Genomic DNA, 72,089 nt, shown 5'->3' on the forward strand with positions numbered 1-72,089 from the left:
CTTCAGCTGATACTAGTACTAACGAAGGCAAAAAGACCGACATACGTGAAATTTGTATCCCTTACTTCAGTTGACCTATACAGCTCAACTGAAGAACAGGATACTGTACAGGATGCCAATGTTATGTAAGTTGGTTTTTTCATCTTCGCTAGCAGTAGTATCCTATTCTTCCATTGACCTCTATAGTATGGGATACAAATTTTATGTGTGTTGGTCTTTTCGAATAGCGACATATATAACATTTGTATCCTGTACCTCAGTTGACCTATATAGGTCAACTAAAGAACTGAGGCAAAGGCTGCCAATGTTACATATCACCTGTACTGAAGTACAGGATACAAATTTTTCATATGTCGGTCTTTTTGCCATTGATAGTACTAGTATCAACTGAAAAATATCTTAGTAATACTAGTACTAGCAAAGGTGAAAAAAAGCAACAAGTGTAAAATTTGAATACCACACTACAATTAAGATAAATAAATCCACACCTAGAAACAAAAGCATTTATTTCAATTTACAATAACGACACCTCACTACAGAAGACCACCAATTTATTACCTACGACTCAAAAATAAAGATGTTAATATTCATGAGTAAACTATGATGTCATTGGTCAAAGCCGACAGTTTCTATCCCATTCTTCAGTTGACCCAACACCTGTCTTGTGTATCTTAGTTTTGCACATGTACAACAACTGCTTTTGGGGCTGTGACGGCTGGGGCTAGTGGATATGTAGCGTACACAGTGTGTTAAAGTGGTTAGCAACCCAGAGAGAATTTACTGTACTGGCACACTCTGAAAATCTGGGCCCAAGATGTGTGTTGTATGATCAGTCTCTTTTTAGGTCTGTTTCTGGTTTTAAACGCATGCTTGTCCTGTATGACGAGAGTGGTAAAATTCATTCTGACTCACTGCTTTTCAACTGTCTGAGGTGGTGTTCTATCCTATGTAACATCTTTCCAGTTCAGAAACCAAATGAAACCATATTTGCTTCACAATGACACTGACTCCTTGTCAATAGGAGAATTCCTGAATCTGTAGGACTATAGTTTAGTTATTGAGAGAAGGAAAGGGGACACACACACACACACACACACACACACACACACACACACACACACACACACACAGAGCAGGGAGAGGGAGAGACAGGGGTGGGGTGGGGGGCTGCTTGTGCATTTTTCCACTAACAAATGTTACAAGGTTTCTTATGCAAATTAGTAGTTTTGTTTATGATACTTTAATTTCTAAAATTTGAAATGAAATTCACATTCCCATATGTAAATATACTGTTCACATTTGTGTACTTTTCTAAATATTTTTACCTAGTTACAGAAAACAAGACCTTAATGTAAACACCACTGGTGGACTCCACAAAGTGTGAGAGCCCTGGAATTCCCCATCCAAAACTCTAAAAACTGGTGTATGTACTGAACATAAAAAACATTGGAATGAATTAAATGCACAAACCACACCACTTCAATACGCTGGAGGAAATCAATAATGACTCAACAGAGCACCACACAAAATGTCTTCTGCAGTTTTAGGAAAGAATGACACACTCCAAGTGCCTCTACCATCCAGATGTAACACTTGACACCAACCCAAAGGATAGCTGCGTCATCCTGGAGCATTACTATGAGAAGTTTCACAACTGTGAATGTCATGCAGAACAACTGCAATTCAACACTTCCATCCCTAGCCAGGAATCATATAGCTTGATCCACGAAGAAATACACATTAAAAAGAAAATCCCTTGGAAAATGGTACAACTGACCTGATGCTGAAGATTGCAGGCAAACTTTTAATTCACTAACTACAAACCGTCATTGTTAATGCGTGGCACAGAAGTTATAGCTGCAGATTGGAAAACAGCTGTGAATTACCCACCAGACAAAAAGGTCACAATGCTGACCCAAACAATTATCAAAATATTTCTTTTCTGTCATCCACAAAGAATTCTCACTTCCCCTCCTTAGGACTTGATTTGTCCACACCTTCGAGTTTAATCTACTATGTTAATATCTAGTACTAAAAACTATAGTTGTAATCAATCCAGAGATTGGTTTGAAGACAATGTTTTACTATGCATGGTCACTGCAGAGGTGATATGCTGCTGTCTTCCTGTCACCTTTGAACTCACTGATCCAGACAGTTATAGGGGGACCTACAGTTTAATGAGGACTCCAAACTACAGTGCACTTCAGCATTTTTCACAACAAACATTGCCAAACGTGAAAGAAGTGATAAGTGACAGATAATCCCCAGAGTAACTAGAGATCAGACCTGAGGGTTTTGGATCAATAGTCTGGTATGAGATAATAAAAAAAGGTAGAAGAAATTACCTGAAATAAATATAGGAACACAAAGTAAACAAATTAACATTACATTCTTTGTCTTTACTGATGACATAGCAAAAATTTCCTAGACTCCACTGAACCAAGACACATCCTATAGAAGCCTCATGAGATCATTATCAAAAGTGGCCTACAGACCTGTTACACAGTACATGAACTCAAAGCTGGAGTCACTTATGATGAGTAGTGGCATCATAATATAGACGAAACGCTTGAACTATTTAGGTAAAATTATTGGGAACATGGGAAACATCGAAGTTATCAATAAGAAACACACAAGAAGAACTGTGTAATGCCTACACAATCACCTGGAATATACACAAAAGGCAAACATTCACCACTGTCAGTTGGACATTCTCCTGGAAGTACTACGCAGGTGAAACATCATTAACTTTAAAAGCAAATGCCATCAAGAAAATGGAACAATAGATACTGAGGAAAATCTTTGGAGCCAGTGTCCATGACAGTATATTGACACTTTAAGGCTCAGAAGAATTTTATTTTCTTACTGGATTATTTTGTTTAATTGCATAGGACATGTCTTCAATCTTTAAGAACATACAGCAAAAACAGAAGACTTAAGATTCACCATCATAAAAGGAACTCGATAAACCAAGGTACAATGGCTAGCCGACACTCAACATGATGTTATGGAAGGTGCTGTAGATCAATTGGTAACAACACTAAAAAAATACAGACATGAAATCAACACTCTTATGTTCAAGTACAAATAATTGAAAGAAAGGAGCCAAACTTTAGAATGATTTATGCATATTTCATTTGAGAACACAAAGTAATTAGACTGAAGAGCCTAAGAAACTGGTACACCTGCCAAATATTGTGTAGGACCCCCGTGAGCACGCAGAAGTGCCGCAACACAATGTGGCATAGACTTTGACTACTGTCTGAAGTAGTGCTGGAGGGAACTAACACCATGAATCCTGCAGGGCTGTCCATAAATCCGTAAGAGTACAAGGGAGTTGAGATCTCTTCTGAACAGCATGCTGCAAGGCATCCCAGTTATGCTCAGTAATGTTGATGTCTGGGGAGTTTGGTGGCCAGAAGTGTTTAAACTCAGGAAAGTGTTCCTGGAGCCACTTGGTTGTGATTATGGATGTGTGGGATGTTGCATTGTCCTGCTGGAATTGCCCAAGTCCTTTGGAATGCACAATGGACATGAATGGATGCAAGTGATCAGACAAGATGCTTACATATGTCTCACTGTCAAGAGTCATATCTAGATGTATCATGGATCCCGTATCACTCCAACTGCACAAGCCCCACACCATTCCAGGGCCTCCACCTGCTTGAACAATCCACTGCTGACATGCAGGGTCCATGGATTCATGTGGTTGTTTCCATACCCGTACACATCCATCCACTCGATAAAATTTGAAACGAGACTCGTCCAACCAGGCAACATGTTTCCAGTCATCAACAGTTCAATGTTGGTGTTGATGGGCCCAGGCGAGGTGCAAAGCTTTGTGTTGTGCAGTCATCAAGGGTACACGAATGGGCCTTCGGCTCTGAAAGCCCATATCAATGATGTTTCATTGAATGGTTTGCACACCGACACTTGCTGATGGCCCAGCATTGAAATCTGTAGCAATTTGCGGGGTTGCACTTCTGTCACATTGAATGATTCTCTTCAGATGTTGTTGGTCCCATTCTTGCAGGATCTTTTTCCTGTCACAGTGATGTTAGAGATTTGATGTTTTACCGGATTCCTGATACTCACAGTACACTCGTGAAATGGTCGTACGGGAAATTCCCCACTTCATCGTTACCTTGGAGATCCTGCGTCCCATTGCTCATGTGCTGACTATAACAACATGTTCAAAGTCATTTAAATCTTGGTCATCTTTCATTGTAGCAGCAGTAACCGATCCAACAACTGTGTCAGACACTTGTTGTCTTATATAGGCATTGTCAACCGCAGTGCCGTATTCTGCCTGTTTACATATCTCTGTAGTTGAATATGCATGCCGATAACAGTTTCTTTGGCCCTTCAATGTATGTGAAACCCAGTGAAAGGATGAATTAGTTTTGCGAACATAACAGGAAAGTTAAAAGCTAATTAATAGTTCACACATTCTTTTAATGGTCAAACACACAAAAGTGGGTGGTGTAATAAAGATATCTGTATCTAATACTACAACACACAATATTAAGTGAAGTATTTTCACAACTGTCACTGTTTATGGTGTCATCAATACAGCCATACTTAATAGTCTAAACTGACCAATGGCAATTTTAGCAAGGATTAAAATTCTTTAATTATTTGATTAACGAAATTCTGCAAGGAAAAGTTGCCATGTTGCATTAGAATATATAAAAAAGTTTATTTTTCAACAATTGTCACTGACATTGACTTCATATTTACAAAGATTTACACACATTTCTGATACACAATGGAATGAAAACATTTTATATCAGAAAACATTATAATTATTTGTGGAGCTACTGTTTTGGCTTGGCCCAATGTATTCAGATGTAGAAATCCACAAATAGTGTTTCTTTGTAAGCATAAAGGTGTTTTTCCAAGCCAACTGAGCTCAGCTTTGTCATGGAAAGGCTAAATACACAAATTTATCATTAATGTTCAAACTCTAAGAACAAAACTACTGCAAACTAAAATGCACAAAAATATAAAAGCTATATTTCCAGATTAATAAGCAGACAATGTTTGGAGTCAAAGTCAGTCTGATCACAGGTGCTTAGTGTCATTATTCAGAATCACAGAAACCAACACGGCTTACAAAAATTAATACTATTTTATTACAGCCTTAATTTGCATAAACTGTCACAAGCCTCATGGATATTTATTTGGTGATACATTAGCACACTATATTCACACCACCTTACAAGTAATGCACCTTTGGATTTACATAGCTTATTAACAAGAACAGTTTCATTCTTTAACAGATTATTTACAGATTACTACTGTGAGCGATTTAGCCATATTAATGTTTTCAAAACAATGTATGCGAGTCCACAAGCCAAAATAATTTTTTCACGCTGCTGCCTTTTAATATTATCCAACTCTATGGCCATGACACGACGATTTAATTTAGCCATTTGTCGTCTTAAGTGGGTGATTTCTTCATTGTAAGAAAGACCTTCTGCTGGTCCTATTGGTGGTGTGGCCTCCCTGGAAATTATTTTATTTGTGCATATTTTTCAGTATTTGTATTTAAATACAAACTTTAATGCAGTAGGATACTTTTTATCTCCAACAAATTATCAGTTAACAATCAAAATATTTTGGAATAAATAACTTTTAAGTCATTAAAATAATTTAAACTAGGCTATGTCATCCACTTACTAACAAAATGCTACCTGTATTCATTACAACTGTGAATTCTGCATATTGGATTACAAATTTGTCAGTAGTAAGATTCACTCCTTTGGTAACTACATTACCCAGATTAGTTTTTATTTATCTGCCTAGAAGGTGATTACATGCAGAGTATAATTTCAAACTAGAAAGAAAACTGGCAGTGGCTTTTTTGAAAAAAAAGCGTACTAGGATAACCTTCCTCTGAACCGTATTTAAAAGGTTTGTGCATGTGATATCACGTCTACTCACTTTACCAGTCTGATGAAATAAAGAAAAAATATGAAATGGTTTAAGCATTTTACTCATCTGACTATGAAGCAAGTCATTTTTCCTTATTGTGTAACACAAGCCAAAATTCATAATTAAATACTACTTCTCAAGAATGAATTTTCACTCTGCAGCAGAGTGTATGCTGAACTGAAATATCGTGGCATGTTAAAACTGTGTGCCAGACCAGGACTCTGTCTAGGACCTTTGCCTTTCACAAGCAGGTATTGTACTGACTGAACTATCCAAACACGACTCACGAATTGTGTTCACGGCTTTGCTTCTGCCAGTAACTCTTCTTCTACATTCTAAATTTCACAGTTCTCTTACATATCTTGCAGGACTATCATTCCTGAAAGCAGAAAAAAAATGCAAAGAAATGCCTTTTCCACCATCAGCAAGACAGGCAGGAGAACTTCTGTGAAAACTGGAAGGCAGGAGAAAAGGTACAGGCAGAAATAATACTGCGGGGGCAAGTCACAAGTTGCGACTGGATAGCTCAGTCGATAGAATACCTGCCTACTAGAGCCAATGGTATCAGGTCTACGTCTTGCATGGAACACAGTTTTAATGTGTCACGTAGTTTCAAATTCTACTTTACAGAATATTATTATCACTAGAGTCCCACAGCTTTCATTTTATTCACTGTCTCAAGATTTAACGTATGCCTGGTATTAAGTAACTAAAGGTCTCTCAGGAACCACTAAATTTTAAGTTTAATGATAAACAAAAGTGTTCTAGTACAGTAATGAAAAAGTGATATGTAGCAATAATTCTTACATCTTCTATGTCACGTTCCACATGCCGTACAGCACCTACAATTTTGTGCCTTCAGAAAATTATGATAATTCCTGCTGCATCCAACATTACAACTCGAATTCCATTAATATTATATGGTAGTTTTGTAAGTGATATGCTGGGATGTTAATAAGGCTCATGTTCACATCCAAAACTGTCTGCGACTAGTAGCTTAAACAGAATAACTGTTCAACATAGTAATGGTTGAGCACAATTCCTTTCCTTGGAATTCTCCAAACTGGCTTGCAACACTGGATTCAGTAGTTGTTAGTCAACAGAGCTTACCATGTCATTCTTAAAAAGGGAGCAATCATCAGATGTAAATTTAACTTGAGGTATATCACATGGAGTGTTATACATTACAGTTCACAATATACATAAATAAGCTGGTGGATAACTTTGGAAGCTCCACAACACTCTTTGCACATGATGATGATGTGAATGGGCGGGGTGAGGGGGTGAAGGAGGGGGGGGGGGGGGCGGGAAGGGAAGGCAGATGCCAGTCTAACAGTCACTGGAAAAATCTGGTGGAAATTTAATCCACCCACTAAGGAAGTAGGTTACAAGACCTAAATATGTTGTCTTGCTCAGCAATTTGGATAGCAATTAATAGCAAGATTAATAGATGATCTAGGAAATCCGAAAGAAAAGCGGTGCATTTCATTTCATTATAGGTATATTTAGAAAGCATAAGATCAATTAATATTCATCGCAAATTGGTCCAGGGTGGGCTATAATGTTGTGTAATGTGTGTCAAGCCCTACTCTTGGGTAGCACATTGGCTATTACATTGTGGTCATGAGTGAAGGCACGACTATTCACTTGGAACCAGCATCTCAACTTTTCATTGCTTGATGTCCGCCCATGGTAGCTGAGTGGTCAGCGCGACAGAATGTCATACCTAACGGCCTGTGTTCAATTCCTGGCTGGGTCGGAGATTTTCTTCGCTCAGGGACTGGGTGTTGTGTTGTCCTTATCATCATCAATTCATTCTCATCGACACGAAAGTCACTGAAGTGGCGTCAAGTCAAAGACTTGCACCAGGCGAACGGTCTACCTGATGAGTGGCCCTAGCCACACGGCATTTCCATTGGTTGATCATAGCATGGTCTTATATGGTAGCAGCTGCCGATTGCTCAAAAGCTAAGAAACAGAAACTCCACTGCAGCCAACATTGATTTCAGTGACGTCCACCACTGTGAGCAATCATCAGTGCAAGGTTGTGTGTTGTTATAGATAGTATTTTGAGCAGAAGTGTGTTCACCCCACAGATTGGTTATTATGCAACATCATTATTGATTCAGTAACATTTAAATGTGATCTCTGTCATATTTAATGAGTTTTAAGCTCATGACTTACATAGCAGTCAATCCTAAGGAATACTGCATAATATTTCATGACTGTATTTTGAACAGTGTTGTGGTAAAGATTTCAAAGCTGAATAAATTAATGACACTCCTTAAAAAGAATTTACATGTTCTTTACTGGAAAGCAGATTTGCATTTTTCCCAGGACTGTTTCACTGCCAAATCATAAACAGTACCTCAACCATGCCTGATCTTCAGCAAGAGGGACAGCAACTTCGGGAGACACAAGGTGAGCAAATAGCATCCTGTAATGTAGGTGTGACGTACACATCCAACATGGACTGTTTGGCTGTTGCCCTGGTTACACTGTCACAGCCTTTAGGGTAGAGGTGTTATAAATACCATGGTGATGTTCAACCACTATAGTGGTACATGGTGCAAGTGAAATCCTCACAGGTCCTGCAAAATCAATTTGTCAGCAATACGGCAGTTCATCTGTGTAATACTGTAGACTGTCAAGGTGCCTGAATCTGGTGAGGCAGATGACTAACCTCCATCTGGTATTACTGACCACCCCTGTAAGTTTACCCTAGAAACCTTATAGGCTTAAAAGACAGACAACAAAATGGTGATAAAAACACACAGAAATGGTTGTGTCAACTACAAGCATCAGCTATGCTAGAAGGAAAAAATATATCAACTGTGTAAAACGACTTACTGTCAGGACATGAAGGTGTTATCTGCATCCATTTGATCAAACAAGCCCTAAGTTAAAAGGTGATCCTCCTGGCGAGAGGATCCTTGTCACAAATTTTAACTTATATGCACAGATTTTTCTTAACCCTTAAGTAGTTGCATAGGGTCTATGAGCACACAATACTCTATCATACCATGTGATAATTATTTAACATTTTATGCCATTTTAAAATGATGATGATGATGATGATTTCAGTGATATTTTGATCATCTTTTATTTTCATGTAGTTTTAGTAACCTTTTAAGATAGAGATATGATACTTTACATTACCTGGAATAAAATGTTCATTCTTTGTCATCTTTATATGGTATGGTTATCACTTTAGTATGCTTTTTACATCCATGTTTGGAACAGATTGCAGACACTGTGGAATGCTTACTTTCATTTGCACTTGGGCACTAGTGACACCTCCTCTTGTTAGGTAGTGGCAGCTGGTCTTCTTGTTCACATCTTTGTGTGCTGGTACCAATTCCTCTCTGCTAGGTAAAGCTTCATTTTTTGTCATAGAATCTGATGTTTATACAAACTGTTCATCGTTTGGACAATATAGTCCACTAATAACTCCTCAGGCACATTCTTCAGAAATTCACTTCTTGTAACTTTATTACCAGGGCTCAATATGTACAGGATGTGTGAATTCTGAGCTGGTATGTTTACCAAATACAAAAACACTACTAATAGCCATCTTTTTCTTGTTCTTCCACCACTGTAATTACAACATAACTGATGACAAATGCCTACTCCACCTTTCGTATAATTATAAAACATTATAACTTCCAGTTTTTTTCTAAAGGCCTCTATCTTAATTGATTTTTCCATCATAATGGATCACAGAGAGGAGTACAACAGATAGCAATATGGTTGGAACATATGACACCATTGCTACATTATTTTGTAAAACTGCACAGGTGTGAAGCTACAGTTCTTTGTTTATTGGGCAAAAATTGTAGGGAAAGACCTGGTTTGTTCTCTCATAATACTCCTATTAATGTCAACCTTTTTTTCAATAGAATTCTTGCAAGTGGCAGGCTAGTGTACCAGTTGCCAGTAGTTATATTTCTGCCAGTACCTTCTTAAGGAATAATAAAACTTTGAACTATTTTTGAAGAATTGTTTGGTTTGTTGAAAGTACCATCTGGCTTTGTGCCTACATATATTTCAAAGGCCATTATGACAAAATACTCTCGAGTCCACTAATGTAAAAAAGCTTTAGGCCGCATTTCTTTGGCTCTTCTGGCAGATTTTGTCAGAAGGAATATCGTCCATGAAATGGAATTAGTTGCCTGTCGATCGTCACGAATTCTCCAGGAGTGTGTAACTCCAAATATTTACCTTCCAATGGTGCGGTAAGTTCACGCACAGCAGCTAACCTGTCTAGTCTCTTTCCTCTCATCTCTAATTCTTTTGCCATCTAAGAAAATGCAGCAAAGTACAAACAGGAATCTTCTATATGGCATAGTAACTGTCCACCCGTATCCCACATGTATTTCAAATGGAGATGAGAAGCTGCATGTAGCAGGAGACCTAGAAAGACACTTATCTCCACACGGTGACTATCTTGTGTGTCACAAGATCCATCAAACTACCTACAAATGTTCATTATATACATGTTAGTGTTCATAATAATATCATCCATCAATTTATCATGAAATTAAAGAGAGATGATTTCTGCTGGAGTCTTCACCGCTGTAGCTAGCACTAAAGCAGCTGGCTTGGCTTTTGTGTCTTCCCCTGTGACTAACTGGTTTCATATGCCATTAAGTCTGCCCATCTTTATTCATACTGAAATAATTGCTAGCAATGATGTCACTTGAAGAGGCAACTACATCTGAATCTGTATCATGCCAATTTATTTCGATGATGTCCTTTCTATCTTCTGAACTACCATCAGATAGAGACTGTTAATCATCAGTTCATAACAGCTCTGACAATTTCCTCATCTATGAGAAACTTGGACATTTTCTGAAATGACGTGAGAAACAACATTGAAACTTCCATGTATTCAATGAACACTTCCTAAAACATGTAACTGACCTGAAAAGAAGTAACAAATTTACTTCTGAGTTGATGCACATCAAAGACTATGATAGTGATCATGCATAAGCGCTCATGTCTGGTCGCTTCTCTGAAATACTGAACAGCACAAGTGGTCGTGTTGGGTTACTTCACTGAACACTGGAGCGACACAGGTAGTCCAGTCGGGTCAAAACACGCACAAAAAAACAATGACAGTGGTAGTCAGCAGACCTCAAGACACAATCATATAACAATGGAATTTACGTGGGACTGGCTACCTCTGTTTCTCACCATGCCAAAGACTATGTACAGAAGAAAAGACTCTCAGGTCAAATTGACCTGACGCGAGCGCCTATGACTTTATGTGAGAGAAAAGCTAAGTGAATGATTCCTTAAAGAGTTCTACGGGACTTTTTCCAAAGATTTCAACATGCAGATGAATAAATAAAAAAAGGCTACCAGATTTCCTTCTAATATATTGTTAACCATTCCCAATTACAATTCTATCAACAAAAATGAGGAAGACATGGAGAGAGGTAGAGAGAACAACTGTGAGGTATCCTAAATGTATTTTGTTTTGCCTTCCTTCAGAAAGTAATTGTTTCAAAAAGTTTACACTCGGCAAAAAATTACTATTTTGTAAGTTTTTAAAAACTGAATGAATTTTTTTAAAAATCATATGGATATTTTTATCATTTTTACATGACGGATTGCAACTGAACACACTATCTTAGCAGATAATTGTAATGAGAACAATGAACAATATTTTGCACTATACAGCACAATGGAGTAATAGTAGTGGTAGTGGTTGTTGTTATGTTCATAAAGTAAACGTAACATTTGATTATTCACATATTTTTCTCCTTATTAACAAACTGATGTGCTGTATGGTACATGTGCTGCAACAATGTTCATGCACCTCTAACAATTATTCATAATTATCTAGGGTACAAAAAACTGCACTAGAGGTGGTTTGCTCCAATCGACTGTATAAATTAGCTACAGACCCTTAAAAGCTATGGCCAAGCATTTTCCTGGGAATTAATGTTAGCTATAAACCTACAACCATCTAAATGCACATTTTAATACCTAAGTTCACACTGAATCCCACAGCAGTGACATTTTCCATAGCATAAGATTATGTAATTATCGCAGTTTCAATGCTTCTGGTGGCACCCTCGTCTCAGACCTACTTACCCTAGGTTTACTGGTAATTTTTTACAGGTTGTAGATCTAACATAAATTAGTTTAGTGTATTAGTATTAAATCAATTATGCAGGTAGATCAGTAACAAAGGAACTGTAACTAATCAAAATTTTTGTTAAGTGTAAACAAAAGTACCTTGCAAACATTGGCCTTCACCAAAATTTATTCAAGACGGGGCAAAATTCTGAAACTATCTTTATTGTTTTAGGTGTCTCATGAGTTTGAACACGTCGTAATATTTATTTCTTGGGACACAACAGATACACAAAACCTTCATGTTTCTCAAAGGAATGACAGGCATCCACTCAATATTTTCTGAAGGTATATTACTTTGATATGTAAAGGGTAAGTGTTTCATCAGACATGCACAGTGCTTTTTGCTACTTATTATTGGCACCACCATTTTTAGTTAGTGATCCTAAATGATGCCTTTATATTATTAAAATGAAGTGTATTGAACCCTTATTGAACTGTTTGCTTTGTTTTAGGGTGCAAAAATAACTAGGGTCATAAGTGCCAGTGTCAAAACTGTGGAACATGAAGATGAAAAAGAAGTTAAAACCAGCTACACATTAAGCCAAATCAATGGAAGGAAAGATAGCTAAAAACAGGGTCTTGGAGAAAGGTCCATGCCACAGAGACAACGGAGGTCCTGAACTAAAGATTAAATCTCCTTCGCCATATTGATACAACATATGGAAAGTAAAATGGTCGACAGCCTGTGCTTCGTTGCTAAAACTTCTGATAATTCACAAAGCAAACATAAATGAGAATGTAAGTGGTTAAAAAAAGGGCATTCTGTCATGAAATGGCAAACTGTCAAAGGGTGAGGGCAATGAGCACAAAGTGGTGGGGGATCACCACTTAAATGGCCATGGGTAAAAAGGCTGTGCCCAATACACAACGTAGATAAAATGATTTCCTTGCAGCAACAGAGTTGAGAGGAGGTGGGGAGAGGTTTAAATCCCTGGAGTTTGTTTGCATGAAAGGAAGACCAGTGAGGATGCCAAAGTGACAACATCTACTGACAGATGGCAATACATGAGATCAGAGGGAATGTAAGAACTAGCAAGTCAAGGAACGAGGACTACAGCCTTCGCAGCAGTGTCAGCAGCCTCATTTCCCGTCAGACCGACGTGACCAGTGACCCATATAAATATGGCAGTAGCTCCATCAAGACTGAGCAAGTGAAAGCTTTCCTGGACCCGTTGCACTAAGAGATGGACGGTGTACAGCGTGCACAGGCTCTGCAGGACACAGAGTGTATGAACAGATGAAACAATTGAAAAGCCTGTGTCGCCGGATGTACTGTGTGGCCTGATACAGGGCGAAGAATTCCACTGTGAATACTGGGCAGTGTTCTGGAAGCAGATATCAAAAATCTGTCAGTACTAATAATGAAGGCACACTCAACACCAGTCAGTCCAAAGGTATTATCGCGAAGTTCCATGCAAAGCTCGAGAAACTTACGGTGACAGAGCGAGGTTGGAGTAGTGTCCTCAGGAAGCGAATGAATTCAAAGGTGAATATGGGCCGCTGCATGAAGCCAAGGTGGTGAAGGGTTTCACACCCATTCGGAAAATGGCAGGTAGCATGCAGTTAAGCTGCTGGAGCAATAGCCAAAAACATACTCCAGGAGGTAACAGAAGAGGCATGCACCCCATACTGGTGATCAAAGGAGTCATTGAAGAAGGAGGCACAGAATAGGTGGCCAGGCATTGTAGACAAACAGCATACATATCTGCTGAGGAGAGAAATCACGGCGGTACGACAGCAGTAGTTCGGCAGTGACTGCATACAGGCACTCAACCGGGCTAGTTTAACAGGAGCCAGTGACCAAATGGATGCCATGATGGTGGATTGTATTGAGAGAGGGTAAGATGGATGGACGTGAAGATGCATAAACAAAACACCCATAGTCCAGTTGCAAAGAGACAAGGGACTGTTACAAATGGAGAGGATGGTCCGATCCGCTCCCCAGAAAGTACCGCTGAGGTCACATAGGACATTGAGGGACTGCAAACAGCAGGTGGCCAGGTAAGACGTGGGAGGACCAAGAAGGTTTCCTATCAAGTATTAGCCTCAGGAATTTTGTAGATTCAATGATTGGAAGAACAACAGGCCCAAGATGTAAAGACAGTGGAAGAAACCAACTGCACCGTCAGAAATTCATACAAAGGATTTTGTCAGTGGAAAAGGGAAAGCCATTTTCGATGCTCCATGAGTAAAGACAATCGAAACAAGGCTGCTGATGTCGCTCAAGTAGACAGGTCTGTGGAGAACTGCAACACATGGCAAAATCTGTCAACAAAAAGGAGCCGGAGATAACTGATGGGAGACAGGCAATAATAGGGATAATGGCAATACCAAAGAGGACAATGCTCATGATGGAACCCTAAGGCACCCCGTTTTCCTGGATAAAGGTGTCCGACAACGCAGAAACCACATGCACCTTGAAAATTTGGTCTTTTAAAAATTTCTGAATGAAATGGGGCACACGGCCTCGAAAGCCCCACATGTAGAGAGTACAGATGATACCAGTCCTCCAGCAGGTGTCGCAGGCTTTCTCTAAATCTAAAAACATGGCCACAATCTGGCATTTCTGCAGAAAAACATTCACCACGTGGATTGACAAAGTGACAAGATGGCCAACTGCAGAAGGGCGCACTCAAAATCCACAATGTGCAGTGGTTAATAAAATGCGAGACTTGGGCCAACAAGACATGAATCATACTTTCCATCACCTTGCAAACATAGTTAGTGAGGGTAACGGGGTGGTAACGAGAAGAAAAGTGTTTGTCCTTACTGGGCTTAGGTATGGGTATGACAGTGGCTTCACACCAACATCTAGGAAATGTGCCCTCCGCCCAGATGCGATTGTACGTATGAAGGAGGAAGTGCTTGCTCACAAGAGAAGTTTCGCAAAATCTGAATGTGAACATCTTGTGACCCTGAGACGGAAGATTGGGATGAAGTGATAACATGAACAAGCTCCCTCATAGTGAAGGCAGCACTGTAGCACTCTCGACTCTGAGAAGAGAAGGGTATTGCTAGAGCCGCCTCCACTTGTTTCCGATGGAGGAAGGCAGGGTATGGTGGGTGGAGGTCCAAATCTCCATAAAATAGTGGTCCACGGAGTTGGAGATAGCAATAGGGTCCACTATCACATCATCTGCTAAGGTCAAGCCAGACATTGGGGACTGGATCTTTGCCCTAGAGAGTTGTCAGAAGTTGGCCCACACGATGGCAGAGTGAGTGGAACTGTTAAAAGAACTAGTAAATGAAATCCAGCTAGCTTTCTTGCTATTCCAAAGAATGCTACGACACTGTGTATGCAACTGTTTATAACAAATGCAGTTTGCCATCATAGCATGATCATTAAAAACATGGAAAGCATATGCCTGAGACAATCTCAAGAGGAGGTTGCACCGTCACCACTGCAATTGATGCAGTGGAGAAAATGGAGGTGGACAACCACCTTTGTGAGCATCCCTATCACAAGTTACACATTTGGCTGAGTGGGGATGTAACGAAGACACTGGTAGCAGGACATCAGGTATGGAATGTATGGTCAGACTGTGATCACTTGATAGCCTGCTTTGTTCTTTTATGTCAGCACCACTCTACCAAAATTGAGAAAAAGAGAGCGTGTGGACACTAAGGATGCATCTACCTTTTTCATCACCCGATGAACTGTAATGACGCCCCTATCAGGGAGGTACATTTGGATTTCTGCCTCGGTCAGACCTTCGAGCAGCCTAGTGCAAATAACACCACGGGAAGAACTCAGTGTTCGACGGTCCTTGACACCAACAGGATAGCTGAGGAGAAGCGAAGCTGCAAGCAGTTGCCGTGCTTGGGAATCAGAAGTAGTCTCCAAAAGCAAAGTGCCATTGTGTAAATGAGAGCAGGATTTCACAGGGCCAGCAATTGCATCAACACCTTTCTGAATAATAAACTGATTTCCTGTAGCAAAGGACTGACAGTCTCCAGTAAGTGAAACCACGAGGAACCTTGGTGCAGCAGGGAGGGTCTGTGAATCTTGAGCCTCATTCCGTTAGTAGACACTGACCATGGAGAAGAAGATTGGCTCACTGAGAGAAAATCCGCTATAATTGCCAGCATCTCCGATGGCACGCTCTGCTTCCAAAGGGGGTTCCTCCCTCAGAGCAGAGTGTACCCTCCTTAGGTGATTGTTCACATCTCAGATCACACCTCTCGAACACTTGACAGAGGGACAAATTGGCAATTTTGGAAGGTCGCAGCTCAGGCAATCACCCATCCCCTCTTGGCTTGCCCTGTACCAGGAGGTACATGTGAAACCTACCTGTCGATCCTGGACTGGCAATTATGCGTTACCCAGTCACCTGATATGAGACAGGCACATCTACATGGATAATCTGTAAATCACATTTAAGTGTCTGGCAGAGGGTTCATTGAACCACCTTCACAATTCTCTATTATTCCAATCTTGTATGACATGCGGAAAGAACAAACACCTATATATTTCCATACGAGCTCAGATTTCCCTTATTTTATCGTGGTGATCGTTTCTCCCTACGTAGGCCTGTGTCAACATTTGGAAGAGAAAGTTGGTGATTGGAATTTTGTGAGAAGATTCCGTCACAACGAAAAATGCCTTTCTTTTCATGATGTCCAGCCCAAATCCTGTATCATTTCTGTGACACTCTTTCCCATATTTCGCGATAATACAAAAGGTGCAGCCCTTCTTTGAACTTTTTCAATGTACTCCGTCAGTCCTATCTGGTAAGGATCCCACACCATGCAGCAGTATTCTAAGAGGACGGACAAGCATAGTGTAGGCAGTCTCCTTTGTTGATCTGTTACATTTTCTAAGTGTCTGCCAATGAAACGCAATCTTTAGTTAGCCTTCCCCACAACATTTTCTGTGTGTTCCTTCCAATTTAAGTTGTTCATAATTGTAATACCTGGCTATTTGGTTGAATTTACAGCTTTTAGATTAGACTGATTCATCGTGTAACTGAAGTTTAACAAATTCCTTTTAGCACAGATGGATTACCTCACACTTTTCGTTATTTAGGGTCAACTCCCAATTTTTGCACCATTCAGATATGTTTTCTAAATCGTTTTGCAATTTGTTTTGATTTTCTCGCTCTCTGGCTTAGCAGCTTATTTGTAGCCTTGCCCACTGGACTACTGAATTCGTAACTGTATGACTGCATGTTGCACTGTGTTGCACCCTGCAAGATCAAAGCTTTGTCAACTTCTACAGAGGATATCCTTCTGACTTTGAAATTTTACACTTTTTCACTGTTTTCTAATGCAGAATATGGTTAGAGTTTTTACAACATATATGAACAGATCGATAGTATAACATGGCCATGTTTTTCATGGTTTACTGTACTCCTCTGACACAAACTGAATGTAATCTCAGCAAACCACAAAGGGTTTTGTCTGTCCACAGATAAAGGTAAACTACCATTGTGATTAAGTTGTGCAGCAGGAGGAGTGGGTATCCTTGTGCCCTAGCAATTAGCATGAAATTCTGCATTGGGCATTGGATCCTGCTTAGTAAGCAAGTGAAAGAAAAAGATTTTGGGCTATTTCAACAATGTTCTGTAAAGTTTTCATCCTCCTTGACTGCAAGTCAGTGACAAGGAAATGCCATAATTTTCAGTGAACAGCATGCCAACTAAACACACTTATATTGTGTAGTGACTGCTAAATCCACACTATTTTTCTTGTGATTGGAAATGCTAAATATGCAGTTAGTAGAATCGCAGATAATTATTTCCAGAAATATATCAGAATACTGACATGAACTGGTGCCTGTGGTGATGGGCATACTCTTCATTTATGCAGGTAACACTGCAGTGACTGCATAGCTTGAGCATGGTAGAATCTATGAGAGAGTAACTTGGAGCTTAAAATGTTAATTACCTATGAATCTAACCCTGTACAGCTGCTTATTGGCAGGCAGCAACCCAGTATATTTTATGTTACGAAAAGGAACGCAATGCAGCAGTTCAATGTGATTATGTTGAACAAACAAGTACAGTACAGTTTAACAACGAAACACTGCAGTTTGAATTTCCATTGAGAAACTGCTCTTGTTCAGTTCATCTCGTGACTGTACTGTTCAATACAAATGCAGAAACAAGGCACTCCAAACCTGTAGTGAAACTGCTAAAGTTCCCACAGCTGTTTATCATCATCACTGGACACCTCACAGTGATGTTGGTACAGGCAGCTCCATCCAGCCAACATTTACCTGGATGCAAATAGCTGTTTCCATCACCAACCATGTTTACATAGCGAGACAGGATGTTATTATGGTGGCTGTCTGTAACAGTCATCCTTCCAACTGGCTAACCAGCTGCAATGTCAGTGCATCAGACTGGGCAACCAGAAGTAGGTCACATTATGGACCAGCCCGGAAATTTTTTTCTTCACTTTATCTTAACTGTTGGACTGGGCAACAGCAAATAAAGAGGACTCAATACTATTTGGCAAGTAAAAGTTGGAAAGTTGTAATGGAACTGGCTGAACAGACAGAAGTGAGCAGTTATGCAGTAGGATTAGCACATTTTTTCCAACATTATGAAAAATGGCTCTGAGCACTACGGGAATTAACTGCTGTGGTCATCAGTCCCCTAGAACCTAGAACTAGTTAGAGCTAACTAACCTAAGGACGTCACACACATCCGTGCCTGAGGCAGGATTCGAGCAACCGTAGCGGTCGCACGGTTCCAGACTGTAGCGCCTAGAACCGCTCGGCCACTCCGGCCGGCCAACATTATGAAGGCTGGTATGCATGTATTCGTAGTTTTTGAGAGACTGTTTTAGCACAGTCACCAGATGAAAGCCTTCAACATCAAAAAGTGTTGCTGTGTTACATAAATGTTGCTCTGAAGTGTGTGTAAGTCTACTAAGCTAAAACAATCTTTTTACTTTTCCGAAACACTTGTAAACAAAACTTACCTGTTAATTAATTTCTGGTCCACACGTGGTTTAGGTTTAACAAGTGCACCAGGCTTCTCTGCAGGTGCCTCAGAAGTGAACTCAAATGCAGAAGGAAAAGGGTATTCATCAAGCCTTATGACTGATGGAGGAGTCTGAAATGGAACAAATGTTATTCAGTAGAACAATAGTAGTAGTAGTAGTAGTAGTAGTAGTAGTACTGACACATACAACAGCTGCACTGGACGGAAGAAAATCTTGAGACCATGAGTAATGTTTTTTTTTTTTATAATTATAATACATATTGAAGTGAATAAAAATGTGAGAAAAGGGCTTCTCTGAAATTTTGTACTTGAGTTTTACTCTCACCCACTGTAAAATATAAATGTGCAGGTATTAACAAAACCAACAACAATAATAATGATAATAATAACAGTAGCACCTAAAAGGGAAGTGGAGGTTGGAAACCAACGGAACAAATGGAAAGCCAGGATTCTTACTGGAAAAGTTCCTCCTCCTTCTGAAAGAACTTTGTCATCAGACACTACCTGGATTGTATTTTGTACAATAAGACTGAGGAACTTATGGCAGTATTTGAAATATAATGCAAACTGATAGACATAAAACTGTGAGAAAAACATTACAAAAAAAGGACATGCACAGGAAGTGTCAGTCAGGAGGTGAATCAGACACACACACACACACACACACACACACACACACACACACACACACACACACACACACACACAATGACCCTACCTGGCACTTTAATGAATCAAACACATCACCATCTTATAAACATAGGGTGAACCAGAAGGGAAGTTACATGCTTACAGGAGTGATAGTAGTAGTGATTCTCAACAAAAAAAACTTCATATGGACATATGCCCTATTCTGAATGATTTCTGGCATAGAACACATTTAATATTCTCCAGGAGTAAAAGTTTGTGCGAAGAGTGTGAGAATATTGAAAATCTTGCGTGACGCGCATACGCTGTAGCTTGGGTAGTTTCTGTATGCCAATATGATGTAGTTTTCTGACTTGATAGACCGCAAATTGCTCATCTCAACTTCCTCTATACAGTGGTAAATTGTAAACAATGGCAATGTTTGAATAATACAGAGAATAAACAATACTGTAAATTAAATGTGTTTTATCTTCGAAACCATTCAGAATATGGCATGTGCCCAATGAAGTTTCTTGTTCGGGATCATTAATACTATCACCCCTCAAAACATATACTTATAGTCCTGACTCACCCTGTATACTCCGTATCCTATTTTTTTCTCATCTAAGCAACACTGTGATATTTGGATGAATACGTGCTAACTGATGAGACAATGGACAACAACAGATGGGATGTAGTTATGTTCTTCAGTATCAATATGGAGAAGATTAGTGCTTAATATTCCGTCATCGAGGTGATTAGAGACGGAGCACAAGCTCGGATTTGGGAAGGAAATCTGCCATACCCTTTCAAAGGAACCATCCTGTCATTTGCCTGAAGTGATTTGTGGAAATTGCACAAAACTTGAATCAGTACAGTCGGGCACAGGTTTGAAATGTCGTCCTCCTGAATGCAAGTCCAGTGTGCTAACCATTCAGTACCAATAAGACTTTTACAATTATTCACACTGCATTTCTTCTAAATCAACATATAAAGAAAACAGAGAAAATGCAATGAATTATCTACCCCAAGATTGGCATCTGCAGGGGCGATGAAATATGCTATGACAGTAAAATATTCAAGGAACTTCCCGAAAATGTACAGGCCTATTGTCTGTGAGGGTCTTTAACAACAGAATGCTATTTTTCTGCAGGCATGTAAAATGAGTGGAAAATTTTTAAATAAAGAAAGGAAACCCATGAGGCTATATGAATCTACTCTTCACTGCTTATATCGACAAATGAGAAGTTATAAACTTATAAAATCTGGATAAGGCTGGTATTATAATAAAATGCAATTATTATTAGTCACTGAATGAATGAGCATTTTTCCCCACTCAGGCTGTTATTTATTTAAACTTCTCCTTCATTTCACAACCACTTTCAGCTTTTTAAAGCCTTTATCTAGCAATTACCAGAATGGGAAAGCACTCTATATTATCACTATGGAACGGGAACACAATGGTGTTAAAGTGAATTACTGGAAGGACAGTTACCTAGACAAGTTTGTGTGTGCGCGAGTGTATACCTGTCCTTTTTTCCGCCTAAGGTAAGTCTTTCCGCTCCCGGGATTGGAATGACTCCTTACCCTCTCGCTTAAAACCCACATCCTTTTGTCTTTCCCTCTCTCCTGATGAAGCAACTGTTGATTGCTTGAATTTTGTGTGTATGTTTGTGTTTGTTTGTGTGTCTATCAACATGGGAGCACTTTCGTTTGGTAAGTTACATCATCTTTGTTTTTATATATCTAAAAACAAAGATGATGTGACTTACCAAACAAAAGAGCTGGCATGTCGATAGACACACAAAATTCAAGCTTCCGTAACCAACGGTTGCTTCATCAGGAAAGAGGGAAGGAGAGGGAAAGACGAAAATATGTGGGTTTTAAGGGAGAGGGTAAGGAGGGAGTCATTCCAAACCCGGGAGTGGAAAGAGTTACCTTAGGGGGAAAAAAGGACAGGTATACACACACGCGCGCGCGCACACACACACACACACACACACACACACACACACACACACACACACACACACACACACACACACACACACATATCCAGCCGCACATACACAGACCAAGCAGACATTTGTAAAGGCAAAGAGTTTGGGCAGAGATGTCAGTCGAGGCGGAAGTACAGAGGCAAAGATGTTGTTGAATGACAGGTGAAGTATGAGTGGCGGCAACTTGAAATCAGCGGAGGTCGAGGCCTGGTGGGTAACGAGAAGAGAGGATATACTGAAGGGCAAGTTCCCATCTCCGGAGTTCTGACAGGTTGGTGTTAGTGGGAAGTATCCAGATAACCCGGACGGTGTAACACTGTGCCAAGATGTGCTGGCCGTGCACCAAGGCATGTTTAGCCACAGGGTGGTCCTCATTACCAACAAACACTGTCTGCCTGTGTCCATTCATGCGAATGGACAGTTTGTTGCTGGTCATTCCCACATAGAAAGCTTCACAGTTCAGGCAGGTCAGTTGGTAAATCACGTGGGTGCTTTCACAGATGGCTCTGCCTTTGAACGTGTACACCTTCCGGGTTACAGGACTGGAGTAGGTGGTGGTGGGACGGTGCATGGGACAGGTTTTACACCGGGGGCGGTTACAAGGGTAGGAACCAGAGGGTAGGGAAGGTGGTTTGGGGATTTCATAGGGATGAACTAAGAGGTTACGAAGGTTAGGTGGGCGGCAGAAAGACACTCTTGGTGGAGTGGGGAGGATTCCTTAAAGGATGGATCTCATTTCAGGGCAGGATTTGAGGAAGTCGTATCCCTGCTGGAGAGCCACATTCAGAGTCTGATCCAGTCCCGGAAAATATCCTGTCACAAGTGGGGCACTTTTGGGGTTCTTCTGTGGGAGGTTCTGGGTTTGAGGGGATGAGGAAGTGGCTCTGGTAATTTGCTTCTGTATCAGGTCGGGAGGGTAGTTGCGGGATGCGAAAGCTGTTTTCAGGTTGTTGGTGTAATGGTTCAGCGATTCCGGACTGGAGCAGATTTGTTTGCCACGGTACAGAAGCAAATTACCAGAGCCACTAACCTTTTATACTAAAGCATTTACAAAAATTCTATACTTCACCAAATTATTTCACAACCGATTGAAACATTATCTACACCTTTCAAAGTAAAAGGTTTTGGTGGTAAAAATTAGTTACCTTATAGACATCATTTTATGTAAATCATAATAATGAATGCCACAGGCATCAAACATTTTTTTCCGACTGTACTTTTCCTAATATTTCATGGAAATTTGTTGTTCACTAAATTGGAAACTATTATTGAGTTCTAAACATACAGCTGTAAGGGCAAAAACTGTAGAGGAAGACAGAGACTGGAATACATCCAACAAATGATTGAGGACATAGGTTGCAAGTGCTACTCTGAGATGGAAAGGCTGGCACAGGAGAAGAATCCGTGGTGGGGCATCAAACCAGTCAGAACACTGATGACTACGAAACAGTACACTTTTTTTGTAAAGAACTGAATATTTTGCAAAAGTTAAATATATGCTGTTCTTTACATGTGGTATATTTTAGAATCCTAAAGTTTCTATTTTTCAACTTTATAAAATAACATTTACCATTATTTTATTCCTTTGAATTTAGTAAGAGTGGAAAAAAGAGAACTTAACACAAAATTGTTAACAATACAAAAACTGAATGTCATTACAGTAAGTAATTTGAACAATACAGAACCTGTAAGAATTTCATGTTTTAATACAGTATATGGAACTGAAAATGCATCAAATTATCAGTGAATACCATCAACATGTGCATCAGTCCTTGTTTCAAGTGTGCCGACAGCAAGTCGTTTGTGCGTGTTGTCGGTCTCTAAAAAGTACTAGTTAGTGTTAAAAATCTGAATGGTGTATTTTTACTGTTATAAGTTAAAACATGAAATAAAACATGCCATTATATTGTGAAAACATGTCTTCACTTTGTTAGTAAGAAACAAAGCCCTGGATCATCTCCTAGCAAAATAATGAGCACTGTATTAACATTACTGATCATGTAACTTTTTTGTAAATCATTGCTCTTTCCTTGGACTTTAAAAATGTACTACATTAGCAATTTGTGAAGAAAAGAGGGGTGCATAATTTGGGTACAAAACCACAAGAGTTGTTTTTCACATAATTTTGGAAAGATGACCATTTCATCATACACACAGAATTTATTCAATAAATGAGTTTTTTGCACAACAGCTTGAACAAGCACATCTTTGTTTTTACAAACATTCGGTTGTGCATGTAACAATGGGGCTCTAGGTTTCATAATCAAGCAATCTCTTATTTCTTTTTATGTAAGGAATAAATTACATTTTCAAGGACTTTCCCACTCTGTGCATTAAATTTGTGCACAGGATCGTGTTGTTGTTGTTCTTTCCAAAAAATTCTTAAATTTTATTCTGATAGTCATCGGTCAGCATAACAAACATGTTGGCTGCCAGCTTTTAAACCTATGCTTTCAATTTCTTGTTAATACTTCACAGTGTAGATTGGTCATTTCCTAGTATGTGATTTTCTTCACTGTCACACTACATTTGCTCTGAAATGATTGAAAAGTAATTTTGTTTTGATCTACGATGGGGAGTTGTGCCTTGTGTAGGCTATTTTTGTGTTAACCGAAAGATTATTAATCACACTACTATGTAGCTCTATTCAGAAGATCCTATGTAGCTTTATTCAGAAGATCCTGCTCTGCTTTAGTGAAATGTTTATCTGTCAGCTTTCCTACATGTCCGAAAATTTTGAAATGTCTGATTTGTGCTGGCCATCTTTACAAATTCGTTTCATTCTATTGTGAACTATGAGATTACTTACTTTCTTTATACATTTCTCTCTATCTTCCTAACTCATAATATGTGCATAATGATTACTTTGATTATTAAGTCACATTGTACTGGACAGAGAGTTTTGGTTAGCATTAAGCACTTCACATACAGTTGGTGGTTGAGTCACATCTTATGTTTAAACTTATCTCTAATTTCATACTTGGTCCATATAATTTCACTGAATCTTTTCATGTGTTACCAGTTTATTAGTCAACAAAAATTCTTTTTCCTAACATATAATTTGATTCCTTTTGTAATACAAGGCCTTTTTTTTAATATCATATCAATGTTGTACTTTATTCTTTTCTCAGAAAAGCAGCTTTCAAACACTGACAAAAAACTGTAAATAAATACATTAAATTTGGAGCTGGGATTTCAACATTATACAGGGAGGGCCACTGATAGTGACCGAGCCAAATATCTCACGAAGTAAGCATCAAATGAAAAAACTACAAAGAACCTAACTCGTCTAGCTTGAAGGGGGAAACCAGATGGTGCTATGGTTGGCCCACTACATGGCGCTGCCATAGGTAAAACGGATATGAACTGTGCTTTTTTAAATAGGAACCCCCATTTTTATCACATATTCATGTACTACGTAAAGAAAGAAATATGAATGTTTTAGCTGGACCACTTTTTTCGCTTTGTGATAGATGGTGCTGTAATAGTCGCAAACGGATAAGTACGTGGTATCACGTAACATACCGCCAGTGCGGACGGTATTCGCTTTGTGATACATTACCCATTTTAAAATGGACTGTTTAAAACTGTGGAAAAGGTCGATATCCTGTTGATGTATGGCTATTGTGATCAAATTGCCCAACGGGCGTGTGCTATGTATGCTGCTTGGTATCCTGAATGACATCATCCAAGTGTCTGGACTGTTCGCCGGATAGTTATGTTATTTAAGGAAACAGGAAGCGTTCAGCCACGTGTGAAACGTCAACCATGACCTGCAACAAATGATGATGCCCAAGCAGGTGTTTTAGCTGCTGTCACAGCTAATCCGCACATCAGTAGCAGACAAATTGCGCGAGAATCGGGAATCTCAAAAACGTCGGTGTCGAGAATGCTACATCAACATCGATTGCGCCTGTAACATATTTCTATGCATCAGGAATTGCATGGCGACGACTTTGAACATCGTGTACAGTTCTGCCACTGGGCACAAGAGAAATTACGGGGCGACGACAGATTTTTTGCAAGCGTTCTATTTAGCAACAAAGTGTCACTCACCAACAGCAGTAACGTAAACCGGCATAATACGCACTATTGGGCAACAGAAAATCCACGATGGCTGCAACAAGTGGAACATCATCGACCTTGGCAGGTTAATGTATGGTGCGGCATTATGGGAGGAAGGATAATTGGCCCCCATTTTATCGATGGCAATCTAAATGGTACAATGTATGCCGATTTCCTGCGTAATGTTCTACCAATGTTACTACAAGAGTCCCGGTCGGGGCACACATTTTCAACATGTCCCCAATGAAGTACATCAACGCCTGTTTCCAGCTAGGGTGTCCATTTAATTATCATTTCATTACTACAAGAGGTTTCACTGCATGACAGAATGGCGATGTACTTCCAACATGAAGGATGTCCGGCACATAGCTCGCGCGTGGTTGAAGCGGTATTGAATAGCATATTTCATGGCACGTGGATTGGTCGTCGAAACATGGCCCACATGTTCAGCAGATCTGATGCCCCTGGATTTCTTTCTGTGGGGAAAGTTGAAGGATATTTGCTATTGTGATCCACCGACAATGCCTAACATGCGTCAGCGCATTGTCAATGCATGTGCGAACATTACAGAAGGCGAACTACCCGCTGTTAAGAGTAATGTTGTTACACGTATTACCAAATGCATTGAGGTTGACGGACATCCTTTTGAGCATTTATTGCATTAATGTGGTATTTACAAGTAATCACGCCGTAACAGCATGCATTCTTAGAAATGATAAGTTCACAAAGGTACGTATCACATTGGAACAACCGAAATAAAATGTTCAAACATACCTGCATTCTGTATTTTAATTTAAAAAAAACCTACCTGTTACCAACTGTTCATCTAAAATTGTGAGCCATATGTTTGTGGCTATTACAGAGCCCTCCATCATAAAGCGAAAAAAAGTGATCCAACTACAACATTCATATTTCTTTATGTACTACATGAATATGTAACAAAAAATGGGGGTTCCTATTTTAAAATATGCAGTTGATATCCGTTTGACCTATGACAGCGCCATCTAGCGGGCCAACCACAGCTCTTATCTGGTTTCCCCCTTCAAGCTAGACAAGTTTTGTTCTTTGTATTTTTTCTTTGGCGCTTATTTCGTGAGATATTTGCCCTGGTCATGATCAATGGACCACCCCGTATTCCGACATCCAGTCAGCTTCCTGTAAAACTGCCTAACATTTCTTTTGCCTGTTAACTACTCTGTTATCCATGACATGACTACATAGTAATCGGTAATTTATCAAGTACGGCTAGTTGTGCAACATCGTTATGAAGGCCATTCACAACTGGGCAAACTTTTATATTACTCACACAGTGTTCACCTACAAGCGAGTTGTCAGTTACTGTACTGTTTTCCTCTGCAATTCTGGCTAGAAAAGGAACAACACAATTCTGGTTGTAAGTGTTTAATAACACTTCCGTATCTTTTTCCTATCTGCATCTTCCAGAAAATTAACATTAAACTCTCCATGGACTATTATTTCCTTTCTGTTGTTGGCTAGGTGACAGTAACAATTCAAATTTATAAAAATTACAGACAATTTTTTGGTGAAGATCTACACACTGTAATAATTTAAAATTACTTTTCCAGTAGTAACGATTCACAAGTGTAGGCTTCCAATTGTTGTTTTGATGGTCACTATAGCTACACACAAAAATACTGACTTGATCTACTTACTGAAACCGTCAATTTTTCTGCTGCACCTCACTGCTCACACTAGTTTCAGCCCTTTGATAACACTGTCAAGTGTCTTCTCACAGTCTACTACAATGAGTAAATCACACAATGATTGAGGTACAAGATCCATGTTCTCAGTGTTTTACATGTAATGGCACTGTTTAGCAAAGCTCACATTAGATGCCAAACTGCTCAAATAACAAGTAACTGATGTGAAGCAATGGATTTATACCCCCTTCAAAAGGAAAACTATTTCTCATATGCTGAACGTATTAAAGAGGTTGATGAAGAGCACAATTCACCTTTTATGACTGTGTTATAAATCATCTAGTGCACCCAGAGAGCAGAGAAGATATGGACAAACCACACGTTATCGATTTAGAATTTGACCAAAACCGACCATCAATGTCTTCAACAGCTCAGTGTGTTCCATGGTCAACAGTCCCCAATAAAAAACAGGTCCCTGGAGAATATAAACTACCACTGCTTCTAAAATCAGTATGTTTAGCATTAGGGTCTCAAAATCGAGACAAAAGGCGTGCAGTTCTACAACGGAAATGGGAAAGTTGAAAGCAACTAGGGTATCATACTTGTGAGCACAAGAGAGAATACAGCTGGGTAGAGGTAGCAACTACACTAGGGCCTTCAGAGATCAAAAAAAGAAAAAAGGAGATGAAAAAGTCAGTTATGAATTAAATGTGGAAGAATCCAGCAATGAAGCTGGTGAAAGCATGTCCTGCAGTATTTCATATCTGGAGCAGTACATGATGTGCGGTGTCTTATGTGAAGGCTAGTTTTCATGTGACGCTGAAGGGGAATTGTGAGTTCTGTGCATAATGTGTTCATTGTGAGCCCATGCCGACTGTGCAGGGGCCGAGAAAATTATATTTCAGACTACAGTCATCAGTTTAAGCAAATTATTCAAAAACAGATTGTAAAGGTAATTAAATTCTGTAAACTAATAACTACTGACATATTTTGAATGTAATTACGTGTATTTAATGTATTATACACTTACTTTAAAATTTCAATAATTTTTCTCTCATTTAATGTGTGTTTACATACATTTTTAAGCATTATTTGGTGTTTTGTAGAAGAGAGAAGGTTTAGGCAACCATTCTCAAAGCTGCCAAAGTGTAATGTTAAAAAAGAATTATCTTTAAAAATCTTTTCTTTTTAAGTAAAATATATAAAATAACATTCAGGGCTTTTGTAGCATAGCTGGTTTCATGCTAAACGCACTGGTACTTCCAAACAAAATCAATAAAATGGTGGGCTGCAACAGAAACCACTGGGGCTCAGAGCATGAAGTCAGATGCAAGTTAAAGTAGCATCATCCTTACTACTAGAACATCAAGACTTCATACTACATTCCATATACTGGTAAATTAATGAAAAAATTCTGTCACATATTATGTGAACATTAAATTTATAATACAATCCACACTGAATACTGCATACACCAGCCAGTTTTTAATGCATAAAGAGAAATTGCTATCCCATCTTTCTGCACAAATATTGTTTCCTAGTAAAAAGCATGATGAAACAGATGCAAGTGAAAGTATCTCCATAACCAAATTTCGTAATAACGACCAGGAAACTGCATAATTTACAAAATATGAAAAAAAAACTGACATACATGGTAATGACTTAATGGGTGGATATTTAAACACACGAGTGATCTGCTAGTACCGTTATGAAACAGCAGAATACATATATTATTTCTGGTCTATCAGACCATCTATGTCAGATTATAAACGTTAAAGCTTGTGTAGAGAAAGAATCCAAACCGCATGTATATAAAAGAGTCTACTCTCCATCAGCTTTGCAAGAATTTTCCTTACAGTTAACACGTGGAAGTTGGGAAGGAGTTTATACAGAAACTGAAGTGAATACGAAATTCTCCAACTTCATGTGTTAGTTTTAACTAAAATTTGAAGAAACATTCCCCAAACCATTAATTCCTATTGGAACACCCACCAAAAATAAAAAGATAACTAAAGGAATCAGAAAATCTGCCAATGATAGGTTGATCAATTTAGCCAATAATCAAAGTAAAGCTACGTGGGCTATAGCGAAACAAAAAATTGGAACCGTGAAGCAGATGTGTACAACACACAAATCAAAGACACAGAAAATTTAGCGAGTAACCCAAAAGAATTAAATTATGTGAATACCTACTTTAGTAGCATTGCAACAAAGTTGTTGTTGTTGTTGTTGTTGTTGTGGTCTTCAGTCCTGAGACTGGTTTGATGCAGCTCTCCATGCTACTCTATCCTGTGCAAGCTTTTTCATCTCCCAGTACCTACTGCAACCTACATCCTTCTGAATCTGCTTAGTGTATTCATCTCTTGGTCTCCCTCTACGATTTTTACCCTCCACGCTGCCCTCCAATACTAAATTGGTGATCCCTTGATGCCTTAGAACATGTCCTACCAACCGATCCCTTCGTCTGGTCAAGTTGTGCCACAAACTTCTCTTCTCCCCAATCCTATTCAATACTTCCTCATTAGTTACGTGATCTACCCATCTAATCTTCAGCATTCTTCTGTAGCACCACATTTCGAAAGTTTCTATTCTCTTCTTGTCCAAACTGGTTATCGTCGATGTTTCACTTCCATACATGGCTACACTCCATACAAATACTTTCAGAAATGACTTCCTGACACTTAAATCTATACTCGATGTTAACAAATTTCTCTTCTTCAGAAACGCTTTCCTTGCCATTGCCAGTCTACATTTAATATCCTCTCTACTTCGACCATCATCAGTTATTTTGCTCCCCAAATAGCAAAACTCCTTTACTACTTTAAGTGTCTCATTTCCTAATCTAATTCCCTCAGCATCACCCGACTTAATTAGACTACATTCCATTATCCTTGTTTTGCTTTTGTTGATGTTCATCTTATATCCTCTTTTCAAGACACTGTCCATTCCATTCAACTGCTCTTCCAAGTCCTTTGCTGTCTCTGACAGAATTACAATGTCATCGGCAAACCTCAATGTTTTTATTTCTTCTCCATGAATTTAATACCTACTCCGAATTTTTCTTTTGTTTCCTTTACTGCTTGCTCAATGTACAGATTGAACAACATCGGGGAGAGGCTACAACCCTGTCTTACTCCCTTCCCAACCACTGCTTCCCTTTCATGTCCCTCAACTCTTATAACTGCCATCTGGTTTCTGTACAAATTGTAAATAGCCTTTCGCTCCCTGTATACCCCTGCCACCTTTAAAGTTACAGAAAATTTTTCCAAAAAGTGTTAATCAACCAGCACAGAAACGTATAGCTAACTCAATGGTATTGCTTCTAACTACTGAATACAAAGCCCAATGCATGAGCCGGGAGGGAGGGGAGGAGGGGGGGGAGGGGGGGAGAGATAGGGGTACCCAAGCTCCACTAAAAGAAATTATAAATCAAACCTTCGAAACTGGTTGCTTCCCTGACTGTCTGAAACATACAAAAATTTTACCAGTTCACAAGAAGGGTGATATAGGAAACATTGTGAACTACAGGCCAATAGCCCTATTGTCATCCTTTTCCAAAGTGATATCGACAATAATGAAGAACAGGGTTATTAGCTGTCTAAGCGAAATCAAACTCCTCTGCAATGACCAGTATGGTTTCAGGCCTGGCAGAGGCACAGAATCTGCAATAGCACGAATCACAAAAACAGTTTTAGAAGCACTACATGAGAACAGCTATGTAACTGATCTCTTCCTAGACCTGTCTAAGGCATCTGATACAGTTAACCACCAGAAACTGTTGCCTAAGTTAGAGGCACTAGGAGTAAGGGGAGTGGTTAACAAATGGTTTCATTCATATCTAGAAAACAGTACAGTCAGTAGAGATCACACACGTCTCGAGTGAATCAAAGTACATTGAAAAAAATATATCAGATCCACAATATATCAATATTGGGGTCCTCGATGAAGTGTATGGGACCCAGTATTGTTTCTGGTATATATATAAATGATTTCCACGACATATCAGCCATGGAGAGAAGATATTGTTTGCTGATGACAGCAACATATTAATCAGCAGTAAGACACCAGCACAAATGCTGGAAAGTTCTATTGAAGTGCTGAGGGATGTCTACAAATGGTCACAGGAAAACAAAGTAACCAACAACCTGAAGAAAACACATACACTATGATTTAGAGTGAATAGGAAACAGAGTCCCTTAAATTTAAAACTAGATAACATCTCCATAGATGAAGTGCCTACAACAGAATTCTTAGGGTTGCACATTGAGAGCCAAATGAAATGGAATAAACATGCTATGAAAGTCTCAAAAAAGATATCCCTGACATGTTATGCACTTAAAGAGTCCTTGCATCCGCATGCAGTGGTGAATGTCTGAGAAATGTATAATTTAGTTATGTTCATTCAGTGTTCAGTTATGGTATAATTTTCTGGGGAAACAGTGCTCAGAATTTACAAAAAGTATTTAAAATGCAAAAGAGAGCAGTAAGAATTACAACGAAAAGCAGTAAGTCGGCCCACTGCAGAGAACTTTGCAAAATGTTATAAATTCTAACTGTTCCTTATGAATTTATATTCCAAACCATAGTGTATATCAAGAAAAATACAGAAAGGTATGGTACAAATAGCAGTTTTCATAACAATAGTACAAGAACAAGTCACTGTCTTCACATAGACATGAAAAATAAACATAAGACTTAAACTTGTTTGAAGATGTAAATCTGTATAATAAACTGCAGCAGAAAATAAAAGAAACAGATAATATGTACTGCTTTAGGAAAAAATCTTAAATTGTATTTGCAGGAACACTGTTTTTATACTATATGTGAAATCCTTAGTAAAAATGATTGTAAATAACTTATAACTCACAATGCTTAACTACATGTAATGAAAAACTGTATAAATAAATATGTGAATGTATACATTTTAAAATGTCTATGGATAAAAAAAAAGAAAGGAAAAAAATTGGGAACATGTGATTTAAAGTGCACACTATTTCTTACCTTCACTCTCACTGATTCTTTCAAGGGCATGATGCTATTTTCATATTCAATTTCTCTTGGAATTCCTTTGATACCTATGTGTTGCTCATTCCCTGTTAAAAATATGACAACCACAAAGTAAATAGGGATTCAATTTGGGATACTAGCAATTACTAATTGAATAATCCAGTATTACATTTTAGAGAATTACAGCTGTTACTGCTGTATTATCAAAGCTATTCTCGTGAAATAGGTTAAAGTACTTAAAAAGAAATGCCATAAATATGTATACACGGCAAGACTTAAGAAGGGCACCCACCCACAAACTGGGACAGACTGCATAAACACAAATAAAAATAATATCAAATAAGTGCCAGATATGGAAGTCTTTGAAAAAAGAAGTAGTAGTTTCAAGTAAGGTCGGAACACAATTAATCTTTTATCGTGAAAGACTATGTGAAACACATTGGTTTTATATATCTAAAAACAAAGATGATGTGACTTACCAAATGAAAGTGCTGGCAGGTCGACAGACACACAAACAAACACAAACACACACACAAAATTCAAGCTTTCGCAACAAACTGCTGCCTCATCAGGAAAGAAGGAAGGAGAGGGAAAGACAAAAGGATGTGGGTTTTAAGGGAGAGGGTAAGGAGTCATTCCAATCCCGGGAGCGGAAAGACTTACCTTAGGGGGAAAAAAGGACGGGTATACACTCGCACACACACACCTGTATGTGTGTGGATGGATATGTGTGTGTGTGCGCGAGTGTATACCCGTCCTTTTTTCCCCCTAAGGTAAGTCTTTCCGCTCCCGGGATTGGAATGACTCCTTACCCTCTCCCTTAAAACCCACATCCTTTCGTCTTTCCCTCTCCTTCCTTCTTTCCTGATGAGGCAACAGTTTGTTGCGAAAGCTTGAATTTTATTTGTATGTTTGTGTTTGTTTGTGTGTCTGTCGACCTGCCAGCACTTTCATTTGGTAAGTCACATCATCTTTGTTTTTAGATATATTTTTCCTACGTGGAATGTTTCCCTCTATTATAACCATAACATTGGTTTTATATTTATATATATGTTATTTGAAGCCAAGATCACTTGCTGTGAAACCGTTTATTTCATGACCAGTTTTAACAGTAACTAGCTGTTGTCTTCAGATTCTTGTATCTCCCAGAACTGCAACTACACATCAGTCTTATCAATGTATTGAGAACATGCTCAAATTCAAATAATACAGTTTCACACTGGTTTGTCAAACACATAAAACATGCCAAGTAAAATATCCATAGCACCAGTAAGGAGTGCAGGAGAAAAAAAACTGGTACATCAATAATGAAGACCTGCGGATGTCGACGAGACTGATGTACGGTTATATTTCTGAGCGATTCTGAGAATCCAAGGATGCTGACAGCTAGTTACTGTTGAAACTGGTCATGAAATGAACTATTTCACAACAAGAGGTCATTCTGTCTAATATTATATATTAGATCACCCCAACAACACACGTAAATTATATTTACAAGTTTGCTAGTTCTCAGTACCAGTCTCCCAATGAAGGAAGTGTTCGAAAATATACAAACGTGGGTCAACTTCTCTGTTTCAAAGGGCCATGCTTCTGTTTCAATGTTCTTCTGTCATGTAATCATTTAACTTTTCCATTTTGAATACACAAGTTAATATTAAAGTTTCATTTGTGATTACACATTACAAAGAATCATTCCTTCCATTACTACAGGTTTATAACATACATTCTGTCTCACAACCACCACAATAGCACAGTTCCTACAAAAAAACTCTAAAGAACTTGCAAAACTTTGAGCTTCTGTTTACAGTTACAAACTTTAAATATACCAACATCTAAACCAGAACTGAATGTCACAATAAAAATTACATGAGAAGTTATCTCAGCATAATGAGTATTACATGAGCTTTTGTGACTGCAAACCAATGATACTGCCATCCTGCGCAATATTTTGGGCTGCCAACAATTCAGCCACCTTCAGGTGAGTTTTACACTGGTTATTGCTGGTAAACACACCAAGTCTGTACCAAAAATTGGCATGGTGCTGTCTGCATATAGGTTACCACTGCATTACTGTCCTCTGTCAACAGAGGGATACTGTCTTTTTACATGGTGGATAGCCCTAACACGAACACTCTTACATACAGACCACTATTAACACTGGCAGAATACAGTAGTGTGTCTAAGGGAATGTGCAAGTGAGGCAGGGACCAGGGAGGACTTATGATATTACACCCATTCCTCCAGCCCAATGAAAATTGACAGCACCAAAGTCAGTCTTGATTATTTGAAACACACATTTTACTCACAAATCTACTGATCATAATCATTATGTACATATCTTCATTATATATATATATATATATATATATATATATATATATATATATATATATATATCTATTGCAGTTAAGTGGTTTCAACTCTCATGAGTCATCACCAGAATTAAACACAAAGAAGACACAAGAATGCAAGCTAAAAAGGAATATATACCCAGTAACCATTTTGACAGTATTACTCAGAAAGGCAAACTGGTTATGCTGCCAAACTTCGAAACAATCTGACCATCTAACTAGGTACAGTCACATTCCAATTTAATGTAGTGTCTGTTTAATAATATATAAAATTCTCCACTGAGTGTATTGCACACGTGGCTACCAGTATGTGCTACTCTTTGCTTGTTGACAATTCGCTGGAGACCAGTTATTGTTACGGTGCGAGTTAGTTGCAGTTGGGCTCTCGGCCAGGACAGAGTGAGCCGAGCTTGGATAGTGCATTTGTCAGCACTGCTTGGTGGCTGTCAATGCTTTTATAGCGTGTCCATGCTACAATCAGTTGTTGCTTAAGTTTCAATGTAGAAGGGATCAGTAGCGAATTGTGGCATGTGGAAAAATGCTGAATGTTATCAAAAGTGTTAATTTTTACTAAGTGTTTGAATACATTATGGTGACCCTTAACAATCAATGTTCTCACTTGAAACAGTTATCATAGCATCCCTGGAGGAATTATTTAATGACATTAGCTGTACGGTAAGTTTCTTGGAGAAGTAAGGCGAGACTGCAACATAATATGGCAGGCCTGGAAGAATACCGACAGGGTCATTATAATGGGAAATCACAACTCGCTTTTATCATCATTAATGTTGCTGACAATGTGAATGAGGAAAGGAGTGATAAAGCTTAGACAGAAGGCTACACACAGTGCAAGCAAATATTGACAAGCAATAGTTTCGCAAGTCAATGGTGTTGAAATTATGGAAGGAGGGACACAATGCTGACCAGTGGGATAAGGATATCATGTAGAACAAAGCAGGAATTATATCAAAATGTTACAAGTAGTCACAACCAACTACAGTAGCCCATTACAAACAGTATTGTAAAGCTAAAAATTAAACTCCGTCTGAACAGGCCACAAAGGTCCAATGGTACTGTCTGACCGCTATGTCTTCCTCAGCCCACACGCATCACTGGAAGTGGATATGGAGGGGCACGTGGTCAGCGCACCACTCTCCTGGCTGTATGTCAGTTTATGAGACCAAAACAGTATTGTAAGGTGCTTGAAAATGTTATTAGGGAGGCTAAAGTGTGTAGCATGCAAACAGAATAGCCAATCCAAAGGATAAAATTAAAATCATATGGTCAGTTGAGAAGGAAGTGCCTGGTCAGCAGCACAAGGTCGACAATATGAAGTCAGTTCATAGCAAAAATATTTCTGTTACTGATAAATCAGATATATGTGCAGTATTTAACAATCATTTTCTGAGCATTGCTGGTGAATTAAATAAAAATTTAGTTTCTACAGGGAATCGTATAACTTTCTTGGCAAACTACTTTCCGAGATCAATGTCTGAAATACTCCTCTGTGATACAGACAAGGGGGAGATTGAGTCAATAAAAAAGTCACTAAGACTCTAATGGATATGATAGAGTGCCTAGCAGAATACTAAAGTACTGTGCTGCACATGTTATCCCAGCATTTAGCCATATTTGTAATTTTTCCTTTAAGAATAGTCAGTTTCCTGAATGATTAAAATATCTAGCAGTAAAGCCACTTTATAAAAAGGGAGAAAAGGATGATGATGTCAATTTTAGACTTATTTCTATGCCATAAGTGTTTGCTGAAGTTATTGAAAAAGCTGTGTATGTAAGGATAATTTATCATTATATATCACATGATTTTGTATCAAATGTACATTTCGGCTATAGAAGTCGTTTAACAACTGAAAATGCTATCTTCTCTTTTCTCTGTGAGGTAGTGGATGGGTTAAACAAAAGGTTTCGAACGCTAGGCATATTTTTTGATTTAACTAAGGCGTTTGATTGTGTTGAACACAAAATATTGCTCCAGAAGTTGGACCATTATGGAATACGAGGAGCAGCTCATGATATGCTCTCTAGTATTATGGGTAACTCTAAAATATTGCTACAATCCCGTAAGTTATTTGAACACAGGATATTTTTGGTTCAGAAACGGGCGGTTCAGGCAATAAGTGGTGTAAGTTTACGATCTTCTTGTCGACCCCTGTTCACGAGTCTGGGTATTTTGACATTGGCCTCTCAATATATATATTTCTTACTGTCATTTCTTTTTAACAATATTAGCTTACTCCCAAGAATAAGCAGCTTTCACTCAGTCAATACTCGGCAGAAATCAAACCTGCATTTGGTTCAGTCTTCCATAACTATTGTGCAGAAAGGTGTGCAGTATACCACTGCATCCAGTTTCAATAAGCTAACCCCCTCGAATTCAAAAACCTTAGCAGTAATCCATGCGCTTTCAAATCTAAACTGCAGAGTTTCCTTGAAAAATTAAGCCGTTTCTTGTTGTATTGTTGATTGCATTTACTTAAACTTATGATTGACTTTTTTTGGGTTTATAAACATTTTATTTTTATCTGTTATTACTTTTATGTTGTAATTTCACGTACTGACGTGTTCCATGAACTTGGAGATTTGCTCCTCAATTTGGTCTTATGGAACCTCACATGTAAATAAAAAACAAATAAAATGCTGAGCAGAACAGGATTAAAGTATCTGTCCCAAAACAGAATAATTAAAATGCACATAATAAATATTTAATTGGTGATATAAGTAATTAGACAGCTATTTCTGTGATTTTATGAACTACACTAGCAAATACTCTCTTTGTACAAACTGCACAGCTTTTGTCACACAGAACTAGACTTGCAGGTCAGCAAAGGAACTGTGAACACCTATTTGATCTATGGAATTAGAATTTAAAAGGTGTTAGAATGAAGGACTCGTTTATGTGCAGAAAAAAAGGAAGTAGAATTAAAGTGGCGAGTGGTTCATTTAGAGAAACTGTGGCTTCATATGCTCTAGACTGTGAATATATGTTACAAACTGAGACTGTGCGAAGAACGTCAAACAGCAATGCCATGCAGCAATTCATTGTTATGAATAGACAATTTCATTTCATGTTTACTTCTTTGACTATAACAAGACCATCAAGCAGAAATGGTCAGAAACAATAAAAAAAATTATGGTGACAAGGAAAGATGAACTTCTGACATTAATTAAGGAACAGCAACCTTCTCCTCTTTATTTAAATTATCAAATTTAGCAAAAAATTGCTCCCTTACTACTGCCACTGTACCACCTACATGTAAGTCCTATAGAACTTGTCTGATATCTTGCAAAGAAAAAGATCAGTAGTCTCTCAATGTATCAAGCATCTCCTTCTCTAGTCAGAAAAATTAACAGTTGATGCTTTTGCTACCAATTAATAATGGTCTCGTGTTGCACAGCTTTTCGGCATAACACTACCTTGGCAACTTCTGCATCAATTTCACTACTTTTATACTTAAGATGCTTTTCAGTTGGCCTCATAAGGCTGAGCCGATCGCCATCTAGAGCTTTCCAGAGAAGAAAAATTTGAAGTGTCACCAGAAATCCAATCCAGGACCTTTGCATTAAGAACCAGGAAGTGCTAACCCCTAGACGAAGCAGCCAGTTTTCTTTTGCAGGTGTGATATTAGCTTTTAACTTTGAGTCATTAGAAGACTAGAAAGGCTGTATTTCAAACAAAAAAAGTGTGTGATGTCTGCTGAGTGAAACAGATGTGAAAACTGAAAATACAATTAAATAAATTGTCATAGTTTTAAACAGAAAATAATAATAATAATAATAATAATAATAATAATAATAATCAAGGGAAAACATACTAAACAAGAAGATTACATATTGGATAACCACAGCGACTGCATAGAAGCGATGGAAAAAACGGATGCCTATAAATATCTAGGATACAGACAAAAAATAGGAATAGATAATACAAATATCAAAGAAGAACTAAAAGAAAAATATAGACAAAGACTAACAAAAATACTGAAAACAGAATTGACAGCAAGAAACAAGACAAAAGCTATAAATACCTATGCCATACCAATATTGATCTACTCATTTGGAGTAGTGAAATGGAGTAACACAGACCTAGAAGCACTCAATACACTAACACGATCACAATGCCACAAATATAGAATACATCACATACATTCAGCAACAGAAAGATTCACATTAAGCAGAAAGGAAGGAGGAAGGGGATTTATCGACATAAAAAACCTACATTATGGACAGGTAGACAATTTAAGAAAATTCTTTCTAGAACGAGCAGAAACTAGCAAAATACACAAGGCAATCACTCATATAAATACATCGGCTACACCACTGCAATTTCATAACCACTTCTACAACCCTTTAGATCACATAACATCAACAGACATGAAGAAAGTAAATTGGAAAATGAAAACACTACATGGCAAGCACCCGTATCATCTAACACAGCCACACATCGATCAAGACGCATCCAACACATGACTAAGAAAAGGCAATATATACAGTGAGACAGAAGGATTCATGATTGCAATACAGGATCAAACAATAAACACCAGGTATTACAGCAAGCATATTATTAAAGATCCCAATACCACAATGGATAAATGCAGACTTTGTAAACAACAAATAGAAACAGTAGATCACATCACAAGCGGATGTACAATACTAGCAAATACAGAATACCCCAGAAGACATGACAATGTCGCAAAAATAATACATCAACAGCTTGCCTTACAACATAAACTTTTAAAACAACACATTCCTACATACAAGTATACACCACAAAATGTACTGGAGAATGATGAATACAAATTATACTGGAACAGAACCATTATAACAGATAAAACAACGCCACATAACATACCTGACATCATACTCACCAATAAAAAGAAGAAATTAACACAACTAATTGAAATATCCATACCCAATACAACAAATATACAAAAGAAAACAGGAGAAAAAATTGAAAAATACATCCAACTGGCTGAGGAAGTCAAAGACATGTGGCATCAGGATAAAGTTGACATCATACCAATTATACTATCAACTACAGGAGTCATACCACACAATATCCACCAGTACATCAATGCAATACAGCTACATCCAAACATATATATACAGCTACAGAAATCCGTAATTATTGATACATGTTCAATTACCCGAAAGTTCCTAAATGCAATATAACACATACCGTACAGTTAAAAGTAAGTGACGCTTGATCAAGGTCCGCGTCACTCCATTTTTAACCGGACTTAACGTCTGAGAAAGTGAAGATGATAACAATAATAATAATAGAGTCTCGACAGTTCGAGGTGAATGGGACCGGAATCACCTCAAACTATCGAAAACTCTATCAGAATTTAAATGGGAAAAAGAAATATTATGATATTGTAAGTAATACAGGTCAAAATATGAACTTTATTAAAATAAAAGTATTTACACATGGATTTGCATTGGCAGAATATTAATAATTATTTATTTATAAGTAATAGTGAAGTGTCTTTTGTTTGGCGAAGCTGCAACGTTTCTTCGCGGCGATGTCACGCCACCGTCTCAGGAGCAGTAGGTCAGTTGGTGTCGCCTCGCGCTGTTGTTCCACGTAGCATATGGCGGCCTCAAGAGCAGCGTAGCCATCGGTGTGACTCATCATCGGTGCAGCCTCTGCCTCATCACTCTCACACTGCGATGGAATTTTAACCATGTCAATTATAGAAGAGTGTCACTTCCAACTGTTCGTCCGAATTTAACCACTCACCTACTTCCACCTCTTCTGCCTCTTCACACCCCGGCAATCTGCAATCTTCTGATTAAATTACACAATGGTTGATCGTCCTCATCTGCTAAATCTTCAGTTTCTGTGTCTGGCATACTTTCCTGTAGAATTTTCCTCCACAACTTAGAAATAGTGTATGACTTTATTTCGCTCCAAGATTCGCTAATCCAGTACACGGCGTCCTTCAAAGTCACTTTCTTCATAGCTCCTACAATGCTTTCGTTGTCTTCGGAATGCAGGATTGACTGTAGCACTCGCCGTCAATACTTTTTTTTAGACATTCCAGAATGCACTGATCCAAGGGCTGAATGAGACAGGTAACGTTTGGTGGGAAAAACAAGGCGCGGATACCGTCGCACTGCAATTCTCCTGCACTTGGATGTGAGGACACATTATCCATGAGCAAAATTGCTTTGCATGGCAGCCTGCTTTCTTTTAAAAAAATTCTTGCAGTCAGGTACAAATGAGTTAAAAAACCCGTTCTTGAATATTTGCTGATTCATCCAGGCATTATTCTGATGTGTATTGACAACCGGAAGAGCTGAGATGGATACATTCTTGAATGCTATTGGCTTGGCAGACTTCCCAATCACAACTAGTTTTAGTTTGTGGTTTCCAATTGCATTTGAAGCTGCCATAACTGTCAGCTGCTCTTTGCTTTTTTTTGTGCCCAGGAGCACTTTTTTCTTCACAAGAAGCAAGTGTCCTCGCTGGTAACATTTTAAAATTTAGCCCAGTTTCGTCACAGTTACATATTTGTTCATTAGACAAATTTTCGTCAGTTATGATTTTTTTTAAACTCGACGATAAATTTTGAAACGGTCTGAGCATCACCAGAGAGTTTTTCTCCACATACGTGTAGTTGATGCACTCCATACATCTTCTTCCTACAGCAGCGTATGAACTCCCCAGTTTTGATCGGTAGCAGCCGGCAGCAGTCGGGGTATTTTGTGCCATACTGACAACAGATGTTCATGCAACAGGGCAGCGAGATAACCGTCGGTGTTGATTGCATTGTTGTCTGCTTTGTCACTGAGCTGTACTCTACCTATCTATCTTTTGTAATGATGTTTTCATTATTTACCATGTCACTAAAAAAAAGAAAGTAGATCGTTGCAACTTTTTTTAAGAAGCTTGGATTATTGAAAACCCGAACTATCGAGACTCGAACTATCAAGACTCTACAGTAATAATAATAATAATAATAATAATAATAATAATAATCATCATCATCATCATCATCTACAACAAATTACCAGTAAGAATAATTTTATAGACACTTCCAATGAAGTAACATGAGATATGCTATACAATGTATTACCATTCTTGTTCTAAATGGGTTCCTCATTGAGGAGCAGGTACAAGCATGTTGCGTGTGGCAGGTCTCCGTTTTTAAGTGTACTGAAGTCTATGCTGTTACTGCCTCCTCTACCCTTCCCACTTCTTGGACATAAACACGTCAGTGCTGCCACCTTCACCAGGTAACCAGTTAGCTTTGGCAACTAATAACATGTTAAGTTATCATCAAACACCAATTGCGATCACTTAAAAACAAGTGCTGTGCCTATTCATGCATCATACCTTAAAGCTCGAACTGTTATGTTTGTAGAAGGAGGGTGAGCATACTTGGCTTGCATGTGCGAGAAGCATAATGTAAAAAATTATTTATGTTCAACAAATTTTAACAATAATTAATTTTCAGAATTTAGAGGATTGAAAGAAATTTAGATAAGCAAGGACCATATGTTTAATGAAATGAAACTAACAACTTTGCAACCTGAGCACATTCAACTGTTATCATCATCTTCAACAAAACTGTTGGAGCTGTTTGTTTCTTCACTTATACCTAGTCCTTTCTTCTTTCCTAAAACTGGAAGAATGCCTCACTCTTTCACTAATTTTCGGATTAGTTTAACCAAACAATGAGAAACGTTTAATTTATGAACAATTTTCTCTCTTGACCATGAGTCAGGGAGCAAACTTAAAATTTTAACTTTTTCCTCTTTAGATGTCACTGAACATTCAATTTTTAATATCTCTATTAAGCTCAAATATTCAGTGTCAGATGATGCTGGTGGTAGGTTTCCTTCTTCTTTAGAAATAATGTTGGTATCTGTATTATCAAAGCATGATTCCAAGTCTTTTATAATTGTCTGAAATTTGTTGTACCTTATTTTCAATAGCTGCTATTGTTTTTCTGCTAATTAATTTTATTATTTTCGAATCAGGAGATAGGTCTAACTTAGAACAAGCAAAATCCAATATGCTAACAGCTTCCTCATTAGAAATAGAAATGACATTAACAAAGGTACAATTCTGATTCTGGATTCACAACAAATATTTTTGAGTAAGAATTTGGGCACAGGGAATTTCCAGGAATCACGTTACACTTCACTTGGGAAACTGTTTCACTCTCACATAACAAGGACAAATGTTCAAGTTTTATTTCTCTCAAAACTTCAGTAATAGGCTTTTTATGAACTTTAAGTGGATCACAGCACTTTCTTCCAAAAATGTGGTTGTATTTCAAAATATATTTCTTCTCATGATACTCATACACTGATGTTACAGAAGAACTTACTCTAAATTTAAACAAAGTTTGTCTAACTTCATCAAAGTCACTGACATTTTTCAAGTTTTTTGAAACTGAACTGTAAACTGTTTTGTGGGACATTTCACTTGCTATCTGTCCAACAGAGCACTGTTCATCCATGTTATTGCATTCCAGTTAATCTCTCAAAATTAATTACAAATTACATACAGAACAAAGCACATAACACGTTCTGCACTCTCGAAGTATGTACATCGACTCTAACAGAGGGTTCAGAACAGACTGACTACAACAATGCCGCGCCCAGCAATAATGTACTTCTTTATTGACAATAAACCTAAGTGTAAATGGGCATGTTTATTACCACAGAACAAAAGCGAAATCTCCTATTGTTCAATACTGCATTATTAAAAATAAATAAACTAAATGAATATTGGGTGATAATGTCACAATTAAATTTTATTTCAGTGAAACACTAAATCAAATAGGCAACAACCGCAGACCAGTTGTAGAGTAATGTGAATTATTTCCTCATTTTCAAAAATTCATATCTTTGTTCACAGTCAGATATCAATCTCGAAATTTTTACAATACGTTGCTATTATATAGGTTGACAAACTGTGCAAAAATAATATTTTTATATTCAGTCCCACCTGAGATAACTAAGCCCAAACTTTACAAAAAATGAAAATTTTCAAATTTCAAAAATTCATAAAAAATTAAGGAAACATTTGTAAGTGTTCTTGCTCTATATGAGGCTAGTAGTGTATGATATCTAACTAGAGGGAAAAACAGACTGCCATAAACCACTCTTTGTTTGTTATTTTTGAGCCTAAAAAGCGGATTTTTGAATTCAGGGTATTTTGTGTAATACACAATGTTGTAGAGGACACTTTTCTAAAAACAATCATGTCAATTGCAATGTTGTAACTTAACCCAGTGCAGAGAGATTCAAATTTTCGCTAATGTCTCCAGACTGAAAAATCGTTGCACGCCTACAAATAAAAATGGGCACCATCCAGTAAAGGTCCAAGATAAATTATTTTAAAAAACTACTTGCACACATGTCTGCAGTCTCAAGTTGCGATTTGTGTGTGTGTGTGTGTGTGTGTGTGTGTGTGTGTGTGTGTGTGTGGCCTTAATGGCCAAAAGCTATAATTGTGTGAATTTTTTTTGTTGTGCCTATCGTGACTCAGCATCTCTGCTATATGGTGAGTAGCAACTTTCCTTCTCTGGTATTGTTACATTCCATTTTTTTATTTTTGTTTTGAACTTCTCCAATATAGGGCAATCTCATATTAAAAAAAATATATATTTAAAAATGGTCAAGCAACCATCACTGGACCACTTCAAATGGATTGACCCTAGTAGAATATTATCAAAAGATGTTGCACAAAATCGAAAGAAATTCTTGTCATATGTAAAGGCTGTCATTGGTGCTAAAGTTAGTGTCCAGACACTCACGGCTGACACAGGAACTTATAGTTAGCAAAGCAAAAGTGATGAGCTAAATTTTCAGATGCTGCCTTACAAAGGAAAGTCTAGTAGTACAGCCCTAGTCTATTTCACACAACAATGTACAAATAAGTGATATCGATACTGTTGTGAGTGGTATTGAGAAACAGCCGAAATTGTTAAAATTGAATAAATCTCTAGGGCCTGATGGAATACCTATCAGATTTTATACAGAATTTGCACCAAAATCAGCCCTTCTTTGAACCATAATATACAGTAAAATCTCCAGACAATATACTGTGTCCAGTAGTTGGAAGAAAGTAAACATCATACCTATCTACAAGAAGCTTATCAGAGGTTATCCACAGAACTACTGTCCAATACATGAAATTCATCAGTTGGAGAATCTCAGAACACATTCTGAGCTCAAACATAATGAACTGTCTTGAAGAGAAGGACCTCCAGCATGCCAAGCAGCATGGATTAAAAATCACTCACCTAGAACCCAGCTCGCACTTTTCTTACGCGATATCTTGAAAGGGAAATACGGAAGCGTCCGATCCCACCCGTCTGCTTTGACCCATGACGTCACAAATATGGCGGAAACAAAAACAAACACACACACTTTCCACAAGAAGCCTAATGACACTAACGGGACAAGCACGGGAAATGGGGTGTTTTGGGTGGGGGGCAAACTAAATATAAACAAATTTAGACGCCTTGCGTAGCTACAACGTGTAAGTGACGACAGCCATGCATGAATACCCACCCACCTCCCCAGGGGTCGTAACCCCTGCAACCCATAGAAGATAAAGATGCTTCAGTAGCTGATTAGTGTTTTTTGTCTTTTTTAAAAAAAATCTCACAGGATAGAACGAACAGATCAGAAAGATAAATATAATAAACTAAAACAGAAATTCGAGGAAACAGGTAATTAAAATAAGTAATAAGTGTTTTTAAATTAAAAAAAAAAAAAAATCTCACGAGATAGAATGAACAGATCAGAAAAGTAAATAAAATAAGATAAAACAGAACTGGAGACAGCCACACTCAAACCAAACTCCGCGCTGTCATGACGTCACACACGACAACACCCTTACGTCACGGGTCAAAGCAGACGCGTGGGATCGGACGCTTCTGTCGACCCCCTGAAAGTCATGCAACTAAGAAGTTAGTTACATGCAATATTTCTTAACCTCCAGAATGCATTTGACACAATACCACAACATTTACAACAAAGGCACAATCACGTAATGTATCAAACTCTGTGATTTTATCTACAAAAAGATATTGTCTGAAAAAAACTACACAAATATTCAATGAGCTCTTGATAAGAGTTCAAAGCATTGCAAAAATTGCAACTTGCTTTAAATATTCATAAACGTAAAATTTGAAATTTCAGAAAATGAAAAATATGACTATATCAATAAGACAATTTGAATCAGTCAATTCATATCAATACCTATGTGTAAGAATTAGTTGGAATTTGAAATGGAATGCTCAAATATGCTAAGAAGACATAAAGCAGGTGGCAGCATGTTGGTAGAATTCTCGAAAAATGCCATCAATTTACAAAGGAGATTGTTTAGAAAATACATGAGCCATCCTAGAATACTGCATTCAAATACGTTTGGCACTTGGGAGTGGGTCATACTGAAAAACCTGATCTGGCAGATACTTTAAAATTTACCTCAACTATCCTGTGGAATTCTACCTACAAAATTTCAAGAACTATTATTACAATATAAATCTAGGAGTATGATTTGCATTACACCCCTGTAGGGACCGGGAAGACAAGATCAGACAAATCACAGCAATGATTCTTTATACATGCAAATGGAATGTGGAGAGGCCTAATAAGTGCTACAAAGGTAAGTTCCCTCTGCTGTGCACTTCACAAAGGTTTGAAGACAAAATTTTTGGAATTGGAGAATGATTTAATCCTCCAGCTAATAAACAAGAATGAACCTGCATCCCCTCACCCTCCAGCATCTCCTTCCCTCTGGTACACATATATGTGCACGCACAGTCCTCTTGACATAAATTGAACTTGTTGGTAATTATGGTGTGCTTAAACATACATCATCTCTTTCCAAGAGGCATGAAGAGAATTATGAAATGTCTTCTATTGCTCCCAAATTGTTGAGGGTTGTGACTGCGTGCCGTTCCATGCCCCAGGTTTTCAAAATTTGATGCCTCAGTTGCAATCATTGGTCTGCTCACAGTATTCCAAGCTAAAGTTTGTTTACTGTATTTACTTCTTTAGCCACTCTGTCAGTGAGCTCGTTCCCCAGTGTGTTCACGTGGCTCAGTGACCAAATGAATGTTACAGTGGTTTCAGAGCTGTGGAGGGCAATAATAGGTCTTGGATGCCAGTTTCTGAAGTACCACTAACATATTCCTTGTAAACAGCTCACAGAGTTGGTATAAAACAGGAAATTATTTGTTCACAGTCATGATGAACTGGTAAGCTAGAGATATGGCTACAAAATCTGCATTGCATGCACTCAGAAGAGAATTCTTTTGTGTCTCTGCATGTGCAAAGGCATAATCAACTCCACTGTTTTGATCCATATATGCAGATAGATTTCAAATTGGGGTAGTATTTTAAGACCATATAGAACAGGTGTCTGAAAATAGCGTGTTCTTATTTTCCTTAGGATCATAGACTGATCCATCCAAGCCATTGGAGTTGCTGCGAGGGAGCTCTATGCACGCAGACAAGAGGGGGGAGCCTGTTGTCCTTCCACAGGGCCTTCAATCATACCTCAGCTGGTCTTTATAACTGTAGGCAACTTGTAAACAGTCTTGAATTGTTGGTTGCAAAACACACGAGTACCATAGATGGTTAAGCATCTGACAGATCGCTGCCACACCAGCCACCAAGAGTTCCTGGTGACTGACTCTCAGTGGTGGTACACCGCCTTCCACCAGAAGACTGTCTATGAGTCTCGAACGGAAAACTCAAACTGCCAATCGTACACTGCTCTGGTGGACAAGTTTAGTACTGATGGTGCTGCCAATCTGTAAGCAACACATCCATAGTCCAAACAGGATAAGATACAAGGTTTATAGAATAGCAGAACTGTGTGTTCTGCTCCCCAGGAAGTGTTACTAAGAAATCTGAGGGTATTAAGTTTCCTCATGAAATTTGCCTTTGGCTGCCATGTGTGTGGTAACCATAATGAAGGGTCTAAAATTTGAAATTTTCAATGACTTCAAGAAACCAGTTACCTAGGTAAAGTTCTGGGTGAGGATCACAGTCCTGAATCTAAAAAAATGCACAGTCCAAGTTTTCACGAGAGAAAATTGATATCCATGATTCGGGGTCCAGTTTTGCAAATTCTATTCAGCTCTCTGGGGTTTGAACTCTGCAGTGTGCATTGATGTAAAGCAACAAAACAGGCAAAAATTGTCTACATACACCGATAGCACAACCAAAGGTCTCACCGTAGTCATGATACCATCAACTGCAAAGGCAAAGACGGTTACACCCAAAATCAATCCCTGAGGGGCTCCATGTTCATGTGCATATTAGTTGCTGATGGCTCAACCCACATGGACTGGGAAGAGTTGGAGGGATAGGAAATTCTGATAAAAATGGGCAGCAACCCTACGAAAACCACTCATGCAGTGTACACAGGATGTGATGGCACCAGGTGGTATCATGTATCTTACACAGTGTAAAGAACACACTGATCAGACATTGGAGATGCACGAAGGCACTGTGAACTGCAGATTGCAGACTTAACAGTTGGTCTGTTGTGGATTGGAGTGTTCAAAAATTGCTCTGAAAAATGGGATGAATGTCTACTGGCTTTTAGACAAAACACAGTCGTTAGTTTATCAATTTTTAAAATAATTTACACATTCTATTCATTACGAATACTAGTCAATAACTGATCAAAATCTGTGGGTCTTTTCCTAGTTTTAGGTGAAAAATAAAGCAATACTCTCCCCCCACAGGGATGGAAAATACCCTTCTCATCAAACAACTGAAAACCCTGAAAGTGCATTCTATGCTGACAACCTGTTGGCATGTAAGCATTCAATTGTGGACTTTACTGGGACCAGGCTGAGTCTCAACACACTGCTAAAACACTGTGGTGCTCTCATTCACTAAGTGGAACACTGTTCGAGTCGAGGTTTTGAGCCTGTCAGGCAGTTAGGATGATAGTTACTGCAAACTGACACTTCAACGAAGTGTGCCACTAAACATTGAGAAATGACCTCAGGATCAGTAGAGATGTTGCCATAGAGAGCATGCCATGGATGGAAGCAAATGTGGCAAAGTTCAGTCTGTACTTGAGACAATTGGCTATGGGTTCTCATAGATGATACATACTATTGCCTTTTCTAATCCAGTGTTTACAAGCAAGTGCCCAGTGAAAGTGAATGAATGTATTAGATCCTCTAGATGCACTCTTGGTATTAACATGACTTTTAAAGCAGGAGTTTTAATTTTTAACATTAGGTAGTTTGATTTCTGAAAATCTTGTGTCCTGAATTGCAAAGGCAGCTGCAGAGTTCAGCCATGTGACGACAGTAGCCATTACAACCCGATTGAAGGAACATCAGACTGGGCTCAATGCAAGGGGAGTTCAAACTACTTAGCTGCTGAGTCATGCTTCACCTGAATGTGTGGTTCTACATCGATACTTCCAGGCTCAACCTTGCAGGGAATGGGGGCTAGATCGAGTGGAACCTGGACTCACTTTAGATTTTTTTCTTTCTGACCCCACAGGGTTTTGGTTTCTGTAAAATCTTACTGTCTTGACTTCTGAGATGGAAGACGACAACCCTTTAGTACATGTCACAGCCTGCAGCTCTTTCAGCCAATGAATGGTGGTACACTATCAGGTTGTTTGGTCCTGGGAGAGGTGGGGGCACCTCCTCAGGTGTCCTCTTCCCTAGTGACGGCGGAAGGCAAGGTGACTCTGGCTGTGCTGGTGGGGTGGTGACAAATGGTGTGGAAGTTTGGAGGTCGAGGGAACAGATATCTTCCCCCTTGATTGAAAACGAGGCTTTGCTATGTGGCTAGGACTGGGAGTTAGTTTTTGACACCTTATAATTGTCATGCTATGTGTGGACTTTGTCACAATGTGTGATGTGTCAAGTGGGTGGGGTTGTTCAAACTTTTTCTTACAAGGGAACCTCCCCATCGCACCCCCCTCAGATTTAGTTATAAGTTGGCACAGTGGATAGGCCTTGAAAAACTGAACACAGATCAATCGAGAAAACAGGAAGAAGTTTTGTCGAACTATGAAAAAAATAAGCAAAATATACAAATTGAGTAGTCGATGTGTACATAAGCCACATCAAGGACAATGTGATCTGAGGAGCGCCGTGGTCTCTAGGTTAGCGTAAGGAACTGCGGTACAAGAGGACCTCGGTTCAAGTATTCCCTCTAGTAAAAATTTTAACTTTCTTATTTTCTAGCAATTGACGTGTGTCAATTATCAAAGTTCAGGCACTCACACAATCAACTTCGCTCTCGAAAATTCCAGGACATGTTCAGATTTGCTTGGACATATGCAGGATTTGACGGTCTACACACGGAAAAAATTGGAAAACGTTAAAAACATATGTTTTGACAGAGCACAGGGAAAACTGTGAGACTGTGAAACTGTTACATTCATTTGTTGCAGTTTATGTGACAAACTCTTATGTTTTCATCACTTTTTTGGGAGTTATTATCACATCCACAAGAAAACCTAAATCGGGCAAGGTAGAAGAATCTTTTTACCCATTCGCCAAGTGTACAAGTTAAGTGGGTCGACAACATATTCCTGTCATGTGACGCACATGCCGTCACCAGTGTCGTATAGAATATATCAGACGTGTTTTCCTGTGGAGGAATCGGTTGACCTATGACCTTGCGATCAAATGTTTTTGGTTCCCATTGGAGAGGAACGTACTTTCGTCTACTAATCGCATGGTTTTGCGGTGCGCTCGCAAAACACAGACACTAAACTTATTACAGTGAACAGAGATATCATTGAACAAACTGACAGATCATAACTTTGCGAAAATAAATAAAGTAAAATTTTCATCCGAGGGAAGACTTGAACCAAGGACCTCTCGTTCCGCAGTTGTTCACGCTAACCACAAGACCACGGCGCTCCTGAATTGATAGTTTGCTTTATGTTGCTTATCTTGCACATGGACTACTCAGTTTGTATATTTTACTTATTTTTTCCATAGTTCCACACAACTTCTTCCTGTTTTCTCGATTGATCTGTATTCAGTTTTTCAAGGCCTGTCCACTGTGCCAACTTATAACTAAATCTGAGGGGGGTGCAATGGGGAGGTTCCCTTGTTAGAACGTTGATATGGTAAAGGGCCAACAGTTTTAAATCCATGGATTTTCTCCTCCTCTTGAAAACTCTACACAACGGCAAATGAGGGTAGTGTTATAGATAGTTACACATGTAGGAGGTTCTTCGCAAGGTTTGCCCAAGTGCATTATCCTTCTGCATGGACCACAAATAACTTCACTAATACATTAATCTGATACTAGGTTTTCAAAGTACTCTGCAGTTAGATTTTCCCGACATGAGAAAAATCATATTTCTTTAAGAATTGTTTAGTACAGTTCACACAGTACACATTACCCTGGTAGCTACCTCGCATGCATAATGTATGTGGGTTATTTGGCAGTTCTCAACCAATGGCAAAGTCTAGGCATACGTGGCTTAGACTGTCACAAAAGTTCTGTGTTCTTGCTAGTCCCTTTCACTTTATTTGAAACTATCATTCCACAGCGAGTTCCATGTACAACTGGACACATTTTGAACATCATTACGAAGACTAGTCTCAACTAAATCTGTCAGTTGTTGGAAGAAACCAAGCAAGACTTCTCAGTCAATACAACAATCATAATTTTTATCTACCAGGTTCACAACCTGCAACTGCTTGCAATAAATGCTCTCAATTGCTATTTGAGCTGGCAGACAAACTTTGAAATCTTGAATGTGCTCTCCCCGTCCATATTTAACAGTAACATGTGTTGCCTGTACAAGGAAACCTTGCTTTGGATTACAATGCAGATGATAGCGAAAGCAGTTATTTTCACGTGGAGGTAAGTAAATTTACTGCTGGCCTGCTCTTAGTCCTCTACATGTTCTCTTTATCTATTTGCAATCAGTATGCTGTACTTTTGTTCCTTCCTTTAAATTCTCCATAGAATACAAACAGAAGTAAAATTTTCTAACCATCTTTTTAGAACACATATATAGTGACGTAAGGTTCAGCTGTCACTATTTATGGAAATAGTCTGAAGAATGTTACTAGTGCAGCAGGGGAGGGGGAATTAGATGTTCTCATTAACAAAGGGGTCACATGGTCACATTAGAGATGTGGTAGTAACTCAGTTGCACTTTATTTGGCAGCAAACTGCCCACTGCTCTGTTGCAGGATCTACCTTGTCATTGCCTGAAATTGATTAGTGATACTATAGGAAAATAAAGAATTTCAATTGCCACTCCACCTGATTACAAGTGGTGTATGAATACCATTAAACCATCTCGCTAAGATCTGCAAGAGAACTGGCGACACACGCTATGAATTAAATATATCTGAGTATATTAAATGCAAAGAAGTCGTGGCAGAATTCCGAACAAACCTGCTACAACTATCCTTTCTGGAACACGCATGTCAAAAACTTCGTTGGGCATTATGGTCGAATTGTACAGTTCATCCGACGAACCATCAATTCTTAGCCTTTCTGGTACTCTCATTCGCTGATTAATGTAAGCTGTATACTCTGGATCATAAAGGGTTCCTTTCAGTTCATCTACCAAATGAATCGGTGATCCTTCCGTTGACATCTGTAAACACAAAGCGCATTTATTATTGATCTTAAATCCGCGAACTCATAAAAAGCTCTGAACCGTTTTCCGTATAACAAAATTGCACTCAAAAAACATAAACTAATCTTGGCGGTACGCTACTGTAAGATGCAGCTGTCACAATGGCAACACTGTGCATTTGAATGACATCCAAAAAATCAGTAAGTAGACACAGGGGAAAAGTTAACACATATTTGAAACAAGTCACCTTCACCGTTGCTTGAACATTCAGTGACGATTTCGTCCCTTTCAACAGGGATGTATACAAACACGCCACATATCTCTTACCACAAAGTTAAAGAGAATTAATGAACGTACATTTATTGGCCACCAACAGAGGTAGTTGTCTATAATATTACTTACACTAGCAAAATGGATAAAAGTTACATATAAAAAAAACAAAAGGGAAAGTCTATTTCGGCGGACAACGTCACACGTATAGAGCTAACTCGATGATACAGCTTATTATTATCCAGCACTATAATGTTATTACAACCTTCCGCATTTATTTACCCATAACAACATACTTACTTCAGAGTAAGTAGTTATGTGTACCTAAATCAAAGAGGCTAGAACCTTGACCCATACGGCGCAGTGCTACCAACTCGATGCCACAATTTAGCGCTAAAAGTGAACCTCATGGTTTCACTATATGCTATTGTTGAGCAGTGTAGATATTATTTTGCAGAGGATGCACAATTAATTCACATTCTACATACACGTACATAAGAGGCAAAGAATTTTTGTGTATAGCGATAGTTTCCATCTCGATCATAGTTCACAGCGCCCTTAATACTTCAGACTAGAGTGAATTAACAACACTACCCTCTACCACCTTACGATAACAAATCAAAATTCTCGTGCAATAATAGGGACTGGGTTTTAAAAATCACATAGAAATTAAACAGAATGAACTGTAGTGTATAAATGAGCAGTCTACAATACATCAGTATCATCTACAAATATAATTTTAAAGTAAGCGAAAAGAGTGACAGGACGTCGACGGTAAACCTTCTGCTTACCTTCTGCCCTAGTATTTTATTTAATCCTTTGTCTAATAAACGATCCATAAGTTCCTTAATTATCTAAAAAAAACCAGGTGCCAAACCTTTTGCTTTTCCGTTACTAGATTCATATGTCACGAACTAATTGTTAATAATTTCGACTTGTGTACTTATCATACTACAGTAAGTGCAAAATAGTTTTCCGAACACTTACTTCACTGCAGTAAACACAAGATAGTTTTCCTAATCGTATAGATGTAAATACTTACATAGTACAGTGCTCCAGTTTATCAGCCAATCAGGGAACGGTATTCCGTTAACAGAGTGTAACATGAAACTAAATTGGTTGAGCGCCGGTTCAAACAGCAATGTATCCCGTTCGGATTATTAGATATTTATGACTATAAACATCAACATAACATAGGACTAACAAGACCAATATTTCAACTTTTATATGGAATATCACTTGACGTTTCTGTCGTTCATAGTAGTAAGTGGGCAGTAAAGCCACAAACAGTATACAAAATAATTAACATCAAGTGCCTCCTCACTAGCTCAGTTAATTAATTTGTTACACTAACATATGTATGATGAAGTATTAAAAAACAGAGTGTAGTGAGGTACGCAGCAAAACATGACAGAGTTTAAATCTCATCCAAATAAATTCTCTCGCTCTTTCTCCCATTTACACGAGTGTCCCCCCCCCCCACACACACGCACATACGCACAGGGAAATAATATAACAAGTGCTTAGGTTACTTGCTTCACAAATGCTGCTGAACTTGGCATCGTTCAACTTTTAGTCTGTCTTTAACAATTCGTTAAGAAGAAGCGTGTTAATCAGTGTTAGAAAGTCTGGCCTTCTGTCGAGCATCATGCTTCAAATCTGATAATCTGACACAGTTTGTCACTTGGTGATCTTCACTCTCATTGTCATTTCTATTTCTTATACTACCATTCAATTTACAGAAAACGTTTTTATTTCATCTTCTTCTACTGTCACATTAGTTGAAGTTAACTTCTACATCTACATCAACATCTAAATCCATACTCCGCAAGCCACCTGATGGTGTGTGGCGGAGGGTACCTTGAGTACCTCTATCGGTTCTCCCTTCTATTCCAGTCTTGTATTGTTTGTGGAAAGAAAGATTGCCGGTATGCCTCTGTGTAGGCTCTAATGTCTCTCATTTTATCCTCATGGTCTCTTCGCGAGCTACTGAGCGTCTCTCTTGCAGAGTCTTCCACTGGAGTTTATCAATCATCTCCATAACGCTTTCGCAATTAGTAAATGATCCTGTAATGAAGCGCGCTGCTCTCCATTGGCTCTTCTCTCTCTCTTCTATCAACCCTACCTGGTATGGATCCCATACTGGTGAGCAGTGTCTTTTGAAGTTATATGCAGTATTAGAACCAATTTATTTCACCAAGTCTTCTGAAAGTTCATAATGACAACAATATTTGTTCCTTCCTTGTAACACACATCTTAGTGTCAACACAGCATTTAAAGTGTCAATCCCTATCTGATTCCGTTATTTGGTTTTCAGTATGTTCATTGCAACGAACACCCTTTCCACTTTGGACTTACTATGAGGTATAGATAACACTGCCACAGCCTGATTACTCAAGTCCTTAAATGGGTCGAAATCTGCTACATTTCGAAACTGTTACACTCGTATTTCAGCCCAAAATGCCACTGTATCTTCTTTGTTGTTCCAGGTTTGGTGAGAGATATTTCGATACTGGTCAACGATTCTGTCAAAAAACTTCTGCCAATTATGTAATTTTCATTCTTTTGTGTATTTTCAGCGTTTCTCAGAGACTCAGTTGAGGCATTACCATCAGTGTTTTCACTTTATCAGGAAGACGCTGCTGTAGCTGTTTGGAAAGTTTGACAGTAAAACCTATACAGTTCTCCCTAACTCATCGTTCTTCACCTGTATCGACTTTCAAGTCTTTTATTTCCGTTCCAAGTAGTATCCATGATATGGTAAAGGATTGAGGTATCCTTCAATGTCACAGTTACTAATGTCTATTCTTGATACAGGCATCAGCACTTTGATGCATATAGACATCAGAAAGCTTAACACAGTTGCAAGGAGTTTGGTTGGATCTATTTTGTCGCCCTTGAACTGTTTCACAGCTGCACCTCTCCTAAGAAAATTTGAGATATATTAAATAACTCTGTTTTTCCATCAGCATACTTTGGATGTAGAAGATCAGCAGTGTAGCAGTTTTTTTTTATTTTGAGTGCGAGGAGTGCTGCTTAAGGCCAACCCATTGTTGAAATATCCTAGTCACAACAGCCTCTATTCAAAGTCATCTTGTTACACACAATTGCAGAACTTTCAAACGAGCCTCTCCATAATTAATTGTTTTGTAGATTCTGCAGTACTCCTCTTGCTGATGATTTGATGAATTGTGACAACAGCTTTCAGCGTGATAAAAATTGGAATCCAATTATTAAAATGATGAGATCATAACGTAATCGACATCCTCAGTCGATACTAGCGATTAGTTTGTTCCTACTTCACCACTGAGGGAAGCACACACAACTTCGCTGCCACTTGCATGTCACCTCCTAATGCATGAGCCGTAAACCGCCAGTATGATTCGCATGCGCAGAATTCGCTATAAATACCATCACTGCATCAGGTCTCTTCATTACTTCGTCTACTCACCTGAGGATGGCCGGACGTTCTGGGACGAAATATCATGGCAAAATGTTGGTGGTATCCGGCTGCAAACCCGAAAATTACTGGAAGTACTCGTCTTGTCTACTCGAGGACTGAGAGAACCAATTATAATATCTCTTATCAGGAATTCAGTATATCATGGAAGACTTTCCTGAGATGTTTGTGATACACTTAAATGGACAGAATGACATAAACAACAAACACGTATTAAAAGCGGTAGCCTATACTCATCTTTCACTATTTTAAAGGGACTGTTATTGATCCACATATCACTGGTGCATTATCTGAACGAACACCAATAACATTAGCAAATATCATTTTTTCTCAATTAGTGCAACTGACACATCAGCAATACTTCTTGCCTTTGCGTTTTCCAAACTAATTAATCAAGGAAATGTTGATATAATGTAATTTTGTTTTTCGCTGAAACAGCACACTACAATTTCTAAATATTTGTGGTCACTGGTATCTGTAGATTCGTACAGAATTACACGAAATTTTTTTTCTGCAATATCTTTATGTAGTTCATCTTGAAGTGTGGTTTCAAAACAGTTTTTATTATTTCTGTGCACTTTATACTATGCAATTTCAAACCAACAGCAGATTTGGAATAACAAAATGTCCCTTTACACAATCCACCAAGATGATCGGATGTAACAATGGAACAATGTTCTGCAATGAACAACGATAATGTTCCTTTCACCTTGTGCATAGCTTCTAATTTTTGATCAGCACTACACAGCTTAAAATCTAATAGCTTTTGCTACTTAGAAACAACCTATGCCTGAACTTTCTAAGGATGGTTTTTTGTAACATTGAAGCTTCTCAATTTAAGATGGAGAAAATTCCACAGTATTTAATTCTGAAACTGCTGAGTGAAACTGAACGTACTGAGCCTATTTTCTCTTTACTTATTCTTATCATCTCAAAACTGACCCACAATATCCTGGCGCAACACAATCTGACTGCTCAAAAAAATGATAAACTGACTGCAAATAATTAATACAAAAGAATGGCCCTGAATTAGAAGAAATCCTAACAAGAACCCATACATTTCATAAGTCACTTACCTCACAGAAAATCTCCATTAGACGAACTACAGCAATGCCACAAGCACCAATCTCTACGAATAGGCATGTGGTTAGCAAAGGAAAGGTTTTGTTGCAGAGCAAACAATGTATTTACCAGATTTTACCGTAATCAACTGACAACCAGTTCAAAAAAATTATATAATCATCAGAAATAAATCTCCATGACAGATACACATTCAGATCGTCCGCTTGGGCTAATACTGCAAAACCCCAACACTGCTAATCATTAACCTCTAACCTCCATCACTGCTGACTACTCACAACCAACTTCCATCACTGCTGGCTGTTCACCTCCAACTGCTAGTCCAACCAGCCACAGAGTCTCTTAGAGAGTGTCCATAGCACTGTCAGAATTATTAATGCAGAGTGCTACATAGCGCTGCCAACAGACAAACACATAAACAGGCTACTTGCATAGCCCCCCTGCTCCTATCAAAAAAATTTTGCAAAATGTTTTGGGCAGTGGCCAAAACTAATTTGTTAAAATTTTGTCATGTTAACAGTATCAGATAGACCAGATGCACAGAATTAGTAACATACTGTTGGTCAATAAATAAAAAAATTCACCTCACAGTCCCTAAAGACAGTCCTAAGAATTCATCAAAAGAGTAGTCTATGACAGTTTTAAGCACAAATTCTGAGCAATAAAAAAAATGCACACACACGTAATGGACCTCCATGCAGTCTTGAAGAAGTAGTGTTGGCCTCCCATCAGAAATATGACACGAAGATTGGTAACGGGCCACAACAGAGCAAACCCACAGCAGAGTCAGTCCAAGTCTTGCAGAATATTGGTAGAATTGGTAGGTCACCACAGAGCAGACCCACAGTATTTCTTGTAGAGATTATGGTAGTAATGGGCCACCAAAGGTGCAAACCCACTGTAGTCCTTGTAGAGATTATGGTAGTAGTGGGCCACCAAAGATGCAGGCCAACTGCAGTCCTTGTCGAGATGGCTAGCAGCCATCTGTTGCGACTGTGTGGGTGCACAGTCACAACTGAAGAGTCTTGATGACAATGTAGCAAGTCCATGAACCACCACTTGTGCATTCACTAATGTTTCTTTTTTTTGCAATATCCTTAGAACCAGGAATGCTGTTAAAAAGTCCCTTGCTGAACTATCAACACACATGCAAGCACTAACACAGTCATATGACCTGTGACATTTTATACATATACTATGACCAACAGACAAAATGTATGCAGTTACATGAATCCATACTATTTATTCAACTTGAAGAACTGGTGTCTATACAGTTACAGTTTTACAGCATAAGAATACAATTACAAAGGTAAAGAAAACATCATTACAGTAAAGAAAATGATAATACAGATAACATTTGTAGTAGTACAGGCTTTACAAGAAGAATAAAAATAAATATATACATGAGTATTACACGAGTTATGACATAAGTAAATAAAGGAGAAATGAGAGTATCCTTTGAAACATTAACTTCACACATGAGCATTAAAGAGAACATAACAGAATAAATAATGTCTGAACATCTTTTTAAAGTAAAGAAAAAACAAGTTAGATTTGAGGATAACAGTATTCCTCATCATAGTGAATGCAGCTTATTATTAGAAGGAAAAAAATTCAACCAAATTTATCTCATCAGGTAAACACACAGAGACAGGAAAAACACAGACAAACAAGGGTGCACATAAACACAGAGTGGAGTAACAAACTTTTGTACATGGGTGCACTTTCAGAAACAGTGAAAAGTTGCAATTGAAAGAAAACAGCAATTGGTCACTATTTTTAACGAATTAACCGGGTTTCAACACTGCTAGGAGTGTCTTCCTCAGAATTTAAATCAAAGAATGGTCTATAACATCGTCACAGAATTATGACTAAAAATGTATGATACAATGGAATCATCATGAAAGACTGGCAGTACTTATATGTCATTTATAAAATAATAAATATTCCAAAAGGGCATTAGTCACAAAGATATTTAAGATAAAAAACTGTGATGGCGAGCCACTAAGGGCTGCTCGTTACTTATGCAGTTTCAGGTTACAGGTTTCAGTCCGTTTGCAACCTGTAACTTCGTAAGTAATGAGCAGCCCTTAGTGGCTCGCCATCACAGTTTTTTATCTTAAATATCATTGTGACTAATGCCCAATTAGCATATTTATTATTTTATAAATGATATATAAGTTCTGCCAGTCTTTCACAATGATTCGGTATTTCTAGTCTGTATCATACGTTTTTAGTCATAATTCTGTGACCATGTTATAGACCATTCTTTGTTGGAATTCTGAGGAAGAGACTCCTGGCAGTGTTGAAACCCGGTTAATTCATTAAAAATAGTGACCAAGGGCTGTTTTCTTTCAATTGGAACAATTGGAGTAACACAAAATGAAAGGACAGGGTTTGTTTTCAGTGTAATATTTAGTACTGCAATAGTTGTGGTACTTCATTCCCAGTCAAAACTTCGTTTTCCCACAGATCTTTCTTCTTATTTCAACATTTGTTCCCAAGAAAAGTCTTATCTATCTGTATTTATACTTTCAAGACTATCTTACGTCATCACCTGTTTCCTCATCATTTGTTTCCAAGAAAGCCCAGTCCTACCTAAACCTGTTGTCACTATTCCCTACATCTCTTTATTTCCTCTATCAAAATAATTATTCCTCATTGAACAATACTCTTTGGCCAAATCTTTTTCATATAGCTTCTCAATGCATTTCTTCCCAACTCATCATAACCCATTTTGTTGTGTAACATACCCCCTCTTAAAGTAACTTAAATCTACTGAGCTCAGATATATAAACTAGAGAATGAGGCAATGCAGCAGCACAAAACAGTTAACATAAACAACAACAAGAAAAATGCAAAGTAGTAAAGCAAGCAGCAGCATATTTAAATTAGCAAATCAAATGCAACATTATAACTTGTATAAGGCAATACACAGCAAAAAAAAAAAAAAAAAAAAAAAATCAGCGGTAAAATTGGCTTATCAGAGTAATACAAGGTAAAATTCAGTAGGACAATGTCTGACAGGTAGCAGCAGCAAATGCAAAAACTTATACCTAAATATAAGAAAGCACAAGCAGAAAAAATATTACAGTAAAGGCAGCAATGCAGATAAGGGAAATGTCTATTCACATCTTAATGTCTATGTCACATGTTGACGCTAGAGTGGTGCATCCAACAACTTATCCAAAAAAAAAATTACCAAGTCCTTGAAATATCCTTTCAAGTGCTCTTTCTTATTGATCTTTCCTTTCCAAGTGCTCTTTTTTAAGAAGGTGGATTACAAAATTATTATTTAATGGATCTGTTGAGAGAAAGTGTTCACATTAGCATATTTATGAATTTTATTTTGTGAAACCAATGCTGCAGCGCAACTAGAAACCAAATATCAAATAAAATAAACAATTAAGTACAAAAAAAGCATAAAAACATCATTCACCAGCCAAATGCCATTTCATAAATCAGTAAGAATTGTCTCAACTCTCGTACAAAGACACATGTCATAATCAGGTGTGTAGACGTAAACATATTTCTCATCACTGAGTAAGCATTTCAGTAAGCAGCACAAAGTATGAGTTCCACAGTGGTTGGGTGGTTGGTTGTTTCGGAGGAGACCAGACAGCGAGGTCATCGGTCTCATCGGATTAGGGAAGGACGGGGAAGGAAGTCGGCCATGCCCTTTGAAAGGAACCATCCCGGCATTTGCCTGGAGCGATTTAGGGAAATCACGGAAAACCTAAATCAGGATGGCCGGACGCGGGATTGAACTGTCGTCCTCCCGAATGTGAGTCCAGTGTCTAACCACTGCGTCACCTCGCTCGTTAGTTCCACATTGTAATCATATGTTTTCAAGTAGTAGTGTGTCATGTTTGTGGTGCATTCTGCAAAGAAATGTCAATGGCGACGTCAGCGGCATCTTTTTTTCTGCAGGTATTCGAGTGCTTGCGAGATTGCAGCGAGCTTCAGAGTGGCACAAGTAAAGTTGAAAGTCCACACAAAAATAGGTATTTTTCAAAGTGGCTAGCATACAGCTGGGCACAGCAGAGCATTACGTCAAGGTCACATATACTCTTTACCGAAATATTTACAAGGACAGTTTGAGCTAGAATAACAGTTTCATACCAATAAAAAAATCTCACAGGTTGGTAATTTACAAGAGAAGTGTTTAGAAACGAATTCTCATGAATAACAGTGTCCGAAAATTTCCGTCGGCATTGTGGTATTCACATTCACATATCTACTCCATTTCATAATTATCATAACCATATCTTGACATCATAATACACATCTTCGTTGTAATAACATCATCATAACAGATCAATCAAATCTCAAAATCGTTGTAGCTTCTTTCGATAATCTCAAAACCTCTAAAAAAATTCTCTGCTCGTTTCAGTAGTGTCATCTACCTCAAGCGTACTTCAAAAATCATGAACCCATACAAAATACATCTCTCAAAGTTCTCACTGTATCACAATGGTTCCGAAAATATATGAACAATTCCCTAAATGCAGATAATTTACGATTTCATAAGTGTGAAGTAATCCAACTGTGCAATTACCTAGACATATGACAGTGACATAGTAAAACAAAAGTTTGTCTCTCTCAGTTAAAAGATCAGATAGCTGTATAATTCTGAGTTACAGAAATATGGTACTGATGTGTAAAGCGGTATAAGCAAATACCATATTAGCAAGGGCTCCTTGTGCTTGCCACACACATGGTACACAAAGTAGGCGTACCCCCATGAGGGATAATGTAATTATACCCTCAGATGTTACAGATTTAAACTGCGGAATGAAATCTATCGCCGAAAACCTTCTTTGTATCATACTAGTTAAAAAATATTTCTAAAAAATGTTCCAAGTACGAAAGGTAATCACTCAAATGCGTGTCATGTAGTGCAAAACTATAGTTCTTGCTGTAAGACAATGTCTCTCATTGGCTAAAGGTAAAAAACATACCAAGTGTCGTAGTTGTCGTCGTTCATAAGCAAAGTTCCTCAAAAATCAGTGTACTTACCTTTGTCATATTCAAAAGTAAAGAGCTGTGCGTGTAAATGTCATAGTTATTACGCTCATTGCCATGACCTTGAAAGTATTATACTGTGACGTTTTGTTGTGTTACGAAAAATACCTGTCTCATTGTAGCTATGCAGCAAAAGTTATTACCAAAACATGTTGTACTTTCCAGAAAAACTGTCCAGACATAATACAGATACAGCGCAAAAGCAATAATGAGAATTATGTCACTCATTAGTAGCATCGTAGTATAATCGTGCAGCTGTTAAACAAACCAAATGCTGTGTCATCTGTGACCTCTCAGAAAGTACTTTTAATAAAAATATCTTTTCAAGTAAACCAAAACGTTGCAGTTAAATCTCATAATTAGTATATCTTCCAAGATGTAGACTTTACAGTCATGACATAATCGTGCAACGAACATGCATGATGTACACTCAATGAGACTGTGTCGTCCATTCCCCATAAAAGTGGACTCATAAAATTACTGTCTTAATATATTCCATAGGTTCTTGACTGGATAGTTGAGCCAGCCGGTCTGGCCATGCGGTTCTAGGCGCTTCAGTCTGGAGCCAAGTGACCGCTACAGTCCCAGGTTTGAATCCTGCCCCGGGCATGGATGTGTGTGATGTCCTTAGATTAGTTAGGTTTAAGTATTTCTAGGTTCTAGGGGACTGATGACCACAGCTGATAAGTCCCATAGTGCTCAGAGCCATTTGAACCATTTTTTTTTTTTTTTGGGTAGTTGACTTCAAAACATCACTGCATGCGAAATGTGACAAAGCGTGATAGTAATTTCAAGTGGAAGATGGTAAGGACTGAGTCAAAGAGCAAATTATTTATCAATAAACGGTTTTTACACGAGAAATATGGTGTAATCTTTTGTTAATTTTTTGTGTGTGCACTCTAATACCCAATTAGGAGGAAAGCAATAAGAAAATTGATGAAGCCAAGCCTTTGGATATGTATCATTATTAGAATTCTTGAATGTTCTGAATGTATGCATTGTTATGAAGAGCTTATAGTGAAAGTCATCATTTCACAGAGTCGCAAATCTTGGTTGTGAATAGTCAGCAGTGATTAAGGTTATAGGTCTTGTTTGCAGTTCCATGTCACGGTTTGGTGCACCTTACTGACTCCTTTAAAGATCTCCGAAATAACGTGTATTATTTATTGCTTTGTGAATTTTGTGTCGTAATTGTATCTACTGTTTCCTTAATGTTTTCCTGATTTTTTACATGTTGCATATTGGTAGATGCAACTGAGACAATTTTAGCCTACAAGGTGTCGTGATTTTCGTGCACAATGATCTGCAGTTCCTTTATGTCAGCTTCATGATTCTGTAATGTGTCTTCATGTTGCGAAAAGATAGGCTGAAAATGTTCAGAAGTTTGTGTTTTTATATCTTCAGAAACTATTTGATATTTCGATTCGATTTCGAGTGTCTCAGCGGTTAAATCTTACGTGTTTGTTCAAGCGTTTGATTCAATTGTGTCTTATTTTTGGGGCTCTTGCAGTATTCGTTCCTGATTTTGTACCGTTGTGTCTAACTTTTGAAGCTTCTGGTTTATTTGTTTCTGAATTTGAATTAATTGCAATAGCAATGCACGAGTGACTGAAACATGTTCTGTTGTGTCTTTCGTCAGTACACTTGCACCGGCAACATTCGTATTTTGGAAAGCAGAGAGTGTGTCTTGACTTAATTGAGGAAAGTGTAATGGAGCAAAACCTGAACCTACGGTGTTTGCAAGGTTGTGTTCTGTTATTTCATGTTCCTTTGGCAAACAGTTACCGACTGATCGATCGACAATAGTTTCCTGTTCACTGCTTGTTTCTCTTTCTACACTTTCATTTACTGTCTGGTCCATGTCCCTACGCACAATTATCAAATTACTGTCTTAAACATTAGTCTATTCGTGACAATAACACACTACTCTCATCTTCACTGAAATTTCTCAATTTCTTTTCAGCCTAGTGTCAGGCTTTTCGCACATCATGATTATTACACTATTTTGCACAATAACACACAAAAAACACAATCTGAACAAAAATTGAAAGACAATAAAATAGCACTCAAAATAACCAATAACTAATTAGTTGCAAACGTGACTTCGAAATATTTTGTGTAAATCCTTGTGCATGCCACAACTGCTTTGCTTATTACAATACAGCACATCAATAAGAGACTACAATCACAAAGGAAATTCTATAAACAATTAAGCACTAGCAGTAAGCAATAACTAATTTCTAATCATGCACTAATTATTCAAACTATGAGAAAATCAGAATATTCCAGTGAGGTAACCTGGCAGGGTCGCCAGGTGAAACTTCTTAATTAAGTTTTTACTTAAATTGCAATAACTAAGATGGAGAAACATCTACGTTATTTAATTCTGAAACTTTGGAGTGAAACTGAACGTATTGAGCCTACTTTCTCTTTACTTATTCTTATCATCTCAAAACTGACCCACAATACCCTGGTGCAAAGCAATCTGACTGCTCAAAAAATGATAAACTGACTTCAAATAATTAATACAAAAGAATGGCCCTAAATTAGAAGAAATACTTACAATAACCCATACATTTCATAAGTCACTTACCTCACAGAAAATCTTCATTACACGAACTACAGCAATGCTGCAAGCACCAATACTGCAGCTAAATAAAAGATTCTGACTACTGAAGGCTCTCTAATAGGCATGTGGTTAGCAAAGGAAAGATTTTGTTGCAGAGCAAACAATGTATTTACCAGATTTTACAGTAATCAACTGACAACCAGTTCAAAAAAATTATATAATGATCAGTTATAAATGTTAATGACAGATACACATTCAGACCACTTGCTCACGCTAATACTGGAAACCTCCAACACTGCTAATTATTAACATCTAACCTCCATCACTGCTGACTTATGACAACCAACTTCCATCACTGCTAGCTGTTCACCTCCAACTGTTAGTCCGACCAGCTACAGATTCTCTTACAGAGTGCACACAGCGCTGTCAGAGTTATTAATGCAGAGCGCTACATATTGCTGCCAACATAAAAAGACAGGCTACTTACAACATACGTCATCTGACATCTTTTAACCTGGCGTAATGTTCAGGATGGCAGAAAATGCACTGAGCTTTGATATCACTGGCTGCAACAGGTTTCAGCCAATATTTAAAAGCTTTGATTGATTTCCACTCCCATTTATATCACTGAATGCAACTTTTCTAAATTTTCTACTTCTCACAGCCTCAATAGTTTACTTAAAAACATATCCTATACAATGAGCTGACTGAACAACATTCCCAGTCTTTGGCATAGAATCAATACAGAGCACAGGTGCCTAGTATAGGTGGCCATGTACAGAGTTGTTACACAGGCAGGGCCCTCACCCTAACAACAAAATATATTCAACATCATAAAAATAAGGAGAATATCCGTAATTTTAAAAAAAATGTTACAAATCTTTAGATCTTTAGTAAGAGCTACAATCTGTAGAAGGTCATCAATTTGTGGGCAGGACAACTGCATACAGTTTAAAATTAGTTGGCCACAAAAGACGCACAAAAATGGATAACAATCTGGATATAGTAACAAACGTGAGTACGAATTAAATTTGGACTGAGGCCTGCTTGATAGTTTTGACATGACATGCCACTTGCCGCATGCAGGTGAAGTCTGTACTTTAAAAAGTCGTCTTCAGTCTCTTAAATTATATGTAAAGCGTAAGCTATACTTACAATGACAAACACAATAAAAATAAAGTTATTAGATGGTCAAACTAATTACAATTACAGTAAAGAATATTCCAATGTTGTACACATGATACAGTGCCTCTAGTCTGTGAGAGAGGAAAGTTAGAAGGCCTGAGTTCCACCCACACAAATTAATAAAAATTAGGTTTGAACTTAAAACTCAAGTGTAATAAGAGTTATAAATAGGTACACAAAATAAGATCAGAAGACTAAAAATTATTGAGATATATTTCATTCTCCCTTTTTCCATGCCAGACCCTTGCAGCTGAATGAAGAACATACACTACCTTGTTGCATAGAACATCTTTTTTCCTGTGTAACATGTGAGCATGGAAAAGACATCCTAGCAACATTTAAATCACTTACTCATTCATTGCAGTAAGTTTTTGTATGCGCATGAAATTTCATCAGTTTAAATATTTCACTATGGGAATTTTTAACTGTATGTTTCAACCAGCTACATAATTTGATATGTCATTTCTGTACAATGATATTTAGATGCTTATTCTGCTCTTAATTCCGTTTAATCTGAGAACAAAATATAAAACAGATATCCCTTGACGATAGGGCTACTGTCAATAAATGTAAGTCTAGCACAGACAACATACGAGTCTACCATGATGTTCTGAGATTGCAGCAGGAAGATGTCGACTTTATTACACGATATTTCGATTGACAACTAGGCCATCTTCAGGTGAGTAATATATAGGTCATCCTATTGTCAGTTTTGGAATTAAGAATTTGCATAAAACTTCGTGGCAAATTAAAACTGTGTGCTGTGTGCTAGACCAGTACTTTAACCTGGGACCTTGGCCTTTCATGGAGAAGACCTGGTCCAGCTGCCCTATTATTAATTCCTCACTGATATATTTATCTTAATAATCCCCTTATTCTTACCAATTTCGATATTGAAAAAAAAAACGTTAGAATCCATTTGGGCATCGAACATAGGTGGTCCCTACCCAGCCAGATGCCTACGCCAGATGCTGACGTGATCGGTATAGGAAGCAGAAACTCACTGATACCAATATTCGAATGCAGGTCCCTCTTAACAAAATCTATATTTATATTTTACTCATATATACAAACATCTATTTGGTTCCGTTTGTACAAAGTGTGTTCAAAATGAAACTAGATTTCCGCTATAACATCTTTATTACTTATTGCACATTTTAAGGATTGTCCTCCTAAAAACAGTGCCCTCTACTTGCAATACAACATTCCCATAGTTTTCTCCACTTTTCTAAAGAATCGTGGAATGTATTTTCTGGGATGGCATGCAGGTCTTCTGCTGTTTTAAAAAGACGCTTAGGTCCAGAAAATACAATATATGGGGCACAATGGGAATGTGATTTTTTGCTAGACATCTGTGCGCAAGGAGTGTCTTGTGAGCCAGTGCATTGTCATGATGCAATATCCAAGCGTGGTTTTTGCACAATTCAGGCTGCTTCCTGCACACAGCATCCCTCAAATGTACTAAATTCCCTGAGAGACATCCTTGTTTAAGATCTGAACAGGTGGTATAAGCTTCTGATGGACAATGCTTTTAAGTCAAAAAACACAAAATCGACGAACCAAACATCATATTGATCTTTGACCATCCCGTGACTGTTTTTTTTTTTTTTTTTTGGACAAATAGATCATTTGCGCACTCACTGCGACGACTGACTGTGCCATCAAAAGTCTCAGTAAACGTTTTGGTATGTTTGTAGCAAAATTTTACAGACACGTTATTCTTTCAAGCTCTTTCATTGTCACTTTGGCATTAATCTGGCGACTAAGAGTCAGAGCGAAATGCGGCAAATGGCAGTCTATTATCTAAGCCTGTCGTTAAGTGCGCTCAGCAGCAGCAGCATGCGCCCTCCACTCGTTGTCGGGCTGTATCAAAAGATCAGTTTCTTTTTGAACATGCCTCGTATTTAATATTCTGTACCATCTTTTCTGGCTAGAGTACACAGGCACACCACATGTTCTAAACAGAAGTTCAATTAGGTATGAAAATTATATACTCTGCATGTCTATGAAATATACTCGATTATTATATACTGTGTATGTCTATGAAATATATTGGATTACTTTACTATTGCATTTGTATTGCCTGTTTGTATTTTACTATACAACATTTGTATTTACTGTTTTGTTAAAGATAGATAATTTCCTCATTACAAAATAATGTAAAATCAATTTATTAAAAATTACTTGCAAATACATTCTCTTGACCTGTCCAATATCATATGTACAACCGTACAATTCTATGGTTTGTATTGACTGTTTTGTTTAAGATAGATAATTTTCTCACTACAAATATGTTAAAATCAAATCGTAAAAATTGCTTGTAAATATGCTCTCTTGACCTGTCCAATATCATATGTACTACTGTACAATACTATGATTGCCTGGATCAATACAATACAATAAAATACAATACATTATAAACACACTTACGATAATATAATGATTTTGTTATTTTGTTTTGTTTCTTTATAGAGTTTGGTACCATTTCTTGGCCATCACCATAACCATACAGGTGGTGTTACATTTCTTTAGTACATACAGGTGGAAGCCCTCAGACGCAACCAAGTGATCTTGCTCATATTTGTAGCCAGCTTGTGTACAGCCTGAAAAGAAATATTCTGAAATATTTTGGCTCTTGTCCTACCCCTCTAGTTCATGTTGCACAATTGACTCAAAACTCAAGGGATCGATAGATAACTGAAAAATGAGCATTTTTCATCGTAATGGTGTCTGCAAATGCTTATTTCCCTAGAAATGAAGGAAGAAACTTTTATGACTGCTGCTTATAGACCCATAAGGTAAACACTATACAATGGAAGCACTGATGGCGTAGTGAACAAGGTATATGGCTGGGGACCAGAGAACTCGTCTTCACTTCCCAAATGCATTCTACAGTTTTTAAAATTTATATATTTTTTTGTATCGAAACTGGTAAGGTATGTAAATCAATAAGGTATAAACACAAGGTAGACCAATAAATTTGTCAAACGATTTGAATTAGTAAAGAATTAAAATTTTAAGTTTTGTACTACGAAAACAGTTCCAAGTAAGGCTACTGTGAATTTGTCACTATGGATCACAGATTGCCGACTGTGCGAGGGTTTGTTTACAATGAGGCATGGGACAGAATGCACTCATGGACCGTTCTGTTATTCTCGTTGCCTATTCGTTATATCGTATTTTGGTACTCTGAAAAGTGATTTCCTCTCGATACAAAGCCAATATTCGTTTTGTCGTGATTTTTGTGGATGACATCAGTTGTGTGTTGCTTGTTACTTTCGTTATTTACGATAAATTATTTCGTTTCGTTATTTCTTTTGTTAAAATTTCTAATTTCGTAATAAATGACGAAAGATTTAGTGAAGAAATGGGGCAACAGTGTGAACTGCGTGACATGAGCGTACTAAATTATTTGCCCTCTACTACATTTATAAAATTCATTTTCATACATACTGTTACCATGTTTAATATTTTGCAATGAGATACTTTGCACTGTAGCTGCAACTTGAAGTGAAAAAAATACTTTTGATAGAATCAGATTGATTACTAAGTGGAATTTGTTTGTAGGTTGTCACACATTTGTGATGTTTGATAAAAAAATGGACAGAAACTTCCAGGCAATTAAACAGTGGCCAAACGCCTTTGTTTGTGCAGTATGCATCAACTAATGTATTAGAGTTGTTTATTGAAATATATTTTGTGGCAGGTTAATGTATTGTTTAGTAGGTCTGTGGCCTGTGTTTGAAACAGTTCTGCAAGCATCAGTGGTCAATATTTACGTCGTTTCGCTAGCTAAACCCAGTACAGGTAAGGTACTTGAACAATACGAGATCGAAGTACAAGATCGAAAAGAACCCTTCATATCTTGAAGGAAAAGGTATTGTGGGAGATATAACTATTGCACAAAACTCTGTACTCGACTGGGATCTAAACTTAACCCTACACAAACTAGTTTTTCAGGGGACGTGATGACAGCACATAACACTGTGTTCTTTATAGTAACTCTGGGTGCTATCTGGTGTAAAAAAAATGTCTGATGCTCTCACTTTCTAAAACACTTAAAAAATTCATATTATCTTCCCCAAGCTCCTTGTATAGTATGTGAAATTCCCCTTCTGTACCACATAATGATATTTTTTGACACAAATTCTTTTTGTGTTATTTTGCACTTTCTTCTCTAATATACAAGCTGTACTTCCAAACTACACTTCACACATAGAAAGAGTTGAAAATCATCTTGTGAATATCGCAATTCTCGAGAAAAAAACACTTGAGTATAGCCATAAGAGTTGAGATCACATGATCTGAATTGACTTGACGTTCCTTGACGTGACAGACAGTGTGATTGATTGGTTGATTTATTTTGGCAGGGAAGCTAAAACAGCGTTGGTCTAACGCACCAATGCCGCACCAAAACCGAGCTTATTGTGCGGTATCTAGTAAAGCCAACCAATGCCCTTAAATGGAGCAAGGAGCCCCTTTACCAGTTTTTTGTTATACACAATTTCTTCAGGTCTAGATGGGGGCAAAGACTCCCTTCATAGGGCCAGAACCTGTCCTGACAATCACCAAGGCTATGATCAAACTAGAACTACGGAACTGGCTTAGAAAACAGCACGTAGAATACTTGACCTAGGCCTATAAACAAAAACATGGTAAGGTAATAATGCCTAAGCCATGTTTTAAAAGAAGTTCTGTATTCATGGGATTGAACAGGAAAGAGATTAAACTCATGACTGGACTGATGACCAGCCATGGGAATTTAAAAAAACACCTACATACAATGGGTATAACGGAAGAAGACCCTAAATGAGGGATCTGTGATGAGAGTGAAGAAACTGCATCACACATAATCTTCGAAAGCATGGCATTGAAGAGTAAGAGATACAGAATTTTCGGGACGGACAGTGTGATTACATATCGATGTGACAGTGGCGTGATGTGACAGTGCCCTGACAGCGATTGCCAATTGGCCTTAAGTCTCAACGCAATGGTGCCATGATGGCCAATATGAATTGGCCTATATTGTTAAAGGAGAGACAAGATACGACAAGTGCCAGTCGAAAGTTAAACTGACATATGTTCGATTTGTCGAATCTCGTCCGTGTAACAAGAAGGTGACAACGAGCATGCTCCAGCAGAGGACTTCAGTTGCAGAAGTTCCATGTACATCCAATATGTATTTTACGTGTGCTACATCATTATCTTGGGCAAATTAGGGCGTAAAATTCATCAGTGGCACACCACGACATACATCTCACGAAAGGGGATAGAAAATAGTGAAGATATACCGAAACTGGCTGGTAGGAAAGAAGGACCAAGACTAACAGGTCTGCCCATATTCACACTGGACGACCAGATTAAAGATAAGAATAATATAATAAATGTCGGTAACACTAGAGAGAAATATAGCAGTAATTACGAATGCCCCCGTAAAAAAAATTACTCACCAACTTTGTCTTTCAAGATAGGTTATCTCAATATTGAAAGTATAAGTGGAAAACACGTAATTTTAAACGAATTTGCAAATGAAAACTTATTTGATGCATTATACTTAAGTGAGCACTGGTGTAAAGGAAATGAAATATCTTTTCATGTACTAGATGATTTCCACACAGCAAAGAGCTTTAGCAGAGAGCAGCATATTCATGGGGGTGTATCAATTTACATTAAGAAATGGTTAATAAATTGTAGTAATGAACTAGATCTAGGATTTCTGTGCAGTGAGATACATTTTGAAGCTACAGGTACCATATATATCTGGATCATTTAAAAACTGGTATTGTATCTCTTTATAGATCACCAGATGGAAGTTCACTAATATTTTTAGAAAAACTTGAGACTTAACTAAATTTCTTTCTTAGTTCTCAGTGGAAGAAATATGGTATAGTGATTGGTGGTGACATCAATGCCGCATTTGATGTAAACAAAGACGTGCACACTGTAAATGAATTTAAAAACCTGTTATGGCAATTCATCTTCATTTTTACGAACTGCAAACCCAGAAGACAGTCCACTTGTCTCGACAACATACAAATGTCAATAGAGATTTACTGTCTTCACATGTAGCTGTCTTCGATTTCTCAGACCATGAATCAGTTTTGGTAAAAATAGGTACAAATAGGCCTAATATGGACTATAAGGAGTTTAAAGAGCATAAAATAG

General features: G+C 38.0%; 1 protein-coding gene across 2 annotated transcripts; it reads right to left on the reverse strand.

Moving 5' to 3' along the window:
• Positions 1-4,674: 4,674 nt before the first annotated feature.
• On the reverse strand, positions 4,675-52,956 carry LOC124776926 (transport and Golgi organization protein 11). Of its 2 annotated transcripts, none has more exons than XM_047252145.1 (5): positions 52,906-52,956; positions 52,149-52,353; positions 32,389-32,480; positions 19,012-19,145; positions 4,675-5,508 (listed from the first exon to the last, which is right to left on the reverse strand). In XM_047252145.1, the coding sequence occupies exons 2-5, from the start codon at positions 52,351-52,353 to the stop codon at positions 5,298-5,300; spliced, it is 642 nt and encodes a 213-aa protein (XP_047108101.1). In that variant the 5' UTR covers positions 52,906-52,956; the 3' UTR covers positions 4,675-5,297. The 2 variants fall into 2 exon arrangements, with proteins under 2 accessions (XP_047108101.1, XP_047108100.1); XM_047252144.1 differs by lacking the exon at positions 52,906-52,956 and adding an exon at positions 52,738-52,899.
• Between the last annotated feature and the right edge of the window lie 19,133 nt (positions 52,957-72,089).

Source organism: Schistocerca piceifrons, chromosome 2 (assembly GCF_021461385.2).
Source record: "Schistocerca piceifrons isolate TAMUIC-IGC-003096 chromosome 2, iqSchPice1.1, whole genome shotgun sequence".
NCBI classification, from domain to species: domain Eukaryota; kingdom Metazoa; phylum Arthropoda; class Insecta; order Orthoptera; family Acrididae; genus Schistocerca; species Schistocerca piceifrons.

What these genes read in the sequence shown, in the direction of transcription:
- LOC124776926 (XM_047252145.1), bottom strand. Translation starts at nt 52,353, where the DNA reads ATGTCAACGGAAGGATCACCGATTCATTTGGTAGATGAACTGAAAGGA. An exon ending in AGAAAGGATAGTTGTAGCAG is followed by an intron (nt 32,481 to 52,148) that starts GTTTGTTCGGAA and finishes TATTTTTAACAG; the next exon opens with GGAATGAGCAACACATAGGT. An exon ending in AAGAATCAGTGAGAGTGAAG is followed by an intron (nt 19,146 to 32,388) that starts GTAAGAAATAGT and finishes GTTCCATTTCAG; the next exon opens with ACTCCTCCATCAGTCATAAG.